We start from the raw sequence: 67,561 nt of genomic DNA on the forward strand, positions 1-67,561 counted from the left end.
AGTCCTTTTCATTAATATTCTTACACTTTTCTTATAAAATATTTACTCTAAACTAGGATTTGTAAACTCGATGCACTCAATACAACCACCAAATTATTTATGAATTATTTCTAATTAGGTATATTATTAACTTACTATGTGCAGTTTATTAATTGATTATTATAGATAGGACATTACAAAAATTCGTGAGGCACTTGGCAAAATATACTTTCTCACAAATAACCATCTCTCGCAGAATTTACGGATGATTTTTCACGCTGAAAGTTTCTCCATTAATAATTCTTTTGCAGAATTTAATGCTTAACTCTCTGTGAAAATAGATTCTATTATATAAAACTTTATTTCCTATTTGAAAGAACCGACCTAAATTTTTTGCGCTGCGACGGTACTCTATGTTACATGTAATTAACAGTCTTCCAACTTTTACAATAACTCTCTCGCGCTTTCTTACATTTCGCTCATTCGACACAAGTCACTCCACTGGCAAACGATTAATACTTAATTTAGCTGATAAAATCGTGAGTCATAAAGACGCGGTCGCGGCGTGTATGATTCATAGAGACGTTGCAGAAGCTCTCATTCTATATTTAAAATAAAACGAACAAAATAAATTAGCAATTTTATAAAATCCGCTTGACAGTTTGACGAGGTAAAGTCTGGGCAAAAAAAACGCGACATCGACGATCACCGTGATGAACCCTATGACAAATAAAACTATTCCAATCACGCGCATCCATCGCTGCTGATCAACGTGAGGGTCGTGAAATTTGCGGCGTTACTTACCAGGAACCTTATTCTCTTCAAACGAAAATACGCGAAGATAAAGTCAAGTCACAGTATCGACTTCATGAATAATCGAAGTGAACAGGTGCTTGTAAAAATAGAGGATCCGAGGAATTTCCGAAGACTCTATACTGCATTAACTAAAATCATATTTTATTTCCACGTAGATACAAAACGTTTTATGTAAATGACCAACCTACGTGCAATTGTCATCAATCATAAATAAAACAATTATTCTCGTAGCTTTTTACCAGCTTGATCCTTTTATTCTATTCCTGTCTTTTCCCTTGAAAGTAAAAATGTACCAATATTACAAAGGAAGCACTGTAATTTATAATTACTACAATAATTTTTTATTTTGAAATCTTGTGTTGGCCATTATATCTTTAGCGCTGACAATGAGCGTGACTTTCTTCTGTGGACCTTAGACCTTACTTGCCTAATTTGCAAATTGACATTTACAAACGGAAAAATTAAATAATGTGGGAATGTTCAAAGTGTACGAGTGAATGACGGAGTGAGTGAACGAGCGGAAGAGATCTGAAAGAATGTCGGAAGTTATTGAAGAATAATATACGATTGTCGACGCGAGTGCGGCATATATGTCGAGCAAAGATTGAAATTTGCCGGAACAATAACAGTAAGCTGATTAAAAATTGTAAGCGTGTGATAGAATATATCAGAGACGAGCTTAAGGACCGTGAGGACGAGAGAGTGTTGTCTGAGAAAACGAGCGATTCTTTGTCAAAATTGTGAGAACAAATAGATCGAGAGTCTTGTCTGCGAGGGAAAGTAAGGATATCTTCCTGTTATTTCTGACCTTAATATTTCACAATATTTCACAATAGTTATTTCACCATCGAATATACGGCGTGGTTTTATGCGGTGCGTATACTTATTAACCCATCATCACGGCGGTCTCGATATCTAATCTCGTAACAGGTAAAACCATTGTTGTGATAAATGCGGAGATGCACGAGCCAACCGCTCGTTGCGGAACACATCCGTTCACGCGACGGCATTCTTTTACAAGGGCACGCATAAATTAAAATATGCGGTGCAAAGAGGAAGGACGGGGGATTATAAGCTAGGTCATCTGTTCCTCTATGATTTCCATTCATTTCCGCTATTTTTTGTATAGAAAAAAAGAGCAGGAACAATAAAATGTTCTCCATAAACATAGCAATTTATTTCTATCGCGTCTATAATCAAAACCATAAAGTCCAGTATGAAGAAGTTATAAAAAACGTATAACTTTTACGGATTAAAATATTTGAAGCCCTAAACGCGATGCGTTTATCGATATCGTTACATGCATTTATATATATTATTTACACCTGATTCTCAGAAAAAAGAATACGCGAAGTTGCAAATTCGTGTTTATTCGTGTTTTTATTCCAAGAAATTTAAGAAATTTGATTTACGTGAGTATTAATTTTATCAATTATTACAAAGACACATATAATACTAAATATATGGTATACAATACATATAATATAAAGATATTAAATATAATTTAACGTATAGTAAAAATATACGTAACTCTCAATAGTCTGTCTGTGTCGTCTCTCTCTCTCTCTCTCTCTCTCTCTCTCTCTCTCTCTCTCTCTCTCTCTCTGCTCTCTCTCTCTCTCAATGAAAATCACTCATCAATCTCCCTCTCCCCTCTCCCTCCCCCTACTCCCCTCTCCCTCTCCCCCCTCTCCCTCTCCCTCTCCCTCTCCCTCTCCCTCGCCCTCTCCCTCTCCCTCTCTCTCTCTCTCTCTCTCTCTCTCTCTCTCTCTCTCTCTCTCTCTCTCTCTGCTTTAATTATTGCATTAATATTATTGATTTTTTGACTTTCTAATTAATTCATTTCAAGGGCTCTTTGTATATATACGAAGGCGCCCCAAACGCAATTTTTCCCTACAAGTAATTACTATTCACCCTACCCTTTCGTCTGCACCCTTGTTCTTCCGCGATCATGCACATCCGCTCGATCGCTCGTTTCGCAATGGGCCCCTGCTGTTGGGCGCGTGGGCGGCCCATTGCCGACCCATCGCGGCGACGTATGTGCACGCGACGACGTTATTACGGCTCAGTAAGGTCCGACCGCTGCTCTTCGCCTATCTGTCGCAGTCGGCGGACGGTATCCGCGAGCTATAACATTTTTCGCGTTGATCTACGGCTGTGAGCCGGTGATGTTCGCGCGCAGGCGATCCTAATCTTCCCGCGACAAGATAGCGGGCAGGTGCGATTCGCAAACAAGTCGATCGAAGTATCGGCGCACGTCATCTGGTCCCCATAGCGACGGCTATTGCTGGAAGCTGCGGTCTCGACATTCGATTAAAACAGGAAGTGGCGCAAGTGGTCCGTAAGTCATCTCCTTCTCTGTGAAATTACGTTTCTACGCGCTACTGCGTGTCCTCGCGCATTTATATGCTTCGAAAAAGTTTTGAAAAGTAGATCGTTATTTGGAAATAAATTTATATTAGAATTAAAAAGATCTCGCTCGTGTGTCTCGACAAAGGAGAAACAAAGGCCAATAATTGAGCAAACGGTAGATGTCAAATTTAAAAGTTTATTTCCAACTCGTATATAATACGTATACTACGTCGGGACGTTTCAAACTACACAGAGTCTTCTTCAGCCGACAAACAATGTTAATCAATGTAAATAAATGTAACTTATATTCATTTATTTAATCAACATTGTTTGTCGGCTCTGAAGAAAGACTCGGTGTAGTTCGAAACGTCCCGACGCGACGTAGTATTGGTATTATTGAGATGGAAATAAACTTTTAAATTTATATTACGTTATGACGGTTAACTTCCGAGATATCGTGGATCAAAGTTCCAGTTAAGTTGCCTAATTTGTCGACAGTAACTGCTCAGAAAATAATGAGACGCAATATTTGTTGCAAAGATTAATGCACACACAATTGCAGCCAAAAACTGGAATTTGCTTACACAACAAAAGATTGCAAAATTGCTCGAGAAATAGAAATAGAAACTTTTTGGCCTAAACAGAACATTTGCGCATTGCATTGTAAGATGTGAGAGAGACTGTAAGCGCTAAATCAAATGTGATTTTCAAACACTACGTTGGGCGCATCCAAAGTTCGAAATTGATTTTAATGGTTTATTGTTATAAAATAAACTCTTATTATTTTATTGATCTAAAAACGGTTTATGATAACATGAGTATATATATTTGTAATAAGTAAAAAATTAGCTTTAATCTGATATTTTTTTCTGCTCAAAAAAAAGGATTTTCTGGGCATTCTTTTCGTTCCACGTTCGTCATTTAACACATTGAATTCGAATTAACGCGTAGTCAGCGATGTATAGATAAGCATTATTCATTGATTCGGTTTTTTGAAAAGCGAAATAAAATTTTATTGTGTTACGATAAAAAATTATAAATATAATTCAGTCTTCTTAGCTTGGCTCAGAACCCCTATTATCTTTCATTTGATTTTTAATCCGTTGAGCCTTTGATCATGATATACATTTATTAAATAAAATTAAGTAGCATATTAAATTAACATGCTGAAAATGACATCGAGGATAAATAAGTTATCTATAATTGCACTAGCGGATCCTATCGTCGATAATGGGAGGTGCTTCGGCAAAATTATTTGGTTTAATATTTTTTTTGTTAGTATCACGCTTAGCTTTTACTCCAGGATCAACGACGAGGACGTGGTGAAACTTATCTAATCCCATTTTTATTTTTTTTTTAAATGTATTTTTTCTTAGATTTTTGAAACAGATTTTTGAAAAACTGATTTTTTATTATTTCGAAGGAGATCTGCTCGTGCCTAATTGTCCAGTGACAATCAATTAGTACTTCACAGTGACAATTGTACAGTATTAAGACTATTTATAACGTTATAAATACAAGATGTTTTTTTCTTAAAATCTCTAACGCAATTTTCGCACGTGTGTCAGAGTATATTTTTTGTTGGAGACCGAATGGTAAAACTCCACGCAAACAGTTTTCGAATTGCGGTAGATATAATATAAGAAAAGAGATTTGAGAGAAATAAGAGAAGTTAGAGGAGATAGTAGAATTGTACATTTCAACTAATTTGTGTTCTGTTTTAATTTTTATTTTTATTAATTTTTATTTAGGAAAGGATCGAGGAGTACTACGCAAGAGATATATTCAATATTGAACTCTGAAAACTATAAAGTAAGATGGCGTTCAATTAAGTCGCGACAGAGCGAGAACCGATTTATGTCTCAATAAGAAACGAACGTCGCTACGTATCATTCATCGAACGTATCTACTACGGAACGCTTATATATATATATATATATATATATATATATATATATATATATATATATATATATACATATAAAAATATTTGTACTTAACCGTACATCTAAATCCATTGTCACGCAAGCCGAGTAGCCGACGTAACTTCAACGACGCCAGGTCTCGATGACGAAGCTATATCGCTTATTCTTATATCGCGTTTTAATTGCGTTATCTAGTTCTAGCGTGATCCCTTTCGCTTTCAAACTCCCCGTTTATCAGTCCCACCCCCACCTTTAGGCCTGCCGCGGCACCAATCGTGACATTTCGCATTATCGACGGGTGGAAGAGACGGCGAACGGGGAGAAGGGTAACCACGGAGGCGCGCGCGCGCGCGGCGAAGCCACCTGAAGTGCCACGCGAGTCATCGCGCCGCGAGCGTGAGTAGCGTGACAGCCAGGGGGGTCTCGTGATAGGGTGTTGGCCATCTGTGTAGGGACGCTCTCGTAAACGGAGTGAAACGAAGGCGAGCGAGGAGCGAGGGAACGTTTCGCAACAACGCTGACGACGCGCCGAGACGCGAGTTCTTCGCTCACGGGAACCGGGAACCCGCCTGCGAGGAACCCGCGCCGCCCGCGGGTTGACGCACACCTAACTTCAGCGGGGATCTCCACTGACGCGCCCCAATTACCGATTACGCGTCGATAATCGGCGTGGCGGCGCTTATCGGTCTACCTCTACCGTTCGGTCTCGTTCAGTGACAAACGGGCAAGTTCGTCACGCGGAGAACGAGGAACTTTCGCTTTCGTCCGTTCCTCGTTTGCCGCGAAGTTGGCGAGAGGAGAGCGCGCGCGCGCGCGAGTCTCTCGAGCCACACCTGCGCGCTCCTCGCGAGAGCTCGACTCTCGCGTGCGTGCTCTCGCGCGCGCGGAACATGGCCAGCGCGCGTGGAGGACGCGCGCACGGCGTCGTCGTCGGCGTCGTCCGCTGTTGCCTGTACCTGCTGCTCACGGGCGTCGTCGCGCTCGCCCAGGAGAACATTGCCCCTGGCAGCCGTTACTACAATCGCGACGGCGTGTACGTGCCGCCGCAAGACCCGAACGGCTACAAGACCTACGTCTACAAGGATAGAAGGTACGGCTATCAGCCCAGCTATTTGGAGCCCGGTTATAGAGGACCCACAAGAGCACCTGAAGATCGATTTCTTTACGGAGTAAGTGGCGTAATTCGTGCTATTGCAATCACAAACATATGACAATCGAGGTGTTCTTTTAGGATTTGCACGGAAGTACATTTTGTATACCAGATGAACATATTTAATTTACGCTAAAATTTTTTATTATAAACTGTAAATCTTGGAGAATACTTGATTGAAATTATTAAATGCTTAATATTTTATTATAATTTAGATCGTAAAAGTAATAATTTCCTGAAAATCATTATTTGTTGACCGTCATTTCCACCTTTGTTGCTTTTAAATTATATAGATTGTAAAATAATAAATCATTTACACTTGTCAATTATTGTATTATTAATTATGATTTGTTAAGTATTTGTCTAAGTATTTAAGCATTTTATATTTCAAATTTTAAATTAAACTTTTTGAAGTTTATTAGAAATGTAATTGCATAAGAATATTTCTCAAATAATGGCTATTTATTTATTTGTTATATTCTAAAATATATATAAGATTTGAATAGAAACATAAATTCAATAAACATTATGTTCTATTAAATCAGACTACGGAAAGGCTTCCGTTGCCAGGAATATTAGCTGGTTGGCGCGAAGATCTGCAAGGAAGAGAAAGACCAGATTCTAAAAATTTTAGAGATAGAGACATAATTGTGAATACAAATTATGGCCAAGTTCAAGGATTCAAAGTCCAGCTGTACGACGATCCGTATGCGAGGCATAGACCCTGGAATTTGGCAGTGGAAAGAGTAACAAAAATTGTTAATGTGTTTTTGGGTATTCCTTACGCTATGCCACCTACCAGAGAAGGTCGTTTCAAACCTCCCAGGGCTCACAGGTTAATACAAAATATTTCCTACTGTTTTTAATGCTTGGTAATATTACGTAAAACAACTTATTTATTTTTGTTTAGAGGGTGGCAACTTTTACAAGCTGTTGATTGGGGACCAGCTTGTCCTCAGCCTAGCGAATATACTGGTACTACGAAAGGTGTGCGAGATGTTGATGAAGATTGCTTGTATCTAAACATATTTTCACCTTCTGTAAGTATGCTATATCCAGAGGAAATTAAATAAATGAGACGATTGAGTAACAAGATTATGTACTATGTATATAGATTGGCTATGGGTTAGCAAACAGATATCCAGTGATGTTATACATACATGGCGGCGAATTTAGTCATGGGGCGAGTAATTTGTTTCCAGCACATATACTAGCTGCCTTCTATGACGTTGTAGTAGTGTCTATTAATTATCGTCTTGGAGCTCTTGGTAAGTACATTGTTTGAAAAAGTATGTTCATGGAAAAGTTGTGCAATGTTGTACATGATTAACAAAAAATTAATCCTTGCCATTGTATTTTATAATAGGATTTTTGTCTACTGGAGATGAGAATAGCCCTGGAAACTATGGAATTCTTGATCAAGCTATGGCATTGCGATGGGTCCACGATAATATAGTTAGCTTTAATGGAGATCCTGAGGCTATCACGCTCTTTGGGCCAGGGGCTGGAGCAGCGAGTGCAGGATTATTAATGATTGCACCAAAGTAATTGAATTTTTGATATTTTTATATATTTTTTATCAAATTAATTATGTTAATTTATTTATTTTATCTTATTGTAGAACTCGGCACATAGTATCGAAAGTAATAGCGCAATCGGGTTCAGCTTTAGCTGACTGGGCGGTGATAATAGACAAGTACCGAGCACAAAATACATCCCGAGTGTATGCAGAAATGCTCGGTTGCAGTATAGAGAGCAGTTGGAAATTGGTACAGTGCCTAAAGGATGGACGTAGTTTCCTTGAATTAGGCAATTCTGAATTAAAACCACACGTCGGAATGTTCCCATGGGCACCTGTGCTGGATGTCAACTTCACGATACCTCGAGATGATTGGTATGAAGAATGGAGGTCGGCCGACTGGCGCTTTTTTGAGGAAACGCCAGAAGAGAGTATTAAAGCTCGCAAATATAAGAAAGATTTGGTTTACATGGCTGGTGTCACGACTCAGGAAGCAGCGTTTATTATAAGTATGTCATCTGTTGACTTCGATTTCGGTTTAACTGCGTTTTTTCTTGCCTAGAATTTTACTGTTTATTTTATTTAATTGCATATCGCAGCATATATATATTATTTTTCATAATTTTTATTTTAATTTTTACAGAAAATAATGTTACATTGGCAAGGAATCAATACATAATAACTCCTGAGGTATTTGATCAAAGGATTTGGGAGTTAGTTCTTCAGTATAACTATACCTTGAATCCTTATGGCATTTATGAGGCAATAAAATATATGTATACATATTGGCCGGATCCATTGAATGTCACGCACGTACGTGATCAGTATATAAATGTGAGTAGTGTGTGAAAGCGTCAAACTAAATGTCATGTATATACAATTATTGTCTTTAATTGTTATTAATATTTTCAGCTCTTATCAGACTTTCATTATGTTGCACCATATGATAAAATAGCAAAATTATTGGTGGAAAGACATGTACCAACATATCTCTATGTCTTAAATACCTCGATAGAAGCACTCTATTCGCCACAGTGGGCTCGGGTACCTCATGATACCGAACTTTTATGGCTAACAGGAGCACCCTTTATGGACGTTGGTATGTTTTTATATATCTTTAATTTAAATCGCATAGCATTTATACGACGTAGCTATTAATATGACATCATTGATACAGAATTTTTCCCGCAAAAATGGAGATTGAGTCGAGATATGTGGACTGATAATGATCGTAATATGAGTCATTTCTTCATGAAGGCATACTCTAATTTTGCAAAATATGGGTATGTATCTAGTAATGCTGATTTATTTACTTGTATGATAAAATTCAAAAATACAACGACTTGTTCAATTTTATCCTAGAAATCCAACGCCTTCGCAAATCTTGGGATTGCATTTTGATCTGGCGCGTCATGGACAATTGCGATACCTTAATATCAATACGACATTCAACAGCACTATTGAAATAAACTATCGTCAAACCGAGAGCGCATTCTGGTCCATGTACTTGCCGACCGTTATTGGTTATCTTGTCCCTACATATCCTCCCGTTACAGAAGTAAGACATTGTAATATAATATACATGTTTCGTATATTCTTATTGAATTATATCAATTGTATTTACAATTTTTGTTGCAGTATTGGTGGGAACCTAAACAGCCACTGCAAATCGCATTTTGGTCCATGTCAACAGCGTGTCTGCTGCTACTGGTACTTTCTGTGGTGTGCTGTATGCTTTGGCGTAACGCCAAAAGGTAAGAAAAGGTAAACAGAACCAAATCCATGTGACTACAGCTTAATTCGGTGGCACCTGCTGTACCGAACGATAGGAGCATGCAAAAACTGGTTCTGCTTTACAGTTCATTTTGGGATACGGTTTCTTTGTCTTTTCACATAACCATTTCTGAATATAAATTTCTAATTAACTCTATTCCTGCTTACAATTAGCAAAACAAAGGCAGCTAGGATACGTGCAGGTATTTATAGAAAATACTTTGTGGACAATTTTGCACAGTATGCCTTTCACATAATAATGCTTTATTAGTTGCACATAATTATAGAAAAAGTGGTCAAAGACCACTAAACTAAATGATAGAGTAAATGATTAAATTATTAACTTTTACTTAGATTTTATACATTTTTTCTGTATATAATATTTTTTGTATTATTTTTTCCACAGACAATCTGATCACTACTATAGCGGAGACATCCTGATGGTACGAGACGATGAGCACTCCGAGGGAATCGAGAATTTAACACGATCATCTAAAGAAAATATATACGAATATCGTGATATACCAGTAAAGACTAGAATGCCACGTCAAAACGAGACGAGATTACAAGAACGTTTAGCGCATAACAGAAAGTTCAGTTCTACACCTTCGTTACGTAGTAATTCTAACGTCTCGTTGAAAGATATGAGATCAGAAGGCTTCGTTACGAGCTCGCCTAATGGTCAGCCTAAGATGGCGAAAACAATGAGTCAATCTTCACTGCCGAAAGCTAAAAGCAAAACACTTTTAGTACAGGGTGTACCACAAACAGCTGTTTAATACTTAAGTTACCATTATACAAAAAAATCAACGATCTTTTTATATTTATTTTTTATACCTAGATTTTTAGATGCATTAATTGTTTTTAAAAGATGATGACATCCATTTGTTTTCAAAAAATGCCATATAAATTATTAAATTAAAATTTTAAAAAGACAGTTTTGTCTATTACGCTTTCAAAAAAAAATTTTTTTTAATAAGTAAGATTTATACATAGAGACAATAATTGAGACAACAAATTATAAATTAATATAATATTAATATTTGTAATTGTTTATCGTAAATAATGCGAAAATCTATTTGTTAACGATTATATTGACATACAATCTCTTTGAATTTTTAAATTGTTAAAGTTTTTAAATTGCTAACATTTTAACACAACGAAATATTTATACACATGAATGTATTTACAAATCAAAAGTTATTAGTCACATCTGCATTTTGATAGTGTAAACACACGACAATGCCATTTGCATGTAAGATCATTAAGTTAATGGATTTTAAATCTTAATACTTCTTGTTGTAAAATATTAGATTTTTCATAAATTACGCGACTATATAATAATAATAATACTTACAAGTGGCTACTTTATATCCGTCCATACGAGCAGAATAATTGTTATATAAATAAAAAAAAAAAACATTTATATATTTTATATGTATTATGTATATATATTATATATATGAATATATATATGTCGAATATTTTATATTGCTTTACAAAGCTGACACTCTCGTAGAACATAGGATCAAGTTGTGTAAGATAACTCGATATCTGTGCATGAAGAGGAAAAGTGCAAACGCAAAATAAGAGACATTTATTTCGATTTAGGTAGTCTACCTTTCTCAAAATGATTACGTACATGTAATTACAGCATATGTTTTCGAATATTTTATTTTTAATATGTTCATTAGATTTTTTCATTAGATTTATTGTATCGGTGTAACGACATTTGTGTAAGCAGGTTTCAAATGCAACATTCCGTTGTTTAATTGTCCGATTTATTATATGTTAAATCGTTCGTTCGGTATGTATACCGATTAGACGTAGGCTGCATTCCGATATTTACTGTCAGCAATCAGTACTGAAAATCTATAGTATACATGACGTAAAATTTACAAAAATAGATTTTCAGTACTGACAGTGAATATCGGAATGCAGCCGTAGACTAAGTGCCTCACTCGCTGCAAAATTCGAGTTATGTTTAAGCGCACAAATTTACTTCTCATGTTGCAGCTATACGTGTATACGTTTAATATTTTTGCATATCAAGCGTAGCTTTAGCGTTAACGATCTCATTGCTACCGGAGTTGTAATGTAAATGTAAGTCTGACACTTCTGAGATTAATGTTATACGCACATTCGAAATAACTTTCGGCGATTTGTCTATTTACAAATTGCGCAAACACGCACGTGTAAAGCAAGTGATTTGTAATAAGCACGTAAGAATAATGCCTTAAGATTTTATACAGAATCCTGTCAATAATTTCATATTGTAGATGTTATAAAGTTATATTACAATATTTTGCACACACAATTGTTGTCATTAACAATGCCAATCCTCAGAATGTCTTCTCCCTGAAAGTTTTATTGTGGTTGAAATAAAATTATAATATTTCACACGTAGCTACTTACAGAACAAATTACGAGAATCTAAATTTTCTGAGGAAATTTTGAATTTGGCCGCAATTCTCCCTCTTGCTCGTCCTGTTTTCTTCTGGAGTAGAGTAAGTAGAGTAGGTCGAGTTCACATTCTAGTTTATATAATTCACTGGTTTGAACTAACAGTCATGGTGCACGAATATCTAGACGCGATCCGAAATCCAGACGCAGCTGGTCTTGCCGTCTTCCCTCGAAAAGTCGAAAACAATTCCCTTCCTGACGCTAAGTGTATACGTGGTAAAATCGTATGTGTATACAGTCTTAAACTATATCTCGAAGACAGTTTGATAGCTGGTGATCAATTATGATTAGCTAAAATCAAGAGAAACGAAGGAAAATCGGTAATTGCGGACCCAAGGCCACATTGCTCGTTATTTAATTGTTCTCTACTGTTGTTAGAAATCTGCAGCGACTTGCCGGTTAAATACCAGTTATTCCAGCGAAATGTCAGATTCAATGATAATTTTGCGATAAAACGAATCTAGTACAACTATATGTATATATATTTTACAATTCTTAGTAATATTCTGTCATTTATAAGACAGATGCTTTGGTATTCAATCAATTGCAACAGAAACAATACTATGATTTCAGTATTGACTGCTGTGGATGAGATATGAACTATATATATATGCACACGCATGCATATTAGAATAGTTTGTTATATTCTGTTCTTTTTTTAAATAAAATTACACTAGAATTTGATTGAAAATTACTTGAATTAACGTAACTTGTACAGCGTGTTGTAGCGTTAATAAGTCTTTATATACTTTTAGTTTTTGAGTTCGTCACTAATTTGTAAAATGTACTTTTAGAATATCAAGATGCAGAAATTTAAGAGGGCTCAAGCGCAGAATAAACTGTCTATCGAAAGGCACTTAGAAGCCAACGCGTCGTTGAATTCTTCTAGCGAAGAAGAGGATGAAACAAATGAGGAGGATGTCCAAAATGTGGTGGGCAAAGTATTGTTGGCGTACCAGGGACAGAGCACGGATGCGGAGAAAGTGATATCGTACCTGGTTAATTCCTTTCAGACCAGCAGCGCTGTTTGTTTGATATGTATATCTACTGTCAAGAAGATAGATCCAGTACGTTTAAATAACAGGATATAGTAACATCTTAAAATATGATGTTGCTATCTTCTTAATATCTTATTTGCGTTTACATACATGTTTAAGTATTGTGTGCAAGGCTAGATATTCTTTTACGTGAAAAATGTTCTTATATAATTAATATAAATAAACATTCTCTGTCTAAATATTGATATAAGTATGAAAAAGAATTTTTAAATTTTATAAATACAATAAAAGTCTCTATATATGTGTCTTGATTTGCTGGTGTCATTGTTTGAAAGTTAGCTTTCAATAGCACCAAATGCACTAATGAAAGCAGTTTATTATCATTCCTCTATTCTTTCTGTACAGATATGGAACTGCGACAAATGCTATGCATTTCTACACATGTCTTGCATTCTGCACTGGATCAACGACAGTTTGAGCTTCAAACGAGCCAAAGGGATTCCCCCAATCTGGGCATGGTATATATATTTATTATTATTTCAAAACGAAGTTGCATGAAAATTGTGACAAAACTTCTGTTTAATATACCAATAAAAATGCATATATTACAGTCCAAAATGCCGTATGGAATACGATCAGGATCAGATTCCAAGATCGTACAAATGCTTCTGTAAGAAGACTGTGGATCCCCCGCATCAACCATGGGCTATTCCACATTCGTGCGGTGAAGCCTGCGGCAAACTTCTGCAACCAGAGTGCGGTCATAAATGCGTGTTGCTCTGCCATCCTGGTCCATGTCCGCCCTGCGCTAAGATGGTGTCGGTTAAATGTTACTGCGGCAAGCTACCAGCACAACCGCGACGTTGCAATGCTAAAAACTGGAGCTGCGGGACTGTGTGCAACAAAAAATATGAATCTTGTGTACACAGTTGTAATAGCCTGTGTCACACTGGAGAATGTTCCCCCTGTGTAGAAATAGTATTACTGAAATGCCGTTGTAAGAGTAACGAGAAGATAGGGAAGTGCTACGAGGGCACGTGGATCTGCGAGAAACCTTGTAACAGGAGATTTTCTTGCAACGTACATAGCTGCGAGAGCACTTGTCATCTACCCGGCGATTGCGGCAACTGTCCCCTGGAAAAGAACAGATCCTGTCCCTGCGGAAAGAAACGATACGAAGTTTCTTGCAGGCGGCAGCAAGTCCCAACGTGCGGCGACACGTGCGGCAAGTTGCTGGATTGCGGGTCGCACTTCTGCAACATGAGATGCCATACCGATCGCTGTGGTCAGTGCTTGGAAGTCTTAACGAAAGCGTGCAGATGCGGCAACTACACGAAAGAGATCGCCTGCGCAAAGGAGTTCCACTGCAACAAGAAATGCATGCAAATGCGTTTATGCGGTAGACATTTGTGCAACAAGAAATGCTGTGACTGCATATCGAAGAATACGTCTAATGCATGTGAGAAAACGTGCGAGAACACGCTCAACTGCCGCAAGCACAAATGCGCCGCGCCTTGCCACAGCGGCCCTTGCTATCCGTGCACCAGAACGGACGTCATACAATGTCGATGCGGCAGCAGCAAGATAACAGTGCCGTGCGGTACAAGAAAGAGAATCAAGCCCCCGCCGTGTAACAAATCCTGCAAGATTCCACCTATCTGCCATCACAGCAAGAGGGAAACGCACAAGTGTCATCAGGGCCCATGCCCGCCGTGTAAAAAGGTCTGCGGATTGACGCACAAGAGATGCGGTCACTCTTGCCCGGTCACTTGTCACACCAAGGTCTGGGTGAAGAGCAGAGCAAACGGAGTAAAGGCGCAGCCTGTTGGACCCTGGGATAAACCGAAGGACATTATGGAGCTGAAGACTTTGCCGTGTCCACCGTGCGAGGTTTCCGTGCCTGTGACCTGTCTCGGTGGTCACGAGACACGCCCTTGGCCGTGTCACATGTCGAAACCGAGCTCCTGCGGCAGACTTTGCGGCCAATTACTGCCATGCCAGAATCACACCTGCGAGCTGATCTGTCACAAGCTACAAACTTCCGACGACGAATACAACAGCGGTACTCCGTGCATGGAGTGCGAGAAGGAGTGCGATTTCGCACGACCGCCAGGTTGTACGCACACGTGCCCGCAACCTTGTCACCCAGCGCCATGTAAACCATGCAAGCAATTGGTGCGAGTCTCTTGTCATTGCGGTATTAGCACCTTATATCGGCATTGTGTAAACCTGACATCTGCAACGAGTAAGGAACGGGACGAGTTACTCAAATGTGGAAACCAATGTCCGAAAAATGTAATTACATTTATGTTCAGTGAAATACGTATAAATTTCTTTCTTTTCTTTTTTTTTCTTTTCTTTCTTTTTTTTTAAATAAAATATAATCTGTTTCTTTATTTCAGTACCCATGCGGCCACCGGTGCGTCAACGATTGTCATCCAGGAGAATGTAAAGGTGGAGAGGGATGCGGCAAGAAAGTTAGATTATGGTGTAAGTGTAAACGGATCAAGAAGGACTTTCTTTGTTCGTTTCTTCAAAAGGAGCAGATCACCGTAGAGTGCGATAGCGTGTGCGAATTATTGAAGAATGAAAGAAAGGAAGCCCAGAAAGCTATGATAGCGAAGAAACGAGAAGAGGAGGAGCTGCGCAATCGGGAAGAGATTGAGAAGTTCGAGAAGAAGTTCAAGCCACGACGAAAAAGGAAGGACAAATACGAGAGCTTGAGACAGTCGCAAGAAAATGCAAGGAATAAGTATCGCAGCCTATGGATTTTAGCAATTGTCGTAAGCATTATGGGGATAATAATAGTGTATTTGACTGCTCCTGACTTAAATATATCTGTATTGAGTTGATTCTACAAACTGTGATTTGTGATCATCTATGATAATAATCATTAATAATTAAAAGATTTGTGATGTATTGACGCTTATACATATATTACTATAAGCATGATTCCATTTATCTAGTTTGTATTGCTAATAGGAGTAGTTGTGCAATTGTAACAGTCTTCATATATATATATATATATATATATTTATAATCAGTGATAAAGGTCGCTAGTAATCGCTCAGAGGATTGAAGATTTTTAGTCTTGGTGCTTTTATAATCTTATGATGTATTAAGATAAGATATGATAGAGACCAAAGTATTTTAATTAGAATTATTTTAATGCAATACAAATTGTATCTATTAAATGCTGATTTGACATTAAACATGTAACTTTCTAAATGTTCGATCATTTGTCATTATATGCGGAAAAAATAGTATACATTGTATGGAAACATGAGGAATAGAATAATCAAAGTGAGAAGATTTCTTGCATTTTGAGGACAATTTAAACAATTTAAAAATTTGCATTTTTGTAAGAGGAAGATACAATAAACGTTTGTGAAACATCCCAAAAGTAATGCTCTAATAATAAAGTTAAAAATAGCAAGTAAGAAAAGTACAAACAATCATGTAATTAATATTCTTTACATTTCCCACGTTTCCTCCTTTCGAGCTCGAATCGAACCACGGTCCTTTGAGTTACTAATCGCGCATGCGCAACGACGAAGCGTCATTCCACTTGATAGGCAAAGTAAAAGTAGAAATATATCATCTGCAGGTAGCTATTAAAACTGCCGAGAGAAATTAAAAAAAAAAAAGAAAAAAAAAGTTAGAAGCACAGAAACGCTAGAGAGCGATGTTCGTACGAACCAGAGAGAAACCTGAGAGCGGCCATCCATGCAGCTTCGGGGGATGTCTGTCCTAATCTGCCCTCTGAGAAAGTGGACGTCAACTACGGCGTTACGCTCGGTAACGATCAGAGAGAACTCGGGTAACGATACATGGGTTCGTATCCATGCTATGGTTCGTGTCCGAACTACTCAGATGGAGGGGATGATATGCTGGTCGCGCAAGCCCCTCCTCTGTCCGTGTACACTAGGTACTCGGCAAGCTTCGAGCGGGGAGAGAAGGGCAGACATACGATCTGCTGTCTCTCTTGAGCTGTGACGTTCCGCTTTGCACGGGCCGGCTATACCACGATGTCACGCATTTCGGGTATCGCGTCTCGTGTCTCTCGCCGAGTGCCGAGTTGACAAATCGATGATACGCTATACCCGCTATACGTTACATTTGCTTGTATATTTACAAATTTTTATTTTTATATTTATAACTAAATAAATAAATAAATATATATATATATATTTAAAATTTATAAATATATAAAGATTGCAAATATAATTAATTAAATAAATATTTATAAACATAAAAACTAAAATTCGTAAATGTAATGTATAGAAATCACTGTTCTATGCTTTTCTATCTAAAAAAGTCTTACATTAAAAACCTTTACTTTAGCATAATAAATTTTAAATTTAATATTTAAATGCATAGGTACCAATAATTATATTATTAACTATATTGAGAAAAAAATGGTAGTTTATAATGTTTCTTGCACTCTTATTAAATTTATTTTACCTATGCATGTTCAAGCGGCCAAATTACGAGCAACAACAGAAGGATAATTGGGTAAAAATAAAAACACTTTTTTAAATAAACAATACACATGGGTAACAGTGAGTTCTATTATAATTCTCGTATAGTTCTGAACGTGTTCTAATGTTTTCTAAAGAGTTCTGACGATAAGCATTATTTATTCATATTTTAAATAATTTTTATCGCCCAAGAAAAACGCATTTACGGGTATATGGGTGAGACGCTGTAGAAAATCTCGGAGTTCTGGCTTATATAAAATATTTTTCGTACAGTTCTAAGCATACTAAAACAATTTATAACGAGTTCCGGGCATCGGCAATGTTGTATAATTTTTAAATAAATTAATAACGTCGAAAGTCAGGAATTTATCGAGAATAGGGTCTTTTTCGAGCGATAAGAATTATTTAAAAAATGAATAAATAATGCTTATTGCCAGAATAAAATGGGACAACGTTAGAACACATTCAGAACTACACGAGAATTATAACAGAACTCACAGAACTGTCGAAATACGGCCAGCGTCTCACCTTATTTTCCATAAATTCCTGATTTTCGAGCGGTATTAATTTATTTAAAAATTATACAACGTAGCTGGTGGCGAGAACTCTTTATAAAATGCTTTAGTATGCTCAGAACTATACGAAAAATATTTTATATAAGCCAAAACTCCGAGATTTCGCACAATGTCTCATCTTCTTCTGTCATGATTACTTTTCGGTTAATATTAATTTTTTTTTAATATAACACAAAGATTCTAACGCTCGGAGCTCTTTAGAAAATGTTTCAATATGCTCAAAACTACTCAAAAAATATTTTACATGAACCGGAACTCCGAGATTTCAACTGGCGTCTCAACTCGGTATACTCGTTGCATTGTAATTTTTTTTAGTACCTTATAATTAATTTTTTTGCTTTTATATGGCAGAACTCTTTATAGAACTGTTATAGAACTATAGATCTTGCAAAATCTGATGAGATACAGTGGTGGAACTTGTGTAGGACAAAGTGAGACGCTGCGTGAACCTATATAGCGTCTCAGTTTGTACTGACGCGTTTTTTGGCTTTAATGGCCAGAACTATTTGTTTAAAATATCAAGAACTCTAGAACTATTAAAAAGGAAGCCAGAACTCTCAATAATTTGTGAGTTTCTGCAAAATGAGACGATAGCTTCACACACACGTCAGGAAGAGAATGTAAAGAATTATTAACGGAGATATTCTAATTTAAAAGATCTTTAAAATATATATTTTTCATGAATGTTTTATAGGGAAACGAAGAAAATGAATAACGTTAAACTTTACATGTTTTCTTCACTTTATTTTAAAAATTTATTTTTATTTTTTAAGTAACAAAAATGCTCTTTTTTCTGTTATATCCTGGTCACTATAAATGACAGACGATGTAAATAATTCTAGCTGTTTTAGGTATCTGAAACGCAAAAAGCTAAAATTTTCTTATTCTGCAGGAAAAGTATAGCTATCGTCTGAACTAGAACTAAATCAATATTTCCATTCTGAGCGGCTTTTTTATTTAAAATATAACTTTTTTCAAAATTTTATTAGTATTTTATTAAAAGAAAATGTTTATTCTAGTTCAGACGATAGCCCATATCACATATTCTAAATAAGAAAATTTTTGGTTTTTACGTTTCTGATACCTAGAACAGCTAGAATCATTTACTTCGTCTCTCATACTTACGTCTTTTATGTTAGTGATCAATATATATAAAAAGTAACAAAAAAGAAGAATATTTTTCTTACTTAAAAAATAAAAATAAATTTTTAAAATAAGATTAAAAGAACATGCAAAGTTTAACGTTATACGCTTTCTTCGTTCCCCTATAAAAAATTTTTGAAAAATACCTATTTTTAAAGACCTTCTCCGGCTCCAGTCATACTCAACTTGTATTCATGCTTAAAAAGAAAAATTTATTTTACTAAAGTTAATTTACTAAATATTACATATAACAACTAAAAAATAAGAAGTTAACTTCAAATCGCGTACTTTACACAAGTATTTCTCGAAAACGAGTACCGCAAGGGTATTGAAACTTATCGCATATTATTAATTTCTATTTTTATATAAAGCATCATATACTAGTCTTTCAAAAACATTTAGAAAAAACTTTTTTCACAATTTATTAAAATGTCTGTTTCACAATACCTCGGAATAGGAATTTCGTGTTAAAAGTTAAAACTTTGAAGCTCAATATCTCGATTTTTAATACCGCAAAAGGTACTAAAATTTATACTACACATAAAGCACACCTATAAATTAATGTATATTTACAGTTTCAAGAAAATCTAGAGAAAATCGATTTTCCGGAGAACGTCCTTAAGATCTTTCAAACCAGAATACGCTCTTGTAATTTATTATTTGTCATTAACATATTTTATTATTAATCACATACATATAAGTGTGAGAAAGCATATGGTACAAAATAATTTCAATATTCAAATTATTGTAATAATAAAGAAATCAATTATTTACATTTTCTTCTGTGTGTGTATGTGTGATGTTATTGACAATAGTTTCTTTGCACGTTTACATTTCTTTTGCAGATTTTTTACACGCTTAATTTTCACAAGTGTGATGTCAAATACAGACAAGATTTTTGTTTATCTGCTATAAGCGTTATTTTGAATGTAAGATTTTAATAATCAAATGTTTTTAATAATCAAACATTTTCAAACTGCAAGCTAGGGACAAGCAATATCATCTAAATGCATGGGACAAGCTAGGGACAAGCAATATCATCTACAGCATGTATCCTTAAAATACTACGAGCTTTTCTAGCAGCACTAGCCACTAACGTATAATTTGTCCGCCCACATTACGAATTTCTTCTGCAGCAACACATAAAATGTTGAACAGTTTTCTCAAATGGTTGTAATAACGTCTGTATGTCCTTGCATTATTAATTCGTTAAGGACGTTCACTCGTCCTTATACTAGAGAAAACCGATTTTCTTAGGATTTTCTTGAAACTGTGAATATACGTTAATTTAGATGTGCTTTATACGTGGTATAAATTTCAGTACCTCTTCCGGTATAAAAAATAAAGATACTGAGCCTCAAAGTTTCAAAAAAAAATTTAAACTTTATTTTTTTTTAGTTTTGGCATTTTTTCCTTATAGAACTCGACGAGAGGAGCAACTTTGGTCCTCTTGGCCAACCTCGTATCTCTTACCGTTTGGCCTAGAAAACCTTTTCATTAGTAAAAGTTGAAACTTTGAGGCTCAGTATCTTGATTTTTTTTTTATGTTTTATATATATTTTTTTAATTAATTATAATTGCAATCTTTATATTTATAAATTTCAAATATATATATATATATATATATATATATATATTTATAAATATAAAAATTAAAATTTGTAAATATAAACGTAAATGTAACGTATAGCGCATCGTCGATTTGCCAACGCGAGACTCGGCATTCGGCGAGACGCGAGGAGCGATACCCGAAATGCATGGCATCGTGGCATAGCCGGCGCGTGCTAAGCAGCTACGTCACAGCTCAAGCGAGAAGGAGACAGCAGATCGTATGTCTGCCCTTCTCTCCCCGCTCGAAGCTTGCCGAGTGCCGAGTCAGCCGACTGACATATCCCCTCCATCTGAGTAGTTCGGACACGAACCATAGCACGGACACGAACCATGTGTGTACCGTTACCGAGCGTAACGACGTAGTTGACGTCCACTTTCTCAGGCGGCGCGTCAGTATACGTCCGCTGGAACGGAATGATCCCGGTGGCCGCTCTCAGGTTTCTCTCTGGTACGAACAGAGATTGAGGTACATTAAGAAAAATCTGAGCTCGAGGAATGTGCTAAAATAATTCTGGATAAATTGAAAGAAATCAACAAAGCGCTAGCAGAGCGGGACTCTTTAATTTAAGAGATGAACTGAACGAACTGCAGGCGAGCGAGGACAAGGTGAAAGCGGTGAAGATCAACCTGGGGGCCTATTACGTATCTTTTCACGAGGTAAAAATGCGAAAAGTGAACAGATTTACTAGATTTCGACCAATGAAATCGTAGATACTCTAGTGAATTCTCTCACTTTTCGCATTTTCACCTCGTGAAAAGATACGTAATAGGCCCCCTGGATCAGAAATTGCACGAAAGTAAAAAGCTGTTAAAGGAGCTCCAGCAAAAATAATTTCCGAACATAATAAAAGAAAATCCAACATTAAGCGACTCCAGAGCTTAGTGGGGAATCTCACGTAATTTAAAATTGGATTTTCTTTTATTATGTTGCTTTTATTATGTTAATTGTACGCTCGCGAGAAAGTATAGCGTTGCTGTCAAGAGTATCAAGGGTGATGTGACCGGGTTGTCATACGGAAGGCGGGACGCGGGACCGCCACAGCAGCGTTCTGCCAGGCCCTGCAGACCAGCTATAGTTGAATATATAACCCGAAGTTTCGATATTAAAAAAAAAAGCAGAAAGATGAATCTAAAATATATTTAAAAAACAGCATAAATATAGAAAAATAACGTATCTTTCACGAATTAAAATAGCTGAGTTTTTTTTGTGTTCGAAACAAGACATGCTATAATTTAGATTTTGGAACCTAGAAAGAGGGCTTTATTTTTTGTTTTAGACGAATTTTTTGTGCTTTCTTCGCCTTTTTTGTCTTAATTTTCTCCCATATTTTTCATCTTAATTTCAAAAAGTACAAACACGTAACGCGGCAACAAAAAAGCGAGGAAAGGAGAAAATGAAAGAAACGGAGTAGAAAGTGCAAACGAATGGAGTTCACCTCTGTTCTGTTCTTTTTAGCCGAACTTCTTGTACGGTTCATCTTTTCTCTTCTTCTTTCCATCGTGAAAAGAAAAAGAGGAGAAAGATGAACCGTGCAAAGAAGCAGTGTTTATTGTTCTACTGTGTTTAATTTGACAAATTTTGAACAGTAGAACGCTAAACACCGAAAACACGTGAACTAATTTTCAGATTTTCAAAATTTGGAACACAATAAAAAATTGCGCTCAGCGTGCAGGCAGCGCCGCACTGCTTTTTTCCAGTAGAAAACGCCGCTCTCCGTCATTATCGACCGACGGTCGAAGCGGAAGTAGCGGCGCGTGGTGCGCGGGCGCGCCGCTAGGGCGGCGGCACGGTCGCGCGAGGGGCCCAGTCGATGTCCGCCGGATGATTCGCGACTCGCGACGGCGATCCTAGCATTCCTAGCTAGATCCTACGAGAGACGGAGAGAACGCTACGCACGCAGTGCCCGTTGGTGGTCGTGATTCATGTGTCGCGGGCATCGTTCGTCGCTTGCGAATAGTGGCGGATACCCGGTGCTGCTGACTAGTGCTGACAGCGGGACGGTGTTGCAGGAGCGCAACGACGAAGAGGACCCGCTTCGCCGCGTCACGTCGTCGCCGCGGCTGCTCCGTTTCTGCCGTGCTGCTGCTGCTGCCGCTGCTCCACAATTATGTCACGAGGACGACCGCGCTCGCGCCCGCGGCCACCTCATTGAATTCGGTGCGCGATCCGTCCATCGTCGTCGGCAGCGGAACGGAGCACGATTCTCGTGTGGCGGAGCCGGAAAACGGGAAGGCGGAGCGCAGCGATCGGCCGCCAGGCGCCACGGCTCGTTGATATTTCCCTCACGACCGTGACTCGCTCGACTCCATCGCACGTCGTGTACTCGTGTCTGCCCGTCTCTCTCTCTCGCTCGTTTCTTCTCGTCTCCTTCCCCCTCTCTCATTATTCCTCTTGCTCCCTCTCCCGCTTGCGAGCCGCGCTCTCTCTTGCTCTCTCTCTCTTTCTCTCTCCTCGTCGCTCGCTCTTCCTAGTTCCCTTCATCGTCGAAAGCGCGCACCTTTATCCCTCACAGTCCCTCAGAGTTCAGAAGAGAGTTTCGTCCGCCGGGCTGGAAGGATAGCGCTCGCCTACGGGAGAGGCGTCGTTAAATGTGCTCGGGCGCGGGGCGCAGGAGGAAAAAGGGACTACCCGACAACCGTCTAAACGTCGGTCCTCACCACGTTGCCGTCCAGTGACTCGCCGCGCGTGTGCGTGCACCCGCCGCCACCGTCTCTCCGCGAGCGATCATCGGCTGTTCCCGATACGTAAATGGGTTTCGCCCGCCGCTTCGTTTAGAGAAAGAGAAAGAGAGAGAGAGAGTCTCGCAGCTTTGCAAGCCCGCGACAGCGTTTGTGTGCGTGCGTGCGTGCGGCAGTGGTGGTGTTGCGCGTCCGCGTTTGTGTGCCCCGCGCGTCGATGTGCACGCGGCGTCGCGCGCTCGCCGAGGCAGCCTTCACGTCGGAACGGCATTTCTGAGGTGGCGAGGTAACCCCCCTTCGACGCGAACCCCGAGACCCGACAAACCCGACATGATGAAGAGCAGTGCTCTGATGAAGAAGGAGAGCAAGATGCGCATACGTGCTTTCCCGGTGAGTAATTTCTTCGCGGCTCGCGACGCCTGGCAGAAGGGGTCGAAGGGGGGAGGGGAGGGAGGGAGCGAGTCGCTCTCGTCCTCTCCGCTCCCTCCCCCCTCCTCGCGTCCACCCTCCGCGCGCCGTGTTCTTTCGCGTTCACGCGCGCGCGCGCGCGCGACCAGGCTTATTTATTTACTTGTTATTTGTTTTCCTTTTGTCCGTCGCATCACGGTCAGGAGTGCACCCGACGCCTATAAACAGCATCCCATAACCTACCTCGACGCGACGCGACGCAACATGACACGACGCGGACATGGCACGGCGTGTTGTGTCGGTCGTAAACAATCCCGCACCTCCGGACTGCTCCGGACTCGCGCGCCAATTAGAGTCCGCCGAGTCCGAGGATCGAGCTCCGTTGGCGGCGTCGCAACGGGCTCGCTTGCGGAGGCACGCGTGTATCCGCGTGCATCCGCGTGGCGGATCGAGGAGGATTGTCGTACCGTCGAGAAATCGCCCGTTCTATTTAGCTGAACCTCTCGTACGTTCATATTTTTCTCGGTTTTTCTCGTCAACGTGAAAAGAAACCGAGGAAAGATGAACCGCGCGAGAAGCTCGGCTGAAAAGAAGTCCTTGTGACACGATACCAGCACGCGTCTGCCAAATCGCGCTTATCTGCGTAGTGCAATCTTGCGTTACACGCTGATCTCCGTACCCTTTTTGCACTCTTGCACTTGAACGTCTCGGTGACCTCTCTCTCTCTCTCTCTCTCTTTCTCTCTCTCTCTCTCTCTCTCTCTCTCTCTCTCCCCCCTTGATATACGCAAGAAAAAAATATGATTACAATGATGTATAATCGACCGGGAGACTGATGATGTTGGAATCTGTCATCTTTGTTTAACACTAGAACTATCAGAGATCAATCCGTATTTATTTCTACCAAAAACCAAAGAAATCTTAGAGAAGAAAAGAGAAAAATTAATGAAATCAATCATCTATGTAATTTCGATAAAAGTCTGGGAAAATTTCAGAAATTAAGATGTTTTAAAAATGAGTAATTAAGTTAAATATCAAAGGGTCATTTTGATCCCCTTGTTTTTTATTAAATGGAATCAATTGGTTAAAAATAATTAAAAATGTGTTAACACCTGAAATAAATAAATATTTATTTAATGCTATATAGATGTATAAATTGATATATGCGGCAGCATTTACTTTTTTATGAATCAACTAACCAGATAATGGCGATCAATGTCACGTATAAGTTTATAAAACTGACATCTTTGTGATTTATGTCTATTTCTGCCAACATAGATTAACTTGGATTTTGGTTTAACTTGCTATCCTTTTTCTAGTTCTACGAATTAAAAAAAAGATAAAAAGCAAGTTAAACTGAGATTAAAGTTAATCTGCATTGATAGAAATGGATGTCAAACCTTAGTGCAAAATAAAAAACTATATGCAATAATATATTTATTTTATAAATTAAATTTTACATATTAATCATATTTTTCTCACGCTTAATATTTTCGTTTAACTATTTTTCCAATTATGTATTGTGTATCTTTGTAGCCTAATGTATTACTTAGCAGCATTAATATTTGAATTGGATAAATATTATGTTGTGTTCACTAAAGGTACAGTTTTAAGCATTGTTCGTGCTTGAACTATGAGAAGAGGTCATCGACAATGGTTACCATAGTAGTAGTGTAAAAGACAGTTGTTAATAAAGTGCAGCTATATAACCATGCTAAATTTTTAATGTCATATTTTACTGTCTGTCAAATTTACAATGCTAGAAATACCTTGCTTTTTAGTACCGAATAACGTAATAAGGTAAAATGATGTTACCAGTAATTTATGAAAAGATTGGCACGCATGATTTTAATAAGAATCTGTACTTTGCACAAAAATTTTGCTTGTAAATTTCTATACATAATGTTATGTATAAAAAAATGTCATAGATCTATTTTTCAACTTGCTTTTTCTCATTTTTTGTAAATGTTCACACCTCAGAGTTGAATTTATTTCTAAAATATATTTAATTCTATTATGATGTATAATTAAAAAGCTGCTCTCAGTAAATGAGGTTCTTTCATAATGAGAATATGACAAATAAATATAATATTGATTTATAAATTAATATTGATAAATTTAATATTAATTTAATCTAAAAAATCTTATCTTGCTTCGAATTTAATAGCAAGTCTGTATATGTTATAATTTTATTAAATTTTATTTTATTAGTAGGTTAGACTTGTTTACATTGTTTAATAATGTCTATGTGACACAAACTATGTTCACATAATATACCATATAACATAAAAATATGTTTGATAAATGTCATATAAAATGTTAAATAAAGAAACGTATATAATTTTCTCTCTCTAATTCTAACAAAGACTTATTTGTGGATGTACATTTTCATAATCAAGGTTATGACAAAGCAAAACATACAAGCAATCTATACAAAACACATCTATACAGGAATAGAAAACAGAACCATAAAAGAGATAGAATCATGGATTATGAAAATGAAGACTATGATCTTCAGCAAGGCGGCAGAATGATTGACATAATTCCAACGTCAGGGTTAACACACAAAAACAATCCTCTCATAATTCGTAACACTCTTGTGAGAATTATTACCTGTAATATCTTTACTATGCTTATGCAGCAAGCATAAGTTAACATTTTTTATGAGCTTTTATGAATTGTATCTGCGTTATTTAATGTATTTTACATTTGCAATTGTATTATATTAATATTACAAATTATCGTAGACATTTATGATTTCTCTTAAATTAAGATGAATAGAAACATGAGTTTATATTTAGTCAATAGCCAATTAACTACCATAAACACTCTGTTTTCACAGACAACTATGGATGAGAAGTATGTAGAAAGCATCTGGACCTTATTGAAGAGTGCTATTCAAGAGATACAGAAGAAAAATAACTCTGGCCTCAGTTTCGAAGAACTTTATCGCAATGCTTACACGATGGTTCTTCACAAGTATGGCGAACGATTGTACACGGGACTGAAGGAAGTTGTAACGCAACACCTTGAAAACAAAGTGCGAGAGGATGTTCTTCGTTCCTTGCATAATAACTTCCTACAAACTTTAAATCTAGCATGGAACGATCATCAAACGTCAATGGTGATGATCAGGGATATCTTGATGTACATGGATAGAGTGTATGTTCAACAGAATGATGTAGACAATGTGTATAATCTTGGATTAATTATTTTTCGAGATCAGGTAATTTTCATTTTTAACTTGCATTGTCTTATAAAGAATTTAGAAGTCACAAAGTTCTATTGTAATAAAATAGTTGTTGATTTTGCAACGTTAAGTTGCTGTTGATTTATATAAAATGATTGTTAAGTATGTTTAATATTGACGAGTTTCTTATTAATTTTTTAGGTGGTCAGATATGGATGTGTTAGAGACCATTTACGGGAAACATTATTAGGTATGGTCGCGAGGGAAAGAAGAGGAGAAGTTGTAGATCGTAGCGCTATAAAAAATGCCTGCCAAATGTTAATGTTACTTGGAATTAACAATCGCCAAGTTTATGAGGAAGATTTTGAAAGGCCTTTTTTACAACAAAGTGCTGAGTTTTATAGAGTGAGTGTCCAATAATGAGATACGTACAATAGTCTTACATGCGCATATGTAACCTGCAAAATTTTCTTCAGATGGAATCTCAAAAATTTCTGGCAGAAAATAGTGCATCGGTATATATAAAAAAGGTTGAAGCTAGAATCTGCGAAGAATCTGAAAGGGCAAAACATTATTTAGATGAATCAACTGAATCACGGATAGTAGAAGTTGTAGAAGAAGAGTTAATCAAAATACACATGAAAACCATTGTTGAGGTGTGTTTATTTACGATCTGGCTAGCGATCATGTAACTTTTTCCTTAGAGCGGAAACGTGAAAAGTGAAAAGTTTCATGTAACTATCTTTTTCTATTAGTGTTGAATAGAAAGAGATAAACTTTTCACTTTTCACGTCCTAGGGGAAAAGATACATGATCGATCCCCTGTATTAATGGACGATTAAACTTAAATATATGTCATGTGTTATATAATCACATGTTTAGCACATAATATATATTATGTGTTATATATCTTAACATCTCTTGTGTTTGACAGATGGAAAACAGTGGTGTAGTACACATGCTCAAAAATCAGAAAACGGAAGATCTTGGTTGTATGTATAAACTATTTTCGAGAGTATCAGACGGATTGCGTACTGTGTGCGACTGTGTATCTCAGTTCCTCAGAGAGCAGGGCCGCGCATTAGTGCAAGAAGAGCATGAATCAACCACAAATGCCGTTCTTTACGTCCAAAACTTGTTAGATCTAAAAGATCGCTTTGATCATTTTCTACATTATTCTTTCAATAATGACAAGAATTATAAACAGATGATAGCATCGGATTTTGAATACTTCCTTAACTTGAATCCTAAAAGCCCGGAATATCTGTCGCTATTTATCGACGACAAATTGAAGAAAGGCGTTAAAGGAGTTAGTATTATGTGTATAATTGCATTGTTACATATCGTATGACTTTCGATACATGAATATATTTGGTTTTAGATGACAGAGCAGGAGATTGAAGGGATTCTAGATAAAACTATGGTTTTATTCCGTTTCTTACAAGAAAAGGATGTATTTGAACGGTACTATAAACAACACTTAGCCAAACGATTATTGTTGAATAAGTCTGTTTCAGATGATAGTGAAAAGAATATGATATCCAAACTTAAGGTGAGAACTTGTTCATATCTGAAACGGGTATTGCTCACATTTTTATATTAAAAGAAATTAAAAACATATTTCTTGATTATTTTTTTAGACTGAATGTGGATGTCAGTTCACATCAAAGTTAGAAGGCATGTTTAAGGATATAACAGTCAGCAACACTATTATGGATGAATTTAAGGACCATGTTCTTACGTCTGGCGTAAGTATCAAAATAATATAATAAAGCATAGACCAGCTAATAAAGAAAATATAATAAAAGGTTTTATTACCTTAAATGCTTCTATAATTTTTATATTAAGATTTTATATAAATATTAATTTGAATATTTCCACATGTATAAATAAAATATAAATTAGTGTATAAGTTACAGAAAAGATTGTTAACGCGTAATATTGTGGTTATGTTTAACTAAAACATTTTATAAAATTTGTATTTATACGTATACCATAGATATAGATTATTATTTTATGTCTTATCTGTGTATGTTTCATAAAGACAAATCTACATGGTGTGGATATAAGTGTCCGGGTGCTTACAACTGGTTTCTGGCCAACGCAATCAGCCACTCCAAAATGCAGTATGCCCACTGCTCCGCGTGATGCCTTTGATGCCTTCCGGCGCTTCTACCTAGCTAAACATAGCGGTCGACAATTAACGTTACAGCCACAATTAGGTGAGTTATTATTTTTATGTCTTTATCAATATCTGTTTTTACTTAAACATTTAGTAATATAATGAGTGCAATGATAAAAATTTGTACAGGTTCTGCTGATCTAAACGCTGTATTCTATGGACCACGAAGAGAAGAGAGTAATTGCGGAGGCTTGGATACTCCATCATCTTCGAGTTCTATTGGGAATGGTAGCGCAAGTAGCAGCTTAGTGAGCCAGCGAAGCAGCATGTGTAGTACACCGCGAAAGCACATAATACAAGTTTCCACTTACCAAATGTGTGTGTTAATGCTGTTCAATAAAAGAGAAAGGTTAACATATGAGGTGAGTTGTGATATGAGTTTAAGCAGCTAATTAATTACATCTACATGTTACATGAAGAATAAAAAGTGTTTATAATTTCTATATGTACATATGTATGAATATTGTGTAGGAAATTCAAGGTGAAACCGATATTCCAGAGAGGGACTTGGTCAGAGCATTGCAATCTCTTGCCATGGGTAAAGCTACACAAAGAATTTTACTTAAACACCCTCGTACCAAGGAAATTGAATCTACGAATTGTTTCTGTGTGAACGACAGTTTTACCAGTAAATTACATAGGTATTATATTTTTATGCAATAAATGATACATATATTAACACTTTCGCAGCTGGCGATTCGAGCGCGTGGCTGTACTGAGAGTTACGTGTAAATTTGTTTCATTTTCGGATCCAAACTACTTTTTAATTCCGTTTAAATGCTTATTTTGAAATCAATTTATTGTTAGATAGCTGCAGTAATCATAAATACAAATCATAAAATTATGTGCTTTTCTAAAAATATAAAATAACGTTAAATTATACCAGCGGCAACAAACTACTACATTTTAAAATGACGTAAAATTACATCAAGGACAATTGGCTACAAATCTTAAAAGTGACATAAAATTACGTTAGTGGCTGCAAATGTGTTAATAATATATGTGATGTAAATAACCATCTTTTATTGAATATTTGTATCGCTTTTGTTAAGAGTAAAGATCCAGACCGTAGCAGCAAAGGGAGAATCAGAACCTGAGAGAAGAGAGACGCGCAATAAAGTCGATGAAGACCGGAAACACGAGATCGAAGCAGCCATCGTACGAATTATGAAAGCCCGAAAGCGTATGCCTGTATGTAACTTGAAATTTCTTATAAATATAAATTCACTGTACACGGTTAATTCATTGATACATATTTTTCGAACGTAAAAAAAATATTTTTTTTATTCGAGATAAGCTATAATATGTGTAGAATATATAAAGCATAATCAATATATCAATTTATTTTCTCTTTTATTAGCATAATATACTGGTAACAGAAGTAACAGAACAGTTAAGAGGTCGATTTTTGCCTTCACCTGTAATAATTAAGAAACGTATCGAAGGCTTAATCGAACGAGAGTACTTGGCTCGTACACCGGAAGATCGGTATGTAATGCATGTTATACATTGACCCTAATATTTACAGAAATACAAACTAATACATTCTACGATTTACAGGAAGGTGTATACATATGTTGCTTAATGCTGAATTCAATATTGGATGTGTACAAACATGTAAGTAATTTGTAATAATATATATCCTCTTACTATACACATTAATGATTCTTCATATTTTATTCACCGAATCATTATTACATCACCATTATTTGGCATCATTATCGTTATCTTCTTGTTATTCTCATTTCTCGGTTGTGAATTATTATTGTCCAGGGGATATTCCATGTCAACAAGAAAATTATATTTCCATAGAGTTTGGATATTCTGTATATGTATACAGTTAATATATTGACTACATATATTGACACTTATTTAGCTTTAAATTTACAGCGTATAATGTTCTTTACAGGAATATATGATTGGGAAGTTTATCGAAAATGGTAAAATATTGAGTACGGCCGATATTGCAAATACAAAGACAAAAAAATTAGAGAATGGGTCATTATTGAGTGCTGAAAACTGTAAGATGATGTGTTTATATCCATTAAAAAATGTTTGAATTAGACAACTTATATACTTGTTATCATGGAACATCTCTGTAATTGAAATGAATGGCAAGATATTCTTTTGATAATTGACTAGTTTGGTGGAAAAGGTTGATGTGTCAAAGGAATGATGCACTTAGATCTAAATCAGGGAGGCATTGATTTCTTGTAATAATGGAGATTGTACCTGCTCTCCAACTCTTTACATTTCAATTACATGTGCATTTGTTTGACTTACACTTGTATTACAATACGCATGTAATACATGTGAGTACTCATTATAATGAATATGTATTCTAAATTAGATAGATTTTAGTTAACGCGCGTTTCTAATGATGCGAAATACAATTAAGTTACTGAAGATGATTCGCATTGATAATATCGCAATTAGAAACTTTTCTACACTTGTAAGACTGTGATTGTCTATGATAACAAATACTATCTGAATATATCGTGAATTTAGGAAGAAAAATGGTACATTTACATATAGTTTTATTTACGTTGATGTCTATCAATTATATATGTAAATAAGTGATGTGAATGTATTATTAAGAATATACTTGTCTCATTTCCAACAACTCAATATTATTTTTCAAGTTTGCACTCCACACCCCTAAATATAAATCATGTTTATCTTCTTATATAAAAAACACATGAATACACAAGTGTTGATTTTCATCTAAGTCCATTTTTGGATATATATTAGTTAAGATATGCTTTCACGCTATATTTTGTATTTATATAAATATATAATTTGAATTTATATAGTAATAAACATTATACACTCTCCAATGTTGACGCTTAACAGCTTCCGCCTCTTCCACCTAGCTTTTCAATTATTTCATTGCAATTTAATCCACTGACCGTTTTAGTACAACACAGAATATTTATTATAGTATGCCAAAAGTGGGATCTACGAATCTGTAAGAGATGCAGAATTTGTTAGCGGGATGATATGTGCGCATGAGATTAAATAAAGACGAAGATCTTAATAAAATGCAGTTCAATTCAAACATGTATTGCACACTTTCACGTTGTAGTGAAGAAAGGCGAATGATTGGTGTCATGTTTTTATTTTTATTTGTATTCTCTCTTTATTTATTAAGATAAAGTTTTAAGATTTAAATGAAGATTTTACCCTTTTTCGTACACAAAACTGAATAAAATTAAAATGCTACAACAGCACTTATTATTCCTGAAATATTCACCCAATACATTTATTTTCTATACAAAGTTTAACATGCTAAACAAACACAAAATATCCAGTTTACCCTAACTAAAAAATTACCCTTGTAAAGTTTTACATATATACATGTAATGTATAATATATGTAATACTAAAAATAAATGCTGAAGTAATTCGTACGGTTTAACAATGGAACTGTAAGTTTATCAGTTGAGAATATAATCCATAACAATAGCTGTATAAAGTTTTTACATACGTAATAATATCCAGTATAATGAATAGCATCCAAATAATGTTTCTTACAGTGTGAGATACATTAGTCATCGTAACGATTAATGTTATCTCGGTATGTTTTATTGTCTGAAGAAATTTTAATACAATACAGGGCAAAAGTTATAAACACAATTAAAATACGATTGTTATTTTCATAATTGCGATAACATAAAAACAAATTATGTTATTAAACATGTATGTATCTTCACAATGTTTAATATTTTTAACAAGAAATTTTCTTGTATAGCGATTTCAATCTTCATAACATTTTATAAACAATTATTTATCTATATGTGCTGTTAAAAGATAAATATAAAAATTTTATTAGCATTTTATATACTTTTCAAAATATTGCTGTAAATTATTGCATAAATGTGAATTACAGATTGAAATATAAATATTATTTCGCATAATCATAAAAATTTTAGAAATTCTTATAGAAGTACATAGGAGAAATAATTCACATCACGTTTATATCAAAAAATATAACTTACTACTCTTGAAATATTGTATTTCTTAATCCTATACAATTCGATAAACACAGCACACATAGTACAAAGAAGACATTTCATATTCCAGCAACTGGAGCTTTTGTCAATTTTTCATATATTATGTTTTATATATATATATATATTATATTACATACGCTTAAATAGAAGTTGTAATAACTTCTTTGCCCATTTAAATATATTACGAGGTTATATAAAAAGAATATTCACACAATTTTCACATAACATTAGCCTTTTAAGCTATTGTAGAAATCGGAAGTTGTAGTAATCAAATGGAAAGAAAAATGACTAGACTTCTTTCCAATGATTTCGACTATGTTTGTTGTAATCTTGTTCATTATTCTTTTTATAATTTGAATAACGACATAAAAAAATGTTTTTAAACGTTTTAGTTCTTGATTTTTATATTTTTCGATAATCACAAATGTGCCAGCAAAAACTGTAAACAAATTTAACATATCAGGTTTCATATTACAGCAATTTAAGACAGTTCTGTACAGGATATAAAATAAAATCTGCAGACATCCATCCCCCTGTGAAGAAAATTTACATTGCATTCAGATATTGAAAAGTACTTGGAGTCGAAAATAAAAACAAAAAAGTTTACATTTTTTTTAATTAATCAATGAAAAACATTAAATTATATATTCGCTACATTATAAAAAATTCAATATTATATCGCGAAAAGATTGACAAAAATTTCAATTTTATATTACAATTAAAATTGTAATTACAATTACACTCTTTTGTTTTCGTTAAAGAAATTTGAGAGCAAACGTTCCTCTTTTATTACTTGCGATCTTAATATTAGTAACAGTTATAAAGCAGTAGCTATAAATTCGAAATGCAATTATAAATTAACATCTTAAACAACATTGGAAATTATGTGTACTTTAATACATACTGCATTACATACGCTGCTACATCTGATAAACATGATGTCTCTATGCTGAATCATTTTTCATCATCGTATACATTCCTACAGGATCAAGCTGGAATGTAACGACCTTTCGATGATAAATCAAAGTATAATTGCATATGACTTCAAGTATAAATTGTATACAATATGATACAGTTATTCATCATAATTTACTGTACTCTGAAAAGTTCATCCCACTTCTTATAAACATTATGCAACATTATGCAATTTGCGTCGGTGTTAACCAATACTGTACAGAGTCATCTCAACTCGAATCTGTGAGATTCCACGGGGATTAACAGACAGGTATACATTGGCTTGAGTTTAAATCAGCTGACGGGCGGCAGGCATCGTGGTGGTGATGGTAAGTAAAGCTAATCATTCGGGGTTATTCGTTAGAAGATGATGATTCCCGCCTCTTCTCGGCATGCTTTTTTGTAAACTCTTCCGCATTTTTTAAAAACTTTTTTCTATCCTTCAGAAATTCCTCAGCTAGATCCGCTCTCAAGGGATGCTCGGGCTCAGGATCATTCACTAATGCTATCAAAGCTTGGATCACTGCAAGTGTAAAATGGCATATGTCAAATTAAGAATATTCTCTTTTTCTCTTGAAAAAGAAACATATTAGTTTTATGTTTACGCTGCTTTAGAAATATGAATTTTACAAATTGCAACTAGTAGCAATTATACTCAAGTCTTAGAAGCATTTTTATAAATCACTATTAAAATACAAAATAGCTGTAAGTTGAAATGTAGAGACTGACCTTGGTCCGTTTTTGTAGCAGGTTTCCAATTTTCCGCGCTTATAATTGGCAAACATATCTGTCCCTTTTCGTCTACGTTTGGATGATATATCTTCGTTTTGAAATTTATTCTTGGTGGTTTAAAGGGGTATTCTGCGGGAAAATTAATTTCGATGCGAAACGCGCCTTTGTTGTATGGTGGGTTGTCCTGTGGAAGAAAACATCTCATGTCTTTACTAATGTCTATAGATTACTAGTAAAATATAACACATACATTACATATCATAGAAGCAACATAAGACTCTGTGTTACACTTGAAGGAAATCATAGCAATATTCACGTACTTAAAATAATATGTTAAAATAAGAATATCTTATATATTTTTTCCTAAATAAGAAATAATGTTTCTAAACAATATTCTACTAAGATTATATAACAGTTACAATCAATTTTGTGCACAGAGATTGTAGAGTCTAAAAATTATATATGTATAATTGCAATATATAATTCACACATTATATACTATATTCTTACAATATATGCAGCAAAACTCACTGCACATTCAATACTTACAATCACTAATCAAGTGTAGTGTATAAATTTTCATACATTTATTTAAATGAGTTCTTCTAGCGTACCGTAAAATATTGCAGAAATTTGTATTGAAAAATGACTTTCCATACGAAGGATAAAATACACACAGATCGGACTGGTTTTATCGGAATGTTTGAATCAAGCGATTATAGGCAACACAAATATAATGTATATAAATTCATGTAATCCAAATTAATCCTATATTCAAGCACGCACCGTTGAGTTAATTACATTTTCATTTACTTTTCTTCCTCTCTCAAGAACATAAGCTACATTTGTCTCACCTTAAATGTGAAAGAAATGTAAAGAAGTACACTCGAGAGAGAAACGGGATCTTCCTCTCTCAAGAACACAAGCTACATTTGTCTCACCTTGAATGCGAAAGAAATGTAAGGAAGTACATACATTCTTGAGAGAGAAACGGGATGAGTCACGACTCACGGGACGTGCACTTTGCACCCGTGCGCGCGCGTATTTTAGGTTACGTGCCCCCCTCGAATCCCCAAGAGGGGTACGACGACGACGACGAACAACGTACCGGCAATATCAGGCCCTGCCAGGTGAGGATATTGGACTCGTCTACTTGGATATTTGTGAAGTTCTTCATCGCCGACGCCCTGAGGTCGCCGAGTTCCTGGAAAAAGTCACACAGGCTGAGTGGAGTCCGTGAAGCCGCGCGGAGGCACGGTCACGTCGCCGCCGGGTTTCGAGGTCGCCCCCGGAGCGGCGGTCGGACGGGGCCCTTCTGTGGGGAACGCGACGCGACGGGGGCACGGGTCCCGGGCCCCCGGGTAACGACCCCCGCGGTTGCCGGCGACATTGGCGCGCGCGCGCGCGAGAGAGACAGGAGTAACCGACGGGGTGCCCCTCGATGTCAGCGACGAGGCGAGGACGGGCCACTGACGCGCGAGAGCCCGTTCCCGCCGAGCGACACGCAGGTGAAGGCGCGTCCGCGCGCGGGTTGATCCCGCGCGACGACCCCGACATCGTCACGGGCCCCGTCGACGTCGCACGACCGACCACGACGACTACCTCGAATTTACCTTTTGCAACCTCCTCGTAGCAGCCATTTTGAAAATAAATTCCACTAAAAGCAGCAAAACTTGCCGAGCCCGCCGCCAGTGCGCGTCTCCCGCGGACGACAGTTCCCCGACAAATTTCCCAGGGCGCCCCGTTCCCTCGGAGGATGATAATTCCCCGGCGGCCGGGTTTCCCGGGTGAGGGAAAAGATGGCGACGCGCGCGCGCGGCGACAGGTCCGACACGACTCCGACGATCGGTCATGGCGACGCGTGCCGCGCGAAGATTTTACCCACGGTTGCTCAAAATGTCCAGAATATATGTATATGCTGCGAGATCGAGGCAATAACGTGTCTCGGAATATAAATGATTGTTGAAAAGTTTTCGGTAAATGTTCACTTAAATTCTCTCGCCTTAAATTTTGACAGAAATATGATTCCATTTCGTAAGTCAAAACTGTCATTTTTGACATGATGTAACATGTATTTCATATATTAATCATGATTTTTGAGTTCTTTGCGAAAGAATGATAAGAGTTCAACACAGTGAATAAAGTTTATAGTTAAACATTTGTATTCTTCCATAATTAGTTATTACACCAAAATCGCAATTCAAAATAATGTTACAAAATTGTAATGATTCGGTATTTAAATTTATTTTCTGGAAAACTTTGGTTTTTGAGTTGTCATTGTTGCAGCAAATGAGCGATGACCTATGTAAGAGACACATTAGTTAACTATACGTTAACAATGTATTCCACACACCCAAATTAGTGGTGGTAAGCATAGTTATTATTATTGTTAAAACTAATAAGTAATTTTACTATCAAGTGCTTTGGCCAATGTAGTTAATTCATAAACTTATTTAAAACTTTGTAGGAACGGGAAGAACTTTGAGAACTGTCCTGAAAGTGTGTACTTAATGCAAGATGAGAGAAGTACAATGGCAGAAAAATTTGTATGAAAATTACGGATTGCCTGACAATTATACGGACAGTTCCTTCTTGAAGCAACTGCGTAAAAATATAAAACCGAATAACGTGACGTTAATAGAAGCGATAAGCTTAGGCGCCAGTATATCCACGAGATTGAGCGTTGTTGTACTCTTCGTCAACATATTTATCTGGCTGAACAATGAATGGACTACGCCAAACGTTGTCGTGATATCAGGAAGCGTGCTGACGATCCTTGGGTATTTTATATACAATATGAAAATACCTGATCGGCCTGTAAAATTAACTAAGGATTTGTGGACAGTATTAATATTTCTAACATTTGGTTACATATTATCGCCCATTTTGAAAACCTTAACGGAAACGATTAGTACTGATACAATTTACGCTATGACGATATTGATGTTTCTCACCCATTTAGTATTTAGCAAATATGGATCGTCACAGATCTTTCTCTCGGACTCTTTATCCATAACTTCCTCAACCTTTGGCTCATTAATGTTGGCCTCCAGATTAGCGTCTCCGTTACATGCCTTTTCGCTTTTAACCGTTTCAGTTCAGTGTTTCGTACTGTTACCTTATTTGCTGTCGCAAATAAATAATAAAATTGTCGTATCAGTCGTTCTGACAATCGGCACTATATATTTGCTCCTATTTGTCTCACAAAGGTTCTCCTACGTTTTTATTATCGCTGTAATATTCATTCATTTTGTTTGTCCACTTTTGTATATCAGATGCCAGAAATATAAAGATAACATTTATGGTCCTTGGGATGAGGCAGTAATCGCTTCTTAAAAAGAAATAGAATTGGATTTCTTTACGAGAATCTATCGTAGTTAGAAACTTGTATATATGTACATTTATAACAAATATGTAATCCAGAATCGTATACTTGTACTTTTTGAAATCCAATATTCTATATTTATCACACATCTTTATATAGTATTATTTATATTATTCATGTAATAAATAATAATTTTACAAGAATACATTTTATTGCATGATACACACGTTAGATAGAAAAGGAGAACATGGAAGAAGTATGTTAATATAAATTTATTACATTTTGCAAAAAATGCAAAGGAAAATGACTTAAAGTACGTAATTTTCACCTGATTCATTTTCACAAATAGATCAAAAAATCGATTCTACATATGGATTCTAAATAAAATTTAATCGATCTCGCTATTTTTCATTTCTAGTAAACACTGTTCATACCTATTCCGTGTAACAAAATGGCGATTAACGATAAGTGGAGTATACAAAGTGGAATAAAAAAATATGTAATTAAAATTGAAACTATGTACGTAGCAAACGTTAATCCTTCATTATTTTATAATTATAAATTGTAACAATCTTTTAATTCGTCTTATAAGAGCTTCGATAAAGCTACGGTCCACTGTCGCGTATTCGCTGTGTGTTGTATCCAACAACTGCGTGATAAAAGTATCGGTAAAAGTAGAAACGAGTCCTTGCTTCAGCTCCATTAGCGTTTCTGACGAAACCTTCCATTCTATCATGCTTTCGTCGACGCCACCTGAAGTTACTGTACGAACGAATATATTACAATATTAAATGTTTGATGACTCATAAAGTACGCGCTATAAACGCATAAATACAATTATTTCTAATAAGAAACTAAATTAGATTTCACTAACCGTGCACCCTTTGAGTTTGCCGTGATATGACTTGCATGGTATAAAAGTCCAAGTGACTCCAAAGAATGTATAAAGCGTGCTCTATTATAAGAGAGCAGTATTTTATGCTTTGTCGCTTATCCTTTATCCAATGATTTAGTTTCTGTTCGACGAGTATTCGTTGTTTCCCTATATCTAGTTCCACCTCGTTTTCGGACATGTACTGCGAATAAAGACAAACGTGTTAAACTTTTAATACGCGTACACGAGTAATAAATTCAATTGAAAGATTTAGATAGCACTTACCTTCTTTAATTCCGCTGTACTCATGTCGGTTACCACTTGCGCTTTCTTTATCAGGGAATCGATATGCGGTAACTCGGTGTGCAGCAAATTTGTCACGGAAACCAATTGTTCGACAATTGTGCCCAAACACACTCCACCAGAGGTATCCTTCATTTTGTCTTGTCTTCTTCCAGGCTTCGGTGTTAAATGAGGATCGAACAATACATTTCGTATTTTCTGATCCATACGACTGTGTTGCATCTGAAATTATTCATTTACAACATAACACGTATACAGGCACTAGAAATTTAAGACTTACTTGATTGCGTGCATACAGCATGATGTTGGCGATTATCTGTATGCAAGAGATATATTGCTCGTTTGCGTCAACCTGCTGGTAATTATGATTTATCGGGATCGTCTGCAGCTGAAATTTGTGCAACAACGACAGCATCAACTTCTGCAACCGGTACAGATGCGCTCTCAATTCTCTCATCCCAGTACTGCTCTCTAATTTGTAATCGTCTATATCTATTCTCGCCAATTCCTCGTCCACGAGTTTGTACATGTCTGAAAAGCGATTATATTTACAGAAACATAATTATAATTATATAAGAGCAGTTCGCAATCACAGTTATCTCATAGCATACAAACCTATGTTAGCAGATCTAGATATCACCCCGGTGAGACATGCGATCTCCTTCAGGAAAAGCACATTGGCCTGCGAGAACGCATTTCTCAGGACCATTTCCACGGTGTCCCTGTGACTCTGTAGAAATCCGCAGACTTGCACGGCGCACGATTGATTCTCCGTTCCCAACGTGGTGAACAGGGCGTCGCAGAGATACAAGGCCGGTAAGAAAATTTGCTGATAGCGTTGCCCGACCGAAGGTATGAAGGAATAATCGCCGCCCTCGAAGCCTACGTGCACGTCAGGATGCTGATCGAACGCGCACATACTGGACATACAGGACAAGATCTTGTTCTCCAACAAACTCTCCGCGCCTAGTCTTGTTGACGCCATCCTGCAGAAGATCGCCATCTTTGCCTCGTACAAGTACAAAGGCCGCATCGTCTGTGGCTCCGGTTGCAGCATGCACCGCAACAGACCGTCCGATTCCAATAGACTGTCTATCATGTGCTTCAAATAGCCTCTGCTCGTTAGATAGATCATCCACGCGTTATCATAATCCAATTCCAAGATCTTGTCCAGGCAGGACAGGGCGAGCATCTTACACACGTCGTGTCCGCCCGAGCAATTGTGGCACAGGATATCCATCAACTGATTTCCGAAACTGTTGATGACCTGAATCGTCGCGTAACGTTGCGAGCGTTCCTGCACGGGCATAAGCTTGTTCATTGAATTGTCCAATTGGCTGATATACACAGAGTCCATCGCGCTCACGTGCTCGGACTTTTCCAAACCGACGATACTCAAGAAGTTCAATAAGGCCGCGTAAAGATGCGTGACGACTTTCTGCGAGGACGCACCGGCATTTATGATCCACTGTAAGATGTGACTTAGAATGATTTTCATCATCGTCGTGTTCGACGGCGATGACGGCAGTAACTCGTTGTCCGACTGAATCACGAAGCTGTTTCGTAAGTTTACCAGCAACATTAGAACCGTGCCGGATACCAGAGTTTTAATCTCACTCAAAGCTTCGCAGGACGTCATCTTTTGCAGCAGGTCGTGCGACAAATTCAGCAGAAGATTTTGCCGTTGAGCCACCGGCAATTGTTGATTCGTCGCGACGGAGAAAAGTATTTCCGTAGTTTGGCACCAGCCTTCTACGAACTTGACAGTAGCATAGGAGAGGACCTTGGTTTGATTCTTCTTCAATGCGTGCGCAAGTATGGACTTGACTTCTTGCTGCATGAGCTTGCGTTGGGTAGCGGTCGCGCTGCTCTGCGTAACCGTTAATTCCTCGGTGATGAGAGAATGCAGTTTTCTGATGTCGATGAGCCACGGACCGCCCATTAACGCAACGGGAATGCTGCATTTACCCAGGACCATTTCAATCTGCGACGGATCGAAGAACTCCCACGATTTCGCGGGTTCCAGATACAATTGGAAATCGATGTAATGCAAGAGATCCATCAGAAGCTTCTGAGAGGGTACAATCTGGTCCCTGTCCTGATTGAAACTTCCCACCAATCGCTGAATTAGAGAAGTCTGCAAACTTCCACCAGCGACTCGTAACTCGATAGCCGCTATTTTCAATAGCCAGGACATGCAGCCGAGCTCGGTTGATCTATTTGGCCCCTGAAACGGCAATTTCGAGAGATGTCTCTGCACGAAGTCTTGATTACTCGTAGTACGTAGAAATCTGAGAACAGGCGTCGATGTTTTGCTGTTAGCCGTTAACGTATGGAGATAACAGTAACAGGCTTCTGTTATTTTGTCGCGACCGCGCTCAAGAGATTGCTCCAGAATACCTAGGATGGAATGCAGACAGGTACGCGGAAATCCGAGGATTCCCGGTTGCTGGATAATGGTCTTCCTGATGTCTTTGTTTATTTCAAAGCCGAGCAAGTAATGGGCGAGATTTGGCGCAGGTCGTGTAATACTGTGCATCATTAAGAGCAGAATTCTTTCTTTGCAATTTCCAATTGACTGCCTACTCTGCTCGTCCGTTCTAACTATCTCGTCATCCTCCTCCGAGATATTGTCCGCGTCTAGACACTCGACAAAACCGTGTCTGATATTGGTCGCTAAAGTAGAAGTTGCCGTGAACGTCGATAGCAATTCCGAGTCTGCTCCGGGCTCGTTGGTCACGCCGTGAATAACGCCGACCGCCACGAAGGCCTGCTTCGGTAACCATGAATTGTAAGAAACGTACTTGACGATATTAATCATGTGATCCGGCTTGCCAGTGCGAGGATTCACTCCGAGCAGCAAACGTGACAGTCCGGTCATAATTTTGTTCACAGACGGTATGGCGGTTAATTGTGCCATATAATTGTTTTGCATCTTTAATCCACGCTCCAATATTTCCAAGCAATAAAGACTGCAACTCTCGAGATACGTCTTGCCCGGAAAACTGTCGTAGGTGTCGAAATGATGGCAACCTTCGTCCATGATGTATAATATCACGTGTAACAGTTCAGAAGTGGTGTGCAAATGTGTCATTAAGTGATATCCCGGAGCCGAGTTGACCAAGGTGGACTCCCCACCTTGCAACTCAACTTTGCAGCCCACGAAATCCTCAACGGTTGGTTCGTACTGCTTTATCAACTTCGAGAATATCTTCAAGCAGGCTTCCGCCACCTCCCACTTCTCGGCGGGATTTTTGTACGAACGAGTATGGAACCTCAGGAAGACGGTATTGATAATGAAATGTAAATACGGATCGAATCCTGGATTTCGTTGACCTACACCCAACAGACGTGGTATTGGGAAATCAGTGAGCACATCTAATAGCTGTAACATGGCGCGCGTTAACGGGTATTCCTCGTTTCTAGATTCGATCTCTTCCAATTCCGTTTGCACACCTCTCGGCTGATAACTGCTCGTTGTTGGTATAGTGGACAGAAACTGAGCGGCCTCCAAGCTCTGCCAAACAGTGGAAGAGCTCTCTGGAGATCTGGCCAGTGCCGCGAGAGTTCTTACTAGTACACCCTTCAAAGGTATCGGCATCGCGCAGCTCACCAAGCCGATCAAAGACTGCAAGACTTTCCAACTCGGATGGTCGCATATCGCAACTCTCGACATTTCATCGTTCTTGGCTATCACTTGGACAACCAATAGCACTGCCTCGAGACCTTTAACTTCCTGAGGCATAATTCCTTTCGGATGACACCTTTGCCTGTACACTGTATCCTGACTGGGAGGTAATTCCTGTCTCAAATTGTAGTAGTATCGGTTTAAGGAATTGAAGAAATGATCCCATGAAATAGTTGCTGAACCGGATGATCCTGTAACAGATGCATTTACGTAACTTTATTATAAAAATAATAACACAAATACCTACATTTTGCTTATAATAATCATACTTACCGTTTGGTTTAAAAAAATTAAATGCGTATCTAGCCGCTTGTGGCGATGAGGCGAGAGACGCTATCATCTTCATATACGAAACAAATAAACCTGCCGGTAATATCTCTCCGGCAAGCCGTATAAATTTAAATAAGGCAACTTGTCTAGACGGCAGGCGGCTAATGTATGCAGGAGCCGACACGTGAGTCGTATCAGTGTGATGACACCAATAATCCATGGCTAAATTTAGTTTCAATGGATCTTCCTTGTACAGCTCTGCTATCATCAACATTAAATATTCAAAATGATTATCCAGGTTCATCGGAGGTTCAATGCCTTCCTGTTGGAATGCTTGGATCAAGCGCATGGATTCATCGGCGCGACTGCGTAATTCTTTGACTTTAACGGGCATCAACAATATGAAGTCGGAAATTAACGTGTGAAAATAGCGAACGTAAAATTCCTCTTGATGTATGCAACTACTCTTGAGCAAAACCTCGGCCATAAAATGAAAAGCTTTGTTAGCCAGAGCCGCTTCTACTAGGATTTCATCTTCCGCGGTAATGTTCTGAGACTGGAATTGAGTGGTGGTTGTTTTGATGGTAGTCATAGCTATCGCTAAAGCAAACTGTATCACTCCTCGCAATCCAGCACTTTCCCAATTTATGTTGGTAGATATTAACTTTTGATTCAGTTCCTCCAGTGCTTCCCTTTCCACTATTAGTGGCATTGAATTAATTAATTCTGAAATAATAAATCACAATATTATTATGAGTTTTACAAAAGTTATTTTGCAAGTTATTATAAATGTTGACAGATTGGTAATAAAATATATTGTACCTTCGCCGTTTTCGCGACTATGTAAGAAACTAAAATTAAAGGCATTCAAAACAGCCATAATAAGTGCAAGTGTAACTTTGTCAGGCCCTCCTTCACCCGCCTCGGATTCTACTTGACGTGTTTGCAGTATAGATAATAAACGAAACAGAATTATATTCGGAAGAGACGACTGAGCGGACCACAAGTATAAAATATCAGCCAGATCTTGTCGTGTGTCATTGTAAAGTTTCATAACCATCTGATGATGCTTTGCTCCGCCTAATGCTCTATTTTGTTGCAGCAAATCTTGTTCCTGTTTAAAATTATTTTTAGAGGGATTAATACATTTTGATAGTCCAAATATCTAACAAATTATTGATAGATATTTGGAAATTGTTAAATGTTATTATCAATTAATTTTTTAAGTCAATACAATTATTTTATAGCTCTTCACAAAAAATAATCTATTTTGTACAATATAAGATTTCTTTCTATTCTTATCTTTCCTTTCTTGATAGAATACCTTAGTAGGATCCATTTCCTCTAACAGGGATAAAATCCTATTTAATAGACCATCTTCTTGCAACTTATTGGTATAGTCCGTAATGTGTCTTGTAAGAGCAACCGGTGCATCCACCGCCCAACTGTGACCAATTCGAGTGTGCACTAAGGTTCTTAATACTGATGTCAGCGCTTTTCTTCCGTCGTAATACAGAAGAACAGCTGTTAAGCCGCGTGTTAAACCAGGATGATGCGGCATTTGAAGTTGAGCCGTACAGAGAAGATCCAATGCCATGAACTCATTCAAATCATACATATCTGATATAATGAGAGTCTCATCCACTAACTCCTTTGATAATATTTGATGACCCAAACCAGGTAGCGTAATACCATCCGTGACTCCTTTCTTAATTTCCTCGCGACTTTTTGCATTTTTTGGCTAATAAATAGAAAATATAACATTACTATCTACACATAACTAGCATTATAATATATTTAATACTATTATATCAATTGTACCACATTTTTAGTAAGATTTATGAATATACATTACAGTATTAATTTTGATATCTTATTATAATCATTGAATAACAAGAATAAAAGACACTTACTGGATTATTTAATATAGTAAGAAAATTCTGTCTGTGATTTCGTAAAGCTTCCGTCAATTCATGATACTGAGGATCTTGAATATCAGGAACTGATATTACATTCTTCTCAATAAGGCTTTGCAGCTCTTTGTACGGCGTCCACATATCTTCTGTCGTTGTTGTTCTATCTATATGGAAAAAATACACTTTTTTTAAACTCTTTGAAATTATTATTCACAACTGCAAATATTAAAATAAATATAGATAAATACATAAATATAAATACTAAATAAAATCTTATTGATAAAGAGTGTATAAAATAAGTCTCATTACATGTATATAATTATTACATTAGTACTTGTAAAATATTGGATTTTGACTACATGTTTAGAAAAAAAGCATATTATCTAGGGATAAGGCAGCCCAAAACAAAACATGTAATATGTCTCAGCTAAAAAGACACGGATTCCTTAACTTCCAATTATAATATATCGTTACATGATGCGATTTCGCGAGATTTTTCCTCGATTTAAAGATTTATTTTAAGGTTTGAGAGGTTAAGGTTTATCGCGTGATACATTTATCTTAGGGATTGAGGTTAAATTTGCCGCATTGTACAAGATGCGTGTACATTCGGATGCTGTTACCTTCGGACATTTTTATCACGTTAAGGACGACGTTACGAAAAACAAGTCAGAATTAACGAGACACCGTAATTAAGCGTAATGTAGACATATAAATCCCATAAAACATAAATACCGGGTCGGTACCGGTTTGTCTGGCGGGAACGAGTCATGAGGGATTTGGAGCATCGAGCACCGATTACGAAGATAGAACAGCATGTTTGATAAATATATGATAAATTTTTTAAAAGGTATTGATTGGCTACAAGATAGAGGATTTCTAGAAACTCGAGAACTTTTCTATTTTGTAGCCAATTACATGCTTAACAAATTTGTCGTACGACATGAAATATACGTTTCGGCCATATATGTTTTTATTACCTCCACAATTTTAGAAAATATATAACGAGAAAGATGAATTAATATTTTTAAGAACAGATTAATGTTATATTCACAGACATTTTAATTATTGAAGTTAGAATCGAAGATATACTCGAGAAGTGCGCATTGTATTTAAATATTTATGCATTACGTCTGCATTTGCCTTTTATATCGCATATATATTATAATGTTGCTTTATTTTAATGTAGATAAAAAAAGACATTACAATATAAATGAAGCTTTCTAAAATTGCAGTTTTTGGAATTTTTATTTATGCCCATTTCTCACTCGATTATATTCTCCTAATATTTCGCCAATTTTTCAGAATTAAAATTTTCGCCGTTCGAAACTTTACAATCATAAACTTAAAATTTAGGAATTTTAGAAACCACATATGTACTACGTTTACGCGAGCGTTACTTCTGTAGTAAACTTACGATATATTACTCGTTTACGCGAAATAAATTATCGTAAGTTACTACAAAATCCCGTTTACGCGAAGGAATTATCGTAAGTTACTACAAAAGTAACGCTCGCGTAAACGTAGTAGTAGTAACAGCTCCTCTGCTTGATTATATATTCTTCTAATGCTTTAATTGCTAATTTTTATGAATTCATATATTTTTACACTCATACTACACGTTTACGCGAGCGTTACTTCTGTAGTAACTTAAATAATTCCTTCGATCGCGTAAACGGGATTTTCCTTTGCGTAAACGGGATTTTGTAGTAACTTAATTACGATAATTTACTTCGCGTAAACGAGTGATATATCGTAAGTTTACTACAGAAGTAACGCTCGCGTAAACGTAGTATCAGTCTAGAAGATCTCTCTAAAGTTCTTGGAACTTTAATGACATTTTTTTAGCGAATTAAAATTTTTTAAGATTTTCCCAGCCGGAACGCCGACGTCTGTAGACGTCGAATTGACATCTTATAGATGTCGATTCGACATCTATCGACATCTATAGACGTCGAAAAGACGCTATCATTCCGGCTGGGTTGCGTATTTTTTTAGAATTTAGATTTTTAAAATTTTTATTAGTATTTCTTATTGAAAGAAAAAATAGGAAATATAAAAGACATATGTACACTGTAATTAAAAAAAAATCATCTATGCGATTAATGCGGCAGTTCAGTGGATTTAATTTAATATCTATAGATCATCATAGATGACGCTAAATATCACGTGCACAATCCGTTTGATCGTCTTTCGATAGCGCGGATCATAATCCATGGCTTTTTCTTTTGGAGTATACTTCAGTATACTGTCTGGCGTTTCTTTAATTAATAATTTAAATGGCCCCGTTGTGTTTATACATTTGTTGTATAAAGTAATTTTGTAAGTTTCTCTAAAATTTTCGGAAGCGATTGACGCGTCGCTTAGGCGTATACACTGATACACGATACGGAAGAGTAAAATATGCGAATCGACGTGTCGCATGTCGCATATGTCACCGGCCGGTAATTTTGTGTACGTGGTCAGTGGATGGATCTACCCGGCGTTGTTTGCGAATGCATTTGCGTTGTTAGATGCCAGCGTAGGACGCGTTTAGATGCCCGAAAATTAGGCACCGGACACGTCTATATTCCAGAACGGAGACGCTCGTCGCTCGTTAACTCGCTGGGCGTTTTTCCCAGTGCCAGTGCGATTATAACCTCCTCCGAGTAGTAACGGGCATGTGCTCGGGCTGCATGCGAGCTGAATATGAAACTACCTGTTATCGTCCCTTAAAAACTAGACTTGTCTGTTTGTCTGCGCCTTACGTTAGACAAGGGGGTCTGTTTTCTATTGTTGAACCGTTCAGCACTAATTTAGAGTTTATCTTCTTCCGTTTGTTCTTTTTCGAAGAACTTTCTGAACTGGTGAGTTACTAGGACAATAAGTTAGAATGAAACAAAATATACTTGTCTCACTCTAACTTATTGTTTACTAGTTCGGGAAGTTTTTTTAAAAAGAACAAACGGCTTTTTTCTTCTTCCAATGTGGAGTAAAAAAGATAAATTCTGAACTAGTGCAGCCAGTTCAGCAACAGAAAACAGAGGCAAGACCTCCCTAGTTGACAACATGTACAGTACACAAATGTACATGGAAAGAAACGATTTAAAGGAGCCTTGATTTGTTTGCAGATTGATGCTGTGAGAGACTTGGGATTTATTTGATTTGAAATTGCTGTGGGTTTCTCCGGCATCGACATGGTGACGTTAATGAAGACGAGGGGTCTGCGCATGACGGCGCAGAAACAAGAGACACTTTTGAAACTAACTGTGCTTTCCTTAGCAGCAATTTTATGTACGTTTATAATTACCTTTGTACTTTGATTTGTTGGATATCGAAAATGTTGATTAGTCGTATTCAATTATTCTTATATTACAATTTTCTTTTCCAGCCTTTGCAACGCGTTTGTTCTCGGTACTAAGATTTGAAAGTGTCATTCATGAATTCGATCCGTACTTCAATTATCGCACTACAAAGTATTTAGCTGAAAATGGGTTCTACAGCTTCCACAATTGGTTCGACGATCGCGTTTGGTATCCGCTTGGCAGGATAATAGGAGGTACTGATGATATGCTAACAAATTTTAACGTAAGTTCTCTTAGAAAAGAAAGAGAAATATTAATATTTTTACAATGAATTTTGCAGGAACTATATATCCTGGTTTGATGATAACTTCAGCAGCATTGTATCGTATTTCATGGTTACTGAATATCACGCTAGATATACGCAACATTTGTGTCTTCCTTGCTCCATTGTTTTCAAGTTTAACAACAATTATCACCTATCTGCTTACCAAAGAATTAAAGGTACCGTTTATATCTTGACTGGTAATGTGGTATCTTTTTTGAAGCAGAGGTGCACAGCGGCATTCTACCATGTTTATTTTACCTTTTTAGGATTCCGCATCAGGTTTATTCGCAGCCGCAATGATCGCAATTGTACCTGGTTATATATCTCGGTCAGTTGCAGGTTCTTATGATAATGAAGGCATAGCGATTTTTTGTATGCTATTCACATACTACATGTGGATTAAAGCTGTGAAAACAGGAGCGATATGTTGGTCCACGTGCGCTGCATTGGCCTACTTCTATATGGTGTCTTCGTGGGGCGGATATGTCTTTCTGATTAATTTGATTCCGTTGCACGTGCTGACGTTGATGGTGACTGGCAGATTTTCCCACAGGATATACATCGCGTATAGCATTTTGTATTGCTTAGGAACCATTTTGTCTATGCAGATCTCATTTGTTGGTTTTCAACCAGTTCAGAGTTCCGAGCACATGCTTGTAAGTTGCGATAACACTTTTGAGGCACCATTAAAAAATTGGATGTCAGCATTTAACATAAAATTTTATGCACAATTTTATTTATTTCATTTGTTTTTAACAGGCATTGGGCGTTTTCGGCCTTTGTCAAATACACGCATTAGTCGATTATTTGCGGAGTAAATTGTCCCAAAAAGAGTTTGAGATATTATTCCGTGCTCTGCTTGCTGTAGTGGTTACAGCATCGTGCCTAGTCGGTGGTATTTTAACCATCACAGGTACTGATCTTGTATTTTTTAATTCATTATATATGTTAAATGTATTATTTCATTCACGACATATTCCCTTGTGTGCATTGGTTATTTTTTTTAAGGAAAAATATCACCATGGACTGGACGCTTTTATTCTCTGCTCGATCCATCTTATGCAAAAAATCATATTCCAATAATTGCTTCAGTTTCGGAACATCAGCCAACATCGTGGAGTTCCTTCTACTTTGATCTGCAAATACTTGTATTTTTGTTCCCATCAGGCTTATACTTCTGTTTCTCTAAGTTAACAGACTCGAACATTTTCTTAATTTTGTATGGGGTTACCAGTTTATATTTTGCAGTAAGTAAAAGTATATAAGTTTGCAATTTTAAATATATACACACACTTAAAGTATATATACACTTTTACATATTTACTTTCATGTTTATTGGTATTATATTTAAATAGTACGTATTTAATATTTTTTAGGGAGTGATGGTACGTTTGATGTTAGTACTTGCTCCAGTAATGTGTATTTTGGGTGGAATTGGGGCATCTTCTCTATTAGTTACTTACATGAAGCAAGTTGAAAGTGGAAAAGTTGTCGATAAGAAAGCCAAGAAATTTGAAAATAATTATATCTTGAGGAGTGAGGTAAGTTAGAGGAGTTTCTAATATTTCGAAAAAAATATGCCTAAAGATACGACAGTTAGACACAGGAAAAGTAACATTAAGTTGAGAACGTATAGAAATAAAAACATATTTTCAGATTGCCTCATTTTTCATCGTAGTAATGTCTATACTCTTCCTGTCTTATACCTTTCACTGCACGTGGGTTACAGCAGAAGCTTATAGCTCGCCTAGTATTGTATTGTCTGCACGGTCACCTGACGGTGGACGGATGATTTTTGACGATTTTAGAGAAGCATATTACTGGCTGCGTATGAATACACCTGAGGTAAGCGTTATTAGTCACTTTTTTTAGACGCAAATGATTAAACATCTGGATTAGAATTATAAATTCAAGTATTCATCTAAAATATAGATATAAATAGATAATATATGGCACAGCAGTTTATGCTAGAAAATTTAAAAAGGAAAGAAAACTACTGCGACTTGAAACAGAAAGAAAATATTTAAGGAAACATTAAAACAAATCATATGTTCCACCTTCTTTTCAGAATGCTAAAATAATGTCTTGGTGGGATTATGGGTATCAGATAACTGCGATGGCAAATCGTACTATTTTAGTAGACAATAACACATGGAATAATACGCACATATCAAGAGTCGGCCAGGCAATGGCTAGTTCTGAAGAAAAGGCTTACGAGATTATGAGAGAATTAGATGTCAACTATGTCCTTGTGATTTTTGGAGGACTTACTGGCTACTCATCAGATGGTAAATATACGGAGCTTTCCAGCAAGCGACACAAGTCGACACAAACATCATTCTGTCTTTCTTTTTTGGCAATGAGTAACAAAGACAAAACGACACTTGTGTCAACTATCTCAACATTTTCCTATTAGTTTAGTTCCCAACATAGATTGTTCTCAAAACGAGTTAACCATTTATTTTGTTTCTTTACTCATAAATCAAAGTGTGCTCGACAGGATCAGGATCAAACACACAATCCGCTGATTACGAGTCGACCACTCTCGTTACTTAAATATTTAGACTGTTATAACTTTATTCTGAAAATTCTTATATATATTGTTAACAATTACTATCTTAATTATTATGTATTTTGATTAGATATAAATAAGTTCCTATGGATGGTGCGCATTGGTGGCAGTACAGAAAAAGGGAAATCCATAACCGAGTGGGATTATTATAATTCCGCGGGCGAATTTCGAGTGGATAAAGAAGGATCTCCAATTTTGCTCAATTGTCTCATGTACAAAATGTGCTATTACAGATTTGGCCAAGTCTACACTGAAGGCGGTAAGACTTTTTGCTCTATCAAAACATTCAAAACTATAGGTCAGTTTTGTAAGGATTATTGTATCATTGAACTGTTTAAACAGGTAAACCTTCAGGTTACGACAGAGTAAGGAACATGGAGATTGGAAACAAGGATTTTGAATTGAATACATTGGAGGAAGCATATACGACGGAACATTGGCTTGTACGAATTTATAAAGTGAAAGATCTACGAAACAGGGGGGTTTAAAGTATTCTGATACCGGCATTTGCATAGATAAAAATCTATTGTCATAACGTTATAAATCTTTTGATATTAATGTTCACTTATGTATGAGTTTCGCGACAGTCACTGCGGAAATTAATACAAATACATGTATTATTTCTCCTTGCATTGTAACTGAAATTTTTATAAACGAAATGTCGTGAAGATAAAGAAAATAGCATAAATATAAATATCGCTATGCGCAATTTATTAGAATTTTGAAAAATATACGTTTAGCATATATTTCGGCGGCGTCCTTAAAAATCATACATAATATTATGGATAACATGACTATTAGAATACTACATTTATTCATGAACAAATTTAGCATATGCCTGCTTTAAATATAGAAGAGAGCGTTTCTCTATAATAAATATTTCGCATTCAGTGCGCTATATATTATCCAATGATTATATCGTCTAAAGTATCTTCGTTATCTACGAATGAATTATGTTCGAAATGAATATGTTAAAAAGTTTATATTATATTTATAATAATTTCTCATGGAAACAGGTATAGTCAGGAATATTTAAATTATATTGAAGCGCTAAGTAAATACAGTTATGTTATATTTACCCAATTAATCATACATTACAGCCTAAATATATCGAAATATAAATGAAGCAATGCAATTAGATTGCATTGTTTAAGCCAATTGAAATGTATAAACATAAAAAAGGAATACAAGTAGGAGGCATGTGTTTTATATTTTTTATTCTATATATTTAACAGACAGTAAAACTGTTAAAACTTAAGGATTAGCACACAAATACTTGAATAAATGTCTTTTATTTCAAGGCTAATTTAGATGCATTGTGTTACTCTATAATTCCATATTACAACATTATTTATACAAGCTATCTTAAAAATTCTTGCTCGATACTTTTATCAATCACTTTAACAAAGATAGGAATGCCTATTTCGTTTAAATAATCGTTTAAAGCTGCATAGTGGAATTTATATTCCTAGCGTTGTGTGATTATCTCCTGATAGACCACAAAGGATCCAATTGACTCAAGGGATCGATGACTCTGCCATTAGATTTTTCTTGTGACGATGAACTTTTACTCGACGTGCTGTCGCTTGTTAAAATTGTTTGTGTTTTTCCTAAAATAAAGAAAATTAGAGAATTCTAAAAAGAATGAAGTAACTAATGTTCAGCAAATTATTTGGTTGAAATTTATATTACAATTTACAATTTATAATATGTATGATAAGTGCATACCTGATTGCTCAGAATCAGGACGCTGCATTCCCATGCCGAGATTATGAAGAAAATCGTCCGAAGGATGGCATTGTAACTTTCGCGATGTTTTCTCTTTGTTTCCTCTGAATCCATCCAAATTCTCAAACGTAGCTCGAGTGGATGATAAAATACCGCCTAAGACAAAACAGAGGATATTATTATTATTATATTATTGGATTGTTTCTTTAAAGATATCATGACAAATTATTTTTCTTACGTTTCATTAAAATATCCTGAGCGTGGTACAATACTAGTCTGTATGCGAATAACAATGATTCCTTATTTACGACTTGTTTGCGACATTTCGCAAGGCCTTTAAAAACCAGCGGTACATCTACGATTCCACAGGCAGCTCGTATGTGACACACAGTCGCAGCAGCCACTAAAAACAGACTGCTCAACGAACCGCCGTCTAAACAATGTACTATTACGGGCTTGGGAGAACAACGTCTTAATGCCTGCTCTGTCATCACATCGCTTGAAAATGCAAGTATAGCCCCGGGACTACTCGGAAAACCACTGGAAAAGTCAGACATGTTAACCGCTGTACGTGCCGCTGTATATACTTTTTAAATATTTCAATTACGGAGTTAACTTACTTTGAAGGCCACACAAGAAATTGCATGTGTACAATGACTCTCTCAGCTTTCTTTTTATTATGTTGAATAGAAAGAGTTCTTTGAATATAAGTTGTATGGTTAACTATTTTTTTTAGTGAAATAGTAAAATTTCCAATGTCTAAGTTGTCTTCTTCACTTATGGGCCAATATAATTCTCCATTCAGCTACCAAAAAAATGTATATTATTAGAATATGTATTTTACTGAAAAGTTTTATTATATTTTTTATTATGATATGTATATATATATATATATAATAAAAATATATATTATTTCTATGTACAAACCTGAGCATCAGATGCCAAGCACGCAATAACTTCACTTTCTTGTTCCCAGACCATCGTCCAAAAAACATTTAATTTATCTGCTAAAGGTGCTTGAGTTATAATAAATGCTGTGGGTATCCATTGCGTGATTTCCATGATATGAGATGCATTTATGTATGACGAAACATCCGATGACGATATTTGCACCCGTGTCGTGTCGTATGGAATACAATCAATAGTTCGATTTTCGGACGAATGAGCTAATGCTACAGTGCTCGACTGTTTTCCATTTTCTCGTTCCTAAAAGAGAAAAGAGGATTTTAGTAAACTTAAACGTACTCACGTATATTCTTAAAATTATATTCCTCAGTTGAGCATAAGATATATGTGGTTGATAGAATATTAATAAAATTTATTTTCAACTTACTTCGAAGTCCTGAACTTCTTTCCATTTAATATCAAGATTCGTGGCTCCACTTAAAGTTTTTACGAGTAAACTATCTACGAATTTTTCATATTTCTCAACGTTATTAATAAACTTTTGTAGCGCTGCTGGTTCTCCTAGAGGATCTTTCTTCGGTTGAACGTCATTGTACCATGTATCCCATACGATTTGCAAGTTTTCATGATCACTTTTATCTTCAGTAGAAGCTGTGGTTTCTTGTTCAGTTTTACAGGATTTGTCTTGCTCGCCTTTTTCTGTCTTGTTACTGCCTTCCGCAGTATTATCTGTTGTCGCCTCCTCTTTTTTCTGTACTGAAAGTGGCCGCACTTCTGGCACAAGAGGCGCATGGTTTATAGTAATGTCGAGGTCGGAAAGAAGATCAACGTTCGATTGCGCTTCCTCGGACTTGGTCGTGAGCTTCATCGGATTAGCACTTGTCGTTGTGTTCGTTCCATTGTTGACGGCTTGCATATACGTTTGATTATAATTAGTGTGAGTTTCAGGTCTCGTTGCGGCCGAAGCAGCTGAAACAAAATTACTTGAAATGATAAAATGACTCTTTATGCCTAAGAAAATATAATAACGATATTACGGGTAATACGTAACGTACCTGGACCCTGCATTTGAAGACCGTAAGGTGTGGTATAGTATACTGTATCGTTTCCTGATGGAGACTGATAAACTTGATTGTATTGCGAGGATGGCGTTTGACTAACTACAGCATTATTGCCTGCGTTCGTATATCTTGCATTTGTCTCCTGCTGCTGATAAGTAGCCGTAACATCGGAGGATGTTACCGAAACCGTTGCCTCTAATGTTTGAGAAGTCGGTGTACCTTGGGGATTAGACACGTAAGTGTAGCCTTGCGCTTGATTAGCAGGATTATACGTGTACGCCATTGTATTAGTTCCGTGTGTGCCTTGGATATAGGCGTAATTTTGACCCTGCGTATAATTTGGATATTGCACGTATCCCGAATAAGGAGCCTGCTGCGAATATTGATACGATTGCGAGTAACTCTGCACCGTCGTCGGTTTCGCGTGACTCTGTATTATTTCCGAGCCACTCGAGCTATTTATATAGGCGTACGTGCTGGACGTATCTCCGGGTAGTATGCTGGTCTGTTCGTACGGCGCACCAGTAGCGCCATGCTGATAATTCTGATAATTACTTGGATAATTCGAAGCGACGGCGTTCATCGGCATCTGCGTGCTGTACGCGGCATACGTTTTATCCGTGTAATTCTGTTTACTCGGTTCTGTACCGGCTTGCTGCGGGTACTGGACAGGATTAACGCCATGTAAACTCGAAGAGTACGACACCGGGACTTCGTTTGTTGACGGTACAGAATGTACAGACTGATTGCTCGCACTCGGTTGCTGCGATTGCATATATTGGGTCGGAGGAACGACAGCTGTGTCGTACGTGCCTTGAGTATACGGGACTCGCTGGGCTTGCAGTTCCGTCGGATTGTAATACGTGGTATTCTGATAGGTTTGCGGATATGCGATTTCGGTGTGAGCAGTCTGAGGGAGTGAATAGTTTTGCGTCAATGTATTGTCCTTTGCTGGCATCGTTTGCTGAGAACCAGCAACGTTCTGACCACCGTGAAACATCTCTTGATTTAAAGTCGTCTGCTGTGGATTATCATATTGCTGAGCTTGTTGCATAATGCTGTAAGAAGCTTGCCCTTGACCATCTGTCGACACGGTGCTGTTCACTGCTGCGGCTCCAATCGTCGAGATGGGCATTTGCGGTACTGGCTGAACGTGCATGGATGTCTCAGCTGTTCCGCTTTTAACTTTCTCTTGATTGGGAACATACGGCGTTGCAATGTTATAACTATTATAACCCGTTGGAGACTGATAAGCGTCATACTGCAAAGCAGTATTAGAAACATTGTAGTTAGAAGAGATGTCGCGGAATTTATCTTGTCCGGATGCGGGCAGAGCTTGCCCGTTAGGTAGATAGGAACTGACAGGATATTGTACACTCGAATTAGATACGTCCGCAGTTGGCGTGGATAGAGCTGGTTGCTGATAAACGTTCGTAGTATTCGTAGCGGTCGGCAAGTAGCTCTGACTTAAGATGCTATTAGCAACCGGATTTTCATAATAAGTCTGTGTACCGTACGGATATGGAGAGCTTGTTCTATAATCAGCGTACGTTGCGGGGTAATAATGTTGCGACGACTTCACAGCCGAGGACGAAATTTCCGACACGGGTATCGTACTTGGAGATAGAATTACATTTTTGTTTCCCATTTCAGTTGTCAATGACTTCGAATCCATTTGCATCGATGCGACGTGCCCTTTGTATAAGTTGTAATATGGATTTTGATAACCCGTGCCACCTTCCACTCTGCTGTTCAAATAATCCTTTAGCTTCAGACCATTACCAGATCGAGGACGTCCCTGATCGTAAGTCGACGGTATTGCCACGTCGGTCTTCTCAAATGCGTTTTTATTGTCCTGAGCAAGTATCTGTTCGCGTTCTTCTTCTTGTACCTTGCATGTACTTTTAACTCGCTGTAATAGCTTCGAGACATTTATTTCTAATTTTCTGTAGAATTCTAAGCCTTTGCTCGATTTTGCTAACAAATCCTCGTACGCGTCATAAGAATTGATTAAAGAAGAGATGGTCATTTCTCTACGCTTCAATACTTCCTCTACATTTTTACGTACATTTGCAGTCTGTGCATATGCGTCCGTTAAAGCCGCCAATATATTATCTTGAGCAGCAAGATTTTGTTCTATCAAGTTCACCTGTAATCCAATATTAAGCTTTTTTTTTATTCAATTGTTACATATTAAAAGATATGAAATTATTCTGGTAAAATTTTACTGACCAAACTTTGATGCTTGCTAAGCTGGTCCGTAAACAAACGATCTAGAGAGACAGATTCAGACGTAGCTGTGACTAGTAAACGTGTTAAATCGTCTTGGACAATTTGATCCCGTAATTTAGTAAGCAAATCAAGTCTCTGCATTCGCATCTCGTCTACTTTATTTAATACACGTTTTAGCTCTTTAGTATGTAGTTTCTCTAATTCTTTAGTTTGTGATTTTTCCGAACCTTGATCTAAAAACATTGAAAGAATAAATTCATACTAAATTCAAAGTCAATAAGTTATTTAAAATATTATAATTATTTTATTGTTATTATATTAATAATATATATTATTCTACATAGAAAATTACGTGTATATATATATATATATATATATATATATATGAAAATTACCTGCAAAGTATGTGTTTGGTGAAGGAATTTGGGCCATTAAATCAGCTATTGGCTGCGCTAAAATTTTTAAATTCTTTACATGCATTGTTATTGCTTTATGGAGGGCTTGATTACTCTCAGAAGCTTTATTGTGAGCTTCCTCATATTTTTTAGCTTCTCTAGTTAGATCTGTTGCTACTATCGATGGTGGTCTTTTGCCTACTGCATCTTGATATTGCTTTTCCCTACAAAAAAATTAAATTTGTTAATGATATTTTCTAACTACTATGAAATAGTTAATAACATTAGAAGCTTAAACAAAAGTAAAAGATGATTAACTCATACTTTTGTTCCTCGTCCAACAAAAATTTTGATATTTCCTTTAGTACTTTCTCAACATCTTGGCTTGTTTCAGATAATTTTCCCATAATATCTACTAAATCTTGAATAACATGCTGTTTTGCATTAAGCGCAGCACATCGTTCGAGCAATTCTTCCGGCAGAGGTAAGCATTCCCATTCTGAACCTTGTGCATCAGGATCCCATAAATTCATGTGTTCCAGCTTCAAGGAAGTAAGATAAGTATTAAGATATTGATCTTTTTCGTCAATTTTTGCTCCAATAAAACGCAATATTTTGGCTTTTTCCTCTGAATAAAGAGAATTAGCTTCGTGTACTTTCATAGGAACAAATCTGTGAAACAACATATAAATATTAAACTCATATAAAAGGAATAAGTTATGAATAATGCTCTACAAAAGGAAAAAATTATAACAGGAAGAAGATAATAATTTTGTCACTTATATTAATTTAATAATCAAATCTTTAACCTATTATCTTAATTTAATAATAAAAAATTAAATTGTGTTAAAAAAAGGTGTTAAGTACAAAATAAAATTACCTTGCAAATATATCTGGTCCTGATACCTCTGGGTCATTTATATCAAACGATATTCCTTTAACCAAAGACGCGCCTTTCACTGTAGGAAGGCTTTCTTTTTCAGGCACTTCTTCGTGATAAATAAAGTCGTTTTCATTTTTAGCGGCCTTTCTCTTCCCTTCGATTACATCATTGGTAAACGTGAGCGACTCTTCCACTGCGGCTTTTTCCTCCTTAACGTTTGCGAAATCGTAGATCGTGTGTGCTTCATTAAGGGATGCTAACGCAGCATTATAAAAAGCTACTCGTTCTCCCATCTTCCTTTGTTCCTCTGCAGCAAGGCCTTGATAAAGATACGTCACGGCCATATGATACGCTTTTTTAAACTTGACATACCGTTTCCAGCTCTGCAAAAGTTTAGATTAATTATTTGACTTATAATTTTACCGAGCTAAAAAAAAAGTAATATTTCAGGCTCACAAGAATATGTAAACTAATTGAAGTACGTAAACTATAATTCAACTCACCTTATAAATTTTGTTACCCACAGTATCGGATATAGTTCCATCTTCAGCTCCGCCTTGGTCCAACGTGGTTAGGGCCATAGTAAAGTAATCTACTATTTGCTTTGCAACTTTTGCTGCGTAACACAAACATCTTGTACACAATGATGGACAGAACTAAACCACAGTTACTATAACAATCGATATGAAACTGACAGCTGATGAAACATACCTACAATTGTCGGCTTACGATTATCCAGCATGCTCTTTTCCAATATGCATTCTTGAGCTTGCGCTAAGGAGAGCTGAAGCATAAAGGTCATTAATTCCGGCGACAGGTCAATACCAGACGGCTGGGGAAAACTGTTCTTCAGGTGTTCGAAAGCCCACGCCGCGCATTGGAAATGAGTACACGCCATCTTCATTCCATCCGCACTGTTTCTTTCGGTCCGCGCGCCCAGCTGGGTGTGCATTGCTCCAATATTGTATAAAATCGATATTATCTCGAAACGGATGCTACTCAATGAACACACCAGACTTGCATAGGCATCTCTCCTAAAAAATAAAGCATTGTATGATTTAACAGGAACAGATACAAATTCATGTACAATTAGATTATAAATATTAAATAATTAAGTATGTACAAAGTATAATGGAAAATATAGGATTTCATACCATGTAAACGTGACTGCCGCAGGGCCATCCTTGTGCATGGGAAATCTGCTTTGAAGAAAATGCAACTGGCAATAATACTTCTTCAGTAGCGCGCATCCAGCCATGTCGCCTGGTGGTCTAACCGCCATCGAGCGTAAACTCTCCAATTGATGTATCTCATTGGTGTACGACTCAGGGTCCTCGTTGTAAAAATCTTGTATGTACTGTAAGAAAAAAAAAAAAAAAAAATAGATGATGTACAGGGAAAGCAAAAGGGACGCAGAGACGTCCGAGAGACGACTGTGGTGTCAAGTAATTGCTCTTGTCACTTCGACATCCCGTGCAAAAACGGCGGATTTACGACGTGTCGCGAAATGCAGGCTGAACTAATTAGATATAAAGAGGAAAGAAAAGAGATAGACTGGCGTGAGGGTTCGTACCTGTTTGAGCTTCGGCCCAAAAGTGGTCGGCTCCGGACTGACTTTCAGCTGAAACCATATCATCGGCAACCTCGGCACTGCCTCCATGTCGGCTTAGCGCTTTCGTCGCTCCTCACTTTGTCGTACTCGCCAAACGCTGACGGTCGATCATCTGTCAAACTCTTCGGAGGTGGATCCAAGATCGAGAACATGCACCACTCGCGCTGTCACGTATGTACATACAACCACATACATGCATATACATACTACATATACGAGATACGATACGAGATATGAGCGCGTATGGGCAGAGAGTAGAGATCCTCAAGTAAAGAGATTGGACACCGTCGACCGTCCGCCATATTGTTCAGGACACCTATGGCGCGCTTTCCAAAAATGTTTAAATCAATTTAGTATCTATATAGTTTATTAACGTATAGAAAATAAATTTAACTAAAAATTCATATATATTTATATTAATAGTTTAAAGAAAATCTGATTTTTGGAAAAATTTAAATATAAACACGTTGTGACGTCCGTCGATATATATATAATATATATATTTTTTTCCTTCTTTTTCCCCCTTTTTGGGCGCCCATGCGTTAATTCTCTCCCGTAGCGTTCGTCTTATTGTTAGTTGCCTCATTGTATGTACACCTTATAGACCGAGAGCTGGCTACGAAAATACCAACGTCATTTGTTTAAGGAAATTTTCAACCTCAAACGATTGTGGCAATGTTGCAAATTAAGAAAGCGCAAGTCTGGCTGCTGGCCGGTGGTGCGTTTAGCGGGGTACGCCCTTAGCTGTAAAGTATCGAGGATGAAAAACGTCATATGTGTACGGCTAAAAATTTTTTTGCTTATTGTATACGTGTTTAATAATCTATATATGAAATGACAGACAAAAATCTCGGGTCTAACACCGTACCAGACGTCGCCGAAAATCTCAGTATCTATGGAATGTACTGTAAATTGCCGGCAGCAACAATTAATTTTATCACTTAAATTTTTTGAGCATTAAATTTAAAATGTTCTCTGCTAATAACAATAATATTTACGAACATTTTTTACGGGGGAAGGGACACACAAAAATTTCGGTTCTAAAACCTTGACAGACTTCGACAAACAGCTCTTTACCGGGGCGATAAAATACACACAATGGAAGCTATTCTTCACGAGTAGGTATACAGAATTTATAGAAAGCGATGTAATATAGACTTATCAAGACACGTGTTTCGCGCGGAATATATGCGCCGTGCAAGACCACCCCCGCGTGTATCATTTGTTTTACGCGATTTGAAATAGCTCGACAAATGACAAAGTTAGGTTTTATTTATTTTTTTAAATTGTTGTAACTTTTAAACGGTTCAACTACAAACGAAACGAAAAGCACTACAAACAACTACAAACGATTCTGAAGCACATAGAAAAAAACAGATTTGGGAAATCTTGATAATTAAAAGAAAGTGAACTCTTGGCGAATCGTTTAAACAATCGTAACTTTTAAACGATACAACTACAAACGAAAGTAAAATCACTACAAATAACTACAAACGATTCAGAATCATATGGAAAAAATAAAATTAAAAAATATTGCGATAATTAACGAAGTTCACTCTCGGCGAATAGTTCAAACGCAACTATTACTCAAACGGCAGAATTACAAACGAAAACCAAATCACTACAAACAACTACAAACGATTTTAAGTCACATAGAAAAAGTGGATTTGAAAAAAAAACTTGATAATTAACCAAGTTTATTATTAATAAATTGTTTAAACAATCATAATTTTTAAATAATACAATTATAAACGAAAAAAAAATTACTACAAATAACTACAAATCATTGTAAATCACACGAAAAAAAAAACCAGATTTGAGAAAGAAGGACCGATAAATAAGGCCAAACTTTGCACACACATCCTGATGGAACCTAAACTAATCTTTAAAAATCCTTTCTTAGATCCTAAGAAATAGGAAAATAACAATCATTTATCCGAGAAATGGTGGGAATGTTGTGAAAATAGCGTATCTCAAAGTATTAGAATTTATTATTGGTTTATATGTACATAGAAACCAACAATCTGCTCTATACGAATTATAAAAGATTCAATTTTTTTTAAGTTGAATATGAACCAATACTGTTTTATTTATGACATTTATGAGTAGCTAACGTATTCTGGAATGGCCCTTAGTGTAGCCACGCATAAAAGAAACTCACGATATGTGACGTAGTACTTCCATGGTAACATGTGTGAACACTGGTTACTTGCTTCTAATAATTAACTGTTATCAATTTTATTATTATTATTATTAATTTATTGATTGTTTTAAAAGGATTAAATAAATATTAAATCTCAAATCAATAAAGAAATTATAAACTGAAAAAATATTTTTTGTAATATTAAAAAAATAAAAAATACTTTTAAAGCGGACAGTTGGTTTCTATGTAAACCAATATTAAAGTCTAATATCTTAATGCACCATTTTCGCAACTTTTCCACCATTTCGGATAAATGATAATATATGTTCGTATTTCTTAGGATTTAAAGAAGAATTTTTATAGATTAGATTTTATAGATTTTATAGATTTAGGTTCCATTGCGATGCAAAATTTGACCTTGTTTATCAGTCCTCTTTGATAATTATAACAAAGTTTACTCTTGGCGAATTGTTTAAACACAATTATTACTCAAACGGTACAATTTTAAACAAAAGTAAAATTACTACAAACAACTACAAACGATTCTGAAGCACATAGAAAAAAACAGATTTGGGAAATATTGATAATTAACAAAGTTTACTCTAGGTGAATTGTTTAAACACAATTATTATTCAAACGGTACAATTTTAAACAAAAGTAAAATCACTACAAACAACTACAAACGATTCTGAATCATATGGAAAAAAACGAAATTAAGAAATATTGATAATTAACAAAGTTTACTCTTAGCGAATTGTTTAAACACAATTATTACTCAAACGGTACAATTCTAAACAAAAGTAAAATTACTACGAACAACTACAAACGATTCTGACCCGCGAAAAACGATCTAATATGAATCTAACTAAAATCATATTAAATCATATTTAATTTGGGTAAAATTCAAATTAAATCCAGATTTTATATTAAAATTATATTTGTTTAAATACAGTTTTAATTTGCACTTATTAAAATCAGTTATGTAGATTAAATATGATCCACAATAAAATAGGGCTTTAATTAAAATTTAATTAGATCACTTATGTGGATCATATAACACTTTGAATCAAATATGGTTTTAATTTGTATTTAATAAGATAACTTATGTGGATTATATGTGATCCAGAACCATACATGATGCAGAATATTTATATATAAGACTTTAATAAAAAGTTAATGTGTTCTGTATGCGACTTTTACTCGATTCAATTGCGGCTTTAACCCTTTGGTTTTAATTTGATTCTTATTAAAACGTATTTTTGTTTAAATAATGTTTAAATAATATTTGCGGTAAAATTTGTTTCTTTATTTGTCGAATTTAACATGTAAAATATTTGATTCAAATTAAAAAAAAAAAATAATATAGTCATATAAGATTATATATGATCAGATTAGAATATTGCATCTCAAAGTATCCGATAGATGGCATTCGATGTGATCTGTTTCTCGTAATTAAAATTTGACAAAGAGTGTTATAAGATAACGGTATCAAGAAGACACGACACTGTCTCGGACCGACACAATTTTTGTATCAGTTATATCGTAAAGTCCACTCTTATAATAAAGTAGCACGCTTAAAAAATAAAATTTTATATAATCTTGTTTAAATTGGTATAAATTTAAATTTAAAACAAAATTATATAAAATTCTAATAAGATCAAATAACATTTATATATGACAAATTTGACTTATATGATTATATTTGACTTATATGATTATATTTGACTTATTTGATTTATATTTAACAAATTAATTTTGAATTTATTACCATATTTAATCCACATTTGGCAAATTAAAACCATATTAACTCTGCATTTCCTTAGGTCTGTGAAGCTGATTTTGCATATTTTAACAAAGCAAGGTCCAGTTTAATCCATATATAGATTAAATAAGATGGGGTACTTTAATTTGATTTAAATATGACATATTTAAATTATAATTGATTTGCATATTCGATTCTAATAAGATTCTTAATAAATTCATATAAGCTTTTAATACGGTTTTAATACAATCGTTTTTCGCGGGGAAGCACATAGAAAAAAACAGATTTAGGAAATCTCGATAATTAACAAAGTGAACTCTTGGCGAATTGTTTAAACAAGCGTAACTTTTAAACGATACAACTACAAACGAAAGTAAAATCACTACAAATAACTACAAATGATTCTGAATCATATAGAAAAAACGAAATTAAGAAATCTTGATAATTAACAAAGTTAACAGTTAGCGAACTGTTCACACGCAACTATTACTCAAACGGTACAACTACAAACAAAAGTAAATTCACTACAATTAACTACAAACGAAATACTATTATTTTCTGTATTAAAAAATCATTTTTTTAAAAGTGGGGTTCCAGGTTCACATACCTCGTGACTTCGGTTGGCAATATTTTAATTCATTAGAACGAAATAATAACAGATATAACTCCCGTAGCGTTCGCCGGCCCTACCGCGCGGCGAGCGTTATCGGACCGCCTCTTATCTTGCCTATTCAGCACCATCCTCTCAACGCGTACAGTACATCTTCATTACTTATATTTTCCGTCGTACATAACGCAAAAACGAATTAACCCAGTCAGATTGCAAGGAGTAACGAAACCATTCGAGCCGCCCGAGCGCGTTCGTTTCCTAGTATTGTTGCTTATATTATTGCACCACGCGCTTGCTCACGCGCGCGCGTACTCTCGCAGTTCGCTATTTTATATGTTTTGCCTTCGCTACGTAGCTGTAGATCGATTAATCCTTATTAGCGTAGATTAACGGGCGTAACTCTGAGCCAGCTGCCTCACGACAATACAGCCATGAAGTAAAGAAAGCTACCACACGTATACGACGCTATCGCAGTTTAAGTTTCGGCACGCGCATCGCATGTACCCCTCGAATAAATTTCGTTAACTTCTCATTATTTTCATTTATAACCGGTGTAACGGTAACGATGGCCTCTTATACGTATGACAGCATAATAGACCACTCCACACACACCCGACAACACACACACGATTATCACACCGTCTCAGGGATAGTTGTAATAAACACCCGATAAAAACAGTCACGTCACATCCACGTCGAATCCACGTAATTTTGTCGAATCCACGTCGAATTCACGTAGCAATAACGTGGATCCACGTACTGTTTTTATCGGGCAATTACACTGACCGGTTATGTAAGCTGGATGCAGCCCGTGATCCGCGTAGATACAACTTAAAGGGACAATAGCTAATAATTTTTTGTAACGGCTTGGCAATAGATTAATAATAATATTAAGGAATGCATACTGTCAGCAGTTTCGAGAAGGCGCGCGGAGAGCCAGACGCTCTCACGCTCACCCGAGCCGGTTACCTCGATACGGATATGCTGTCATCGCAGCACCTTCCCACGGCGAATACGCCTCGCTTCTAACCGTTAGAAATAATTAATTACAAACTCCTTTTGAGTTACAGTAAAGAATTTTGGAATCAATCACGAATTATTATCAGAAATGGTAACAGATGTGCATCAGCAACAACAGCGACAGCGCCGACGCTAACCGCTCGCCTTCTTCCGCGCTAGAGACTGTCTAGAATTCTAGGATCGTAAACTAGATCGAAGTAGAAACAACCCTGCGTAGTAATTAAGTTACCTATTCAAATTTATCCGTAGTTAATAACAATAAGAAGCAAAGAAAGACTCCTGTACCGAGCGACGCTTGCACTTGATACGCACGGCCCGTGGGCCCTCCTCCTACCCCCGTACCGCACCGCGCTCAGCAATATAAGGCCCTGCCTCGAGACGCGGGCACTTCTTGTGTCGCGAATTTTTCAACAGTTAAGTAACTTCACGCTATTTTATCTCAATCTTAAGTGTATTTCAAATTAGAGTCAGTAAAGGCTCCGTCGAATAGAATCAGTGCAAGCGCCCCTCGAGATCCTCAGGTAACCAGCCTGAAGGTGCGTGCCACGGACTATTCACAAGGTAGCAGTTCCATTCGACAACGACGACGACCTTAATTCAATCAGACCTTCGAGTAACGAAATTTCGTAAGTCGCGACCTCGCGCCACTCTCCATTATACCGTCGCAAAAGCGCCCGCCTGTTCTTCCGCTCAGCCCGGGCAGCGCTTTATCACCGCTATCGCGTCCCGCCACGTACGTAATAGCCGTCTCAATTTTATTGACATAGAATCGTAATTGTATTACTTTTGTGATCGTACGAGAAATTCTTTTCATTCAGCAAAATTGACTGCGAAGCCTCTCAATACAAATCATACGAAAGATATAAGGCTCTGGTTTCTATTTTCTCGTACATATATATATATATATATATATATATATATATTCCGTAGCATTTATGTGTTATTAAACCGCCGGACGTAACAACGTCATAATGGTGTGTTTAAACAGTAGCGCAGAATATATAACCACTATCAAAATTCTTTAGCCTCCTATTTATATTTTTAAATTACAAAAATTTCATACATAATAGTAATACAATGTTCGTATCCGACGTAGAAACAAAATAAGCAATTTAACAAAGAGTATAGCCGGGTTTGTATGGGAAATCTGCCCCCGCGGCTTTTTCGATTTGCACTTGGGGGATCGATTTGACATTAAATAAAAATAATTCAGCTAAACTTTTAGCTCTTTATCTCAAACGATTTTCGAGATAAAAAAAAACCACTTTTTTTATTTTTTTTTTCAAAGTAAAATTCAAAATTAATAAATGGTGATTTTTTTTCTAATTCTTAGGAGTAAAAGGGATGAAAAAACACTTTCATTATGAATCTCAGGTGGAAAGCCGATTTTTAAGAACAAAAATAAAACTATAATCATTTTTTTTACTGTGTTATTTAAAAGTGTCCACCGCTAAACTTTGTCTGAAAATGTCTTCTATTCTCCTTTACACTCAGAAATTTTTTCATTTTTTTTGAAGTGGTGGAACATTATGAAAAAAATAAAAACTAATTTTTTTTTCAAAATCTTGCGTTTGAACGCAATTTTTGAATTGACGTTAAAAATTTTTTTTCACGCAAAAATTTATAGAAATAAAAAAATATAATGTTTCTGTACTATTGGCAATAATTTTATACCGTTAATAAATAAAAATGAAAATTTTTATTTGATAAG

The 67,561-nt window shown here is 36.5% G+C and overlaps 8 protein-coding genes across 20 annotated transcripts; 5 read left to right on the forward strand and 3 right to left on the reverse strand.

The window, feature by feature from the left end:
* Positions 1–2,823: 2,823 nt before the first annotated feature.
* On the forward strand, positions 2,824–11,831 carry Gli (carboxyl ester lipase-like protein Gli). 3 transcript variants are annotated; one of them, XM_071770290.1, is made up of 13 exons: positions 2,824–3,136; positions 5,525–6,241; positions 6,768–7,057; positions 7,133–7,262; positions 7,337–7,490; positions 7,589–7,766; positions 7,844–8,250; positions 8,385–8,575; positions 8,654–8,840; positions 8,919–9,024; positions 9,104–9,299; positions 9,380–9,495; positions 9,921–11,831. In XM_071770290.1, exons 2-13 carry the CDS (start codon positions 5,963–5,965, stop codon positions 10,291–10,293), a joined length of 2,607 nt encoding a protein of 868 aa, XP_071626391.1. In that variant the 5' UTR covers positions 2,824–3,136; positions 5,525–5,962; the 3' UTR covers positions 10,294–11,831. The 3 variants fall into 3 exon arrangements, with proteins under 3 accessions (XP_071626391.1, XP_071626392.1, XP_071626393.1); XM_071770291.1 differs by lacking the exon at positions 2,824–3,136 and adding an exon at positions 9,689–9,717 and having other exon boundaries at positions 5,157–6,241; positions 9,921–10,097; XM_071770292.1 differs by lacking the exon at positions 2,824–3,136 and having other exon boundaries at positions 5,157–6,241; positions 9,380–9,505; positions 9,921–10,060.
* A 238-nt stretch (positions 11,832–12,069) lies between these two features.
* Positions 12,070–16,457, forward strand: LOC139808387 (NF-X1-type zinc finger protein NFXL1). Of its 2 annotated transcripts, none has more exons than XM_071770294.1 (5): positions 12,070–12,184; positions 12,772–13,044; positions 13,381–13,493; positions 13,587–15,270; positions 15,378–16,457. In XM_071770294.1, exons 2-5 carry the CDS (start codon positions 12,781–12,783, stop codon positions 15,825–15,827), a joined length of 2,511 nt encoding a protein of 836 aa, XP_071626395.1. In that variant the 5' UTR covers positions 12,070–12,184; positions 12,772–12,780; the 3' UTR covers positions 15,828–16,457. The 2 variants fall into 2 exon arrangements, with proteins under 2 accessions (XP_071626395.1, XP_071626394.1); XM_071770293.1 differs by having other exon boundaries at positions 12,093–12,297.
* Positions 16,458–22,503: 6,046 nt separating this feature from the next.
* LOC139808388 (cullin-3-like) lies at positions 22,504–32,473 on the forward strand. 3 transcript variants are annotated; one of them, XM_071770297.1, is made up of 14 exons: positions 22,505–23,854; positions 26,714–27,097; positions 27,263–27,466; positions 27,538–27,717; positions 27,996–28,370; positions 28,443–28,613; positions 28,702–28,809; positions 29,106–29,283; positions 29,373–29,605; positions 29,715–29,884; positions 30,296–30,434; positions 30,604–30,731; positions 30,804–30,860; positions 31,153–32,080. In XM_071770297.1, exons 1-13 carry the CDS (start codon positions 23,795–23,797, stop codon positions 30,826–30,828), a joined length of 2,355 nt encoding a protein of 784 aa, XP_071626398.1. In that variant the 5' UTR covers positions 22,505–23,794; the 3' UTR covers positions 30,829–30,860; positions 31,153–32,080. The 3 variants fall into 3 exon arrangements, with proteins under 3 accessions (XP_071626399.1, XP_071626398.1, XP_071626397.1); XM_071770296.1 differs by lacking the exon at positions 31,153–32,080 and adding an exon at positions 32,185–32,473 and having other exon boundaries at positions 22,516–23,854; XM_071770298.1 differs by having other exon boundaries at positions 22,504–23,854; positions 30,804–32,080.
* Positions 32,474–32,763: 290 nt separating this feature from the next.
* Positions 32,764–36,720, reverse strand: Ubc10 (ubiquitin conjugating enzyme 10). Its single transcript, XM_071770309.1, has 4 exons — positions 36,555–36,720; positions 36,050–36,145; positions 34,939–35,125; positions 32,764–34,732 (listed from the first exon to the last, which is right to left on the reverse strand). The coding sequence occupies exons 1-4, from the start codon at positions 36,579–36,581 to the stop codon at positions 34,563–34,565; spliced, it is 480 nt and encodes a 159-aa protein (XP_071626410.1). The 5' UTR covers positions 36,582–36,720; the 3' UTR covers positions 32,764–34,562.
* A 45-nt stretch (positions 36,721–36,765) lies between these two features.
* On the forward strand, positions 36,766–38,781 carry Pig-c (phosphatidylinositol glycan anchor biosynthesis class C). Of its 2 annotated transcripts, none has more exons than XM_071770307.1 (3): positions 36,766–36,917; positions 37,228–37,308; positions 37,409–38,781. In XM_071770307.1, the coding sequence occupies exon 3, from the start codon at positions 37,459–37,461 to the stop codon at positions 38,275–38,277; it is 819 nt and encodes a 272-aa protein (XP_071626408.1). In that variant the 5' UTR covers positions 36,766–36,917; positions 37,228–37,308; positions 37,409–37,458; the 3' UTR covers positions 38,278–38,781. The 2 variants fall into 2 exon arrangements, with proteins under 2 accessions (XP_071626408.1, XP_071626409.1); XM_071770308.1 differs by having other exon boundaries at positions 36,787–36,975.
* Positions 38,776–46,101, reverse strand: Nup205 (nuclear pore complex protein Nup205). Its single transcript, XM_071770287.1, has 10 exons — positions 45,941–46,101; positions 45,315–45,481; positions 44,726–45,142; positions 44,224–44,515; positions 43,405–44,127; positions 40,059–43,322; positions 39,724–39,974; positions 39,426–39,665; positions 39,141–39,342; positions 38,776–39,028 (listed from the first exon to the last, which is right to left on the reverse strand). The coding sequence occupies exons 1-10, from the start codon at positions 45,948–45,950 to the stop codon at positions 38,811–38,813; spliced, it is 5,784 nt and encodes a 1,927-aa protein (XP_071626388.1). The 5' UTR covers positions 45,951–46,101; the 3' UTR covers positions 38,776–38,810.
* A 1,392-nt stretch (positions 46,102–47,493) lies between these two features.
* Stt3a (catalytic subunit 3A of the oligosaccharyltransferase complex) lies at positions 47,494–52,804 on the forward strand. 6 transcript variants are annotated; one of them, XM_071770301.1, is made up of 12 exons: positions 47,494–47,639; positions 48,428–48,590; positions 48,688–48,855; positions 48,942–49,102; positions 49,193–49,582; positions 49,686–49,839; positions 49,935–50,173; positions 50,303–50,467; positions 50,583–50,771; positions 50,995–51,214; positions 51,569–51,757; positions 51,841–52,804. In XM_071770301.1, the coding sequence occupies exons 2-12, from the start codon at positions 48,494–48,496 to the stop codon at positions 51,984–51,986; spliced, it is 2,118 nt and encodes a 705-aa protein (XP_071626402.1). In that variant the 5' UTR covers positions 47,494–47,639; positions 48,428–48,493; the 3' UTR covers positions 51,987–52,804. The 6 variants fall into 6 exon arrangements, with proteins under 6 accessions (XP_071626402.1, XP_071626401.1, XP_071626400.1 ...); XM_071770300.1 differs by having other exon boundaries at positions 47,544–47,778; XM_071770299.1 differs by having other exon boundaries at positions 47,544–47,771.
* Mop (tyrosine-protein phosphatase non-receptor type protein myopic) lies at positions 52,699–60,503 on the reverse strand. Of its 2 annotated transcripts, XM_071770288.1 has the most exons (15): positions 60,277–60,503; positions 59,858–60,060; positions 59,415–59,737; positions 59,207–59,319; positions 58,701–59,086; positions 58,145–58,492; positions 57,821–58,044; positions 57,426–57,658; positions 55,188–57,342; positions 54,560–55,101; positions 54,154–54,432; positions 53,847–54,031; positions 53,465–53,766; positions 53,227–53,382; positions 52,699–53,108 (listed from the first exon to the last, which is right to left on the reverse strand). In XM_071770288.1, the coding sequence occupies exons 1-15, from the start codon at positions 60,361–60,363 to the stop codon at positions 52,981–52,983; spliced, it is 5,664 nt and encodes a 1,887-aa protein (XP_071626389.1). In that variant the 5' UTR covers positions 60,364–60,503; the 3' UTR covers positions 52,699–52,980. The 2 variants fall into 2 exon arrangements, with proteins under 2 accessions (XP_071626389.1, XP_071626390.1); XM_071770289.1 differs by lacking the exons at positions 59,858–60,060; positions 60,277–60,503 and having other exon boundaries at positions 59,207–59,336; positions 59,415–59,550.
* Between the last annotated feature and the right edge of the window lie 7,058 nt (positions 60,504–67,561).

This window comes from Temnothorax longispinosus, chromosome 2 (assembly GCF_030848805.1).
Source record: "Temnothorax longispinosus isolate EJ_2023e chromosome 2, Tlon_JGU_v1, whole genome shotgun sequence".
In the NCBI taxonomy this organism is placed as follows: Eukaryota; Metazoa; Arthropoda; class Insecta; order Hymenoptera; family Formicidae; genus Temnothorax; species Temnothorax longispinosus.

Coding starts and splice junctions, on each gene's coding strand:
- Gli (XM_071770290.1), top strand. CDS start 5,963: ATGGCCAGCGCGCGTGGAGGACGCGCGCACGGCGTCGTCGTCGGCGTC. Junction 8,251..8,384: donor GGAAGCAGCGTTTATTATAA/GTATGTCATCTG, acceptor TAATTTTTACAG/AAAATAATGTTACATTGGCA. Junction 9,300..9,379: donor CATATCCTCCCGTTACAGAA/GTAAGACATTGT, acceptor TTTTTGTTGCAG/TATTGGTGGGAACCTAAACA.
- LOC139808387 (XM_071770294.1), top strand. CDS start 12,781: ATGCAGAAATTTAAGAGGGCTCAAGCGCAGAATAAACTGTCTATCGAA. Junction 13,045..13,380: donor CTGTCAAGAAGATAGATCCA/GTACGTTTAAAT, acceptor CTTTCTGTACAG/ATATGGAACTGCGACAAATG. Junction 13,494..13,586: donor ATTCCCCCAATCTGGGCATG/GTATATATATTT, acceptor CATATATTACAG/TCCAAAATGCCGTATGGAAT.
- LOC139808388 (XM_071770298.1), top strand. CDS start 23,795: ATGATGAAGAGCAGTGCTCTGATGAAGAAGGAGAGCAAGATGCGCATA. Junction 27,098..27,262: donor TAATTATTTTTCGAGATCAG/GTAATTTTCATT, acceptor TTAATTTTTTAG/GTGGTCAGATATGGATGTGT. Junction 28,810..29,105: donor ACCATGTTCTTACGTCTGGC/GTAAGTATCAAA, acceptor TGTTTCATAAAG/ACAAATCTACATGGTGTGGA.
- Ubc10 (XM_071770309.1), bottom strand. CDS start 36,581: ATGGCTGCTACGAGGAGGTTGCAAAAG. Junction 36,146..36,554: donor CTACGAGGAGGTTGCAAAAG/GTAAATTCGAGG, acceptor GACTTTTTCCAG/GAACTCGGCGACCTCAGGGC. Junction 34,733..34,938: donor TGCTACAAAAACGGACCAAG/GTCAGTCTCTAC, acceptor TTACACTTGCAG/TGATCCAAGCTTTGATAGCA.
- Pig-c (XM_071770307.1), top strand. CDS start 37,459: ATGAGAGAAGTACAATGGCAGAAAAATTTGTATGAAAATTACGGATTG.
- Nup205 (XM_071770287.1), bottom strand. Junction 44,516..44,725: donor AGGAAATGGATCCTACTAAG/GTATTCTATCAA, acceptor AATTTTAAACAG/GAACAAGATTTGCTGCAACA. Junction 39,343..39,425: donor GTACAGCGGAATTAAAGAAG/GTAAGTGCTATC, acceptor CTTTATTCGCAG/TACATGTCCGAAAACGAGGT.
- Stt3a (XM_071770301.1), top strand. CDS start 48,494: ATGGTGACGTTAATGAAGACGAGGGGTCTGCGCATGACGGCGCAGAAA. Junction 48,856..48,941: donor GCTTGGCAGGATAATAGGAG/GTACTGATGATA, acceptor TGAATTTTGCAG/GAACTATATATCCTGGTTTG. Junction 51,215..51,568: donor TACTGGCTACTCATCAGATG/GTAAATATACGG, acceptor TATTTTGATTAG/ATATAAATAAGTTCCTATGG.
- Mop (XM_071770288.1), bottom strand. CDS start 60,363: ATGGAGGCAGTGCCGAGGTTGCCGATGATATGGTTTCAGCTGAAAGTC. Junction 59,738..59,857: donor GCGGCAGTCACGTTTACATG/GTATGAAATCCT, acceptor TTTATTTTTTAG/GAGAGATGCCTATGCAAGTC. Junction 53,383..53,464: donor TCAGGATATTTTAATGAAAC/GTAAGAAAAATA, acceptor GTTTTGTCTTAG/GCGGTATTTTATCATCCACT.